The following is a 72,089-nucleotide window of genomic DNA, read 5'->3' as shown; positions in this document are numbered from 1 at the left end:
TCCCCCTCCAAACACAATAAATCTTTATCTCCTCACTATCTTTGTCTACCTCACTTTGGCTCCTTCCTCTGCCTTCTGAAATAATTTCTCAAACATTTCTTTCAGCATAATTTAATTTTCTGCACCATCAATTTTATTTCTTTTTGACCCCGATGCCAATTTTAAACCTGACACAGCTTTTTTATTTTTGGTTTCATGTCAGTCTTTAACATTTTCAGCTTATGCTATTTTATTTCAGAATTTTGTCTTTTTATCGCACCTGTTCTTTCCCTGTATGTAATTTTCTTGTTTCATGATTCCTCTTTATCTTACCAAGAACACAGGTCAGACATATTTTTTTAAAGACTTGGTCTGTTTTCACAGCAACTATCAAAGATATGCTTTCCTCTGAATCCTCCACAACTATTATCCCACAGATTTTTCTTATAGGCCACAGCATTATATGCAGCAAGATAGTAAAACATTTGGCAGAGAAATAAATCCCCTTGGCTCTTTGCTTGTAGTGTGTTGCTTCTGAAGGCCCCCAGAGAAATAGTGGAGGGATCCACTCTGTGTCTAAGGCATCACTAGCCTCCACTTTGGCTGTTCTACTTCTGGAGGCACTCCCAAGTAAGAGGTCAGCCCAAGTCTCCAACCTCATGCGAACATGAGTCCAGAGTTGACAGACAGCCCCTCTGCCCCTTGGTTTACCCCCCGTACAAGCCAGAGTCCTAATCTATTTTCTTGACAAAGAGCCTCAACTTCACATCTTCTCATGGACTCATTTTCAGTTTGTGAAGAGTGAACCATCTTCAATGACTACTATTCACCAGTGGACCAGATATGTGAACAGTCCTAGATGGCTACATACCCACCTGGATCCTCATGGAAAATTCCTTTGGGGCATATGACTGGGAAGAGTGTGCCCATCCCTGACCCACATTCTGCCAGCCAGAAATACTATATTGTGCTGCTACCGCCTAATTCTTCCAGTAGAGAATAAAAATATAGGCTATGGAGAATGTGTGGCGGTCTCTGTTGTTGTTGATTAGTCACTAAGTCGTGTCTGGCTCCTGCGACCTCATGGACTCTTCTGCCAGGTTCTTCTGTCCGTGAGATTTCCCAGGCAGGAGTACTGGAGTGGGTTGCCATTTCCTCCTCTAGGGGATCTTCTCAACCCCTGGATCATACCTACGTCTCTTGCATTGCAAGTAGATTCTTTACCTCTGAGCCACCAGGAAAGCCCATCATGATGCCTAAAACACTGTTTTTGTGCTCCTCCTACAGTTCTCGTTGCTCCCCACCTCATCTAATATAGTCAATCTGGGAAAATTATCCTTCCCAAGATGTCTCATCCCACCTTCTCTAACTTTTAGCAACACTGTATAGTGAGGGCATGTAGAAAGCCAGAAACAGGAGAGATATAGGAATTAGAAGTGAATGGTATGATTTTCACTTGAAGGAGCACTTGTTTTCATCCTTGCAAGGTCAAATGCTAGTGTGTGTAAAAATCACCAGGGAATGTAGTTAAAATGAAGATTCTATTTGGGATGGAGTGTGTGATTTTCTGTTTCTAATAAGCTCCCAGATGATGCCAATGATGTTGATTCATGGACCACACTTTGAGGTGCAAGACTGTGAGTTCCTTGAGGCAGGGATCATATTATGTGAACTTAGCTCAGTGCCAGGATTATAACAGACACTTTCCAAGTATTTCTTCTACTGAATTGAAATGAAGCATTCTGGATTCAAAAGGCAGAGCACACATAAAAGATAAAATGTGTTTTTTAATCTGGTTATGTTGGTTACATAGTTATGCCTCTTGGTCTTAAACGTTGACTCTTAGACACTTTTGAATCCCTAATCCATAAATGACCATGAGTATTGGAAAGTCTGATGGAGATATACTTAATTGTTTTAGTCACAAAACCAATTTTTCTTTTGTGTATATTTGAGTCCTCTATGGCTCAATGTCCCCCTTTCCCCTGGGCTGGAGGTCACCCTACTGAGCAAAAGTATGTTCACCAAATGCACATGAGCAGCAGATGTGTTCACACACATGTGTGAAGCTCTGTCACCATCCCATCACCACTCTCACCATCCCTCCAACAAATGGCTGGATGAGTCCATTACATAGTGACATTCACATAACACTAGTTCTGGTGGAGTTTATATCAGTCTAGATCCGTTCAGGTGATAGAAATTATACTAGTAATTTTAACAGAAAGTACTTGATATATGGAATTGTAAACAGAGTATAAAATTGTTCCCTAGGTATCATGGGGGTAGCAAGTGCAGGAAGCTCCCCCCATCCCTCCACCCCCTCCCCCGCCCCAGAGCTGGGGAACAAAGGGAAGAGGCTGAATTTATTAAAAATGAGATGCTTCAGAGGAAGGGCCCTGAGAACTGAAACTCAGTCCCCCAGAGCTGGTGTCTGAGCTTGAGTGAGAGGATCCATGAGCTTGGGCCCAACCTTTTAAGGAGGTGCTGGCATCTCGGAGAGAGATGTCAGAATGTTGGCTCTGCAAGGGCTGGGGTAATGGCAAACTGGCTTCAGCAGCTGCTACAGGAAGAAAGTGCCTCTGCCAGGGTGAAGAGGTGCTGCTGGGGAGACCAAAAGGAGACAGACAGGACAGGAAGGAGCATGTTGGCCTCTCCCTCCTCCTGCCCTGTGTCTCCCCTGAGTGTCTCCTGTTTGAAGACCCCAACAAGGAGCATCTAGTCAAACAGAAATGTGGTTCAGAGGCCCAGCTGCAAAATCCCAGAGCTAAGTATGGAAAGACGGGTCTAGAGCGACCAAGAACAGCCAATAGCTTAATAGCTGATACACATGTTGCAGGGGGTGGGCCAGTTGTGTATGTAAATAGATTTCAGGGAAATTGGATCAGCGCTAGTGGTAAAGAGCCCAGCTGCCAATTCAGGAGACAGAGAGATGCTGGTTTGATCCCTGGGACAGGAAGATCTCCTGGAGGAGGGCATGGCAACCCACTCCAGTATTCTTGCCTGGAGAAGTTCATGAATAAGAGAAACCTGGCAAGCTACAGTCCATAGAGTCGCAAGCAGTTGGACACCACTGAAGCACTTAGCATGCATGCACAAAAGTCAAAGAAAAATTGGAGTCTCCTGCTCCCTAAACCATGACTCCCTATGGCTTTCCATCTATTGAACAAAGCTTTTTACTGTGTTAGTTGCTCTGTCATGTTCAACTCTTTGTGACCATGGATTGTAGCCCGCCAGGCTCATCTGTCCATGGGATTCTCCAGGCAAAAATCCTAGAGTGGGTTACCATTTCCTTCTCCAAAGTCTTGGACGCTCAGTCGTCTCTGACTCTTTGCAATAACACTGGAGTCACTGGAGGGAAAATGGAGGCTCTGACTCAGAAATGTTCTCATTTTCCATCAAAAGTGAAGGGGAGCTGGAAGTTCTTTTGGTTCAGGGAGGAAGGAATGAGAGGAGACTGATGAAAGAAATCAAGTAATCTGATATAAGAATCTTGGTTGCTAAAGCTGTAGGAGGAAAAAGATGAAAGAATGACAGAAACCCCAAGAAGGCTGAAGGAGGAGCTATGTTTGGAATTTTTAGAGAGAATTCTCCTCAACAAAGGGCCTGAAAATGACATAGGAGCAGCCACATGGTGTGTTTAGGAAGAGGGAAGACTAGAGATAGCACCCCTGCTCTCTTCCTGGCAGTATGGAAGAAATCCAAAGTTCTGTGTGCTTCCAGGATACAGGAGGAGGTGGTGAGGAATTAAGATCGTGGGCTTCCCTTGGGCTCAATGTAAGCAAAAAGAAAAAAAAAAAAAGAGTTCCTGTGGCAGTAGACATCTAGTAGTTAGAAGATTTGACCTAAATACGAGGATTTGAAGGGCTAGGAGGAACCACTGAAGTTAAGTTAGCGCAGAGTCACCAGAGAACTATGATTAAAAAAAAAAAAAGTAGGTCATGGATTTTACCAGCCCTGAATGTGAGCAGCTGGTGCTTGTCAGATGCAAAGTGTCTGGGCAGGGAAATGACCATCACTACAGAGGGCTCATGAGTCCAGAGCATGGCACAAGCACCCTTGTGTAAGGGGGTAGACCTTCCCCAAACTCCCTGAGGACCTAAAGAAATCTTCAGCAAAATAAAAACCAATCCTGGTAAGGAGGCTGAACTTTGAATTTGATGAAACATTTATGAATTCATCAAAACAATATCAAGCTAATGTGAAAGTTATTTTTAAACGGAAGAGAATGAAATTACTTTAGATAATAATATTTTTCACCATCTCTGCCCTCTCCTACTCTCTCCCTCTCTCTCTCTCTCACACACACAAAATTCATCTAGGATATGAGGGATTAGGAATACAATAAGAGGCACAGAATAATCATTTTAAAAGCTCTCTCTCTCTTTTTTTTTTTTACACTTGAGCGTAGCCTGCAATTGTGAAACCTTCACTACACAGTCAATCAGATGCCTCCATCACTTGACTTCTCTAAACCTTCATTATAATAGTGAGTAGGTGACACTCTAGGAGGAGGAAAACACTATTCTCCCAGAAATGTCCTTAGAAAAGTGTACTACAGACCACCCTTTGGGAGATCGGGATCATGTTTAATGTTAATACCTACCATTCACTAAATATATGCAACTGATTGTGGCATTGCTTACCCATAATGTTCATGAGTCCTCAGAGAGGTGAGCTAGTGTTCTGTCTGCATTATGGTGAGAAAACAGTCTCAGCGAGGCTGATTCTTAGTCAAGATCATACATCTAAGAAGCAGTAAAACTGGTGTTCAAGTCCACATCTGTTTGGTCTCAAACCCACTACATAAATCAATATAAAACCAAGTGCTAAATAGAATAACCACAAATTACCAACAAACTAACAAAAGCAGACTATAAGCACTCTGTGATTAGAGCCCAAAACCCCTCCGTCCTTAAAACAAAGGAAACAGTTGAGAAATACAACAGCACAGGGCTATGAACAGAAGCATTTACCACTACATTTTGGGTCATCTGCAGACAGATTATTTGCATTTTATTTGATCTATCCAATTTTTCTCACACAATTGTCAAGTATTATCTCTAGATCTAAATTAATTAAAGTTGGCCAAAGGGGACAAAGACTAGGAAACATATTTTGTAAGAACATATTAGATGCTGTTATCGCAGTGCTGCTCTCAATCATTGCAGAAGTCGCAGAGGGCACCACTGAGCTAATTTTTACTGTGTGTTTTTCTTTAGTAGTTCACATGCATATTATCTCTGGCATCTCATGTTATTTCAGTTCCTGCATTCTAAAACTGGCACGTATATAACTACACAGTTATCCAGCTCTCTCCTTTCCTTACATGGTGATATTTTAGGTAGCCAAGGTGGTATTCACTATTTTTAAGTTGTTGCCTTTTATTCACTCTCCATAGCATCTTGACACCTGAATCCCCACCCTGTTGAATGATTCAGGCAAAAACCAAATGCAATTGACTGATAATCAAATGTAGTGGTTTCTTTTCAATTCTATCCTATTTGGCTTATTTTCAAAAGTTGATGTTAGTGTAACCCCTCATCATTTATAGAAATCTCTCTTTCCTTCCTAAATTTCTATGATGTCACTGTCTCCTGCTTCTCACACTGCCAACAGCTTCTTATCATTTTTGTCAAATCTTCTTCCTTTCACTTTCTCTAAAGTAATTTGCAATGTCTGTCTCTACCGACCTGAAACCAAACTTGTAAATACCAATCTTTCCCAACTCTGAACCAATGGAATCTCTTTCTAATCACTGACTGAACATCTGCATCTGGATATATTACAGGTAAGTCAATGTTAATATATTGAAAGTCTGCTTCATTTGCCTCCAGCTCAAATCTGACGTTTCTCCTTCAACCAGTTTTGTTTTACCAGTCTCGTGAGCTGGCTAAAGACCTCACATCAGACAATCTAAGTGATGCTTTTGGCCACTCCTTGGCTGCTTATACTTACTGTCCACTCACCACTAAGGCTAGCAAATCCACCTGCAATGCCTCTTCCCTGGGCCAGGTAAGAATCACCTCTCAACTGTGCTGCCTCAACTGTTTACAACCATGTCTCTGCCTCTCATCTTTGCCCTCTAAAATGTCCTCCAAAGTACTGACAAGACTGTCATTCTAAAACACAAATATTTCCTAAGACTCAAAAAACGTTTTTGGTTCTGGGAAATGGATAGCTTCCTGCTACCTCATTTTTTGTGTGTGGTAAATCCATGTGGCACACGCTATTTTTAATATACTGGCTTCAGGCCACTTTTACAAATGCACTTTTCTTCTCCTCAAAACCCTCCTTTCTCCATATACTATAATTCTCCTTGTTGCCTATAACACACTGTGTAATTTCAAAACTCCAGACTTTGCTCATTTTGCTTCCTTTATTATTCAACATTGTTAAGACCCATTTCAAATGTCGCTTACTTTCTGCTACGCCCCAGGATCCTGGAACAAAATCGATTGCTCACCTTTTCTCTTTATGAACATGTATAATGTCAGCATGTTGCACAAGCACAAATTGTTGTATGTAATTTTTTTTTTTAAAGTCTTCACTTTTGACTTTTGTAGCCTAATATTTACTAGGCCCCATAACTGACTGCTTCATTCTTAGATCATAATAATTTTTCCTGTTTCTTTACTTTGCAAGCATAGCCTCAATTGAGAAGTTAGAATGTCAAGTGCCAAAAACATTAATCTCCAAAAATAACCCTGGCTACTTGGGAGTGGCAGAAGATGCCATGCTTCTTCTCTTTTTATCAGTTATTTGAGAGAGGCAGAAGAAGAAAACAGGGCAGAGATGTTTTCTTCTAGAGCTTACCTGTTCACGAGATGTCTTGGTGGTCTTCAGCCTTGGCCACTGTTGATGGTGACCGTCTTGGGTATGTTTACAGAAATTTGGAGACTTCCGTGCTAAGGCATGTTGCATACAACTTCCCACACTCCTTCAGCTACCCCCAGAGTCCTGTTTTTAGCGGTCCACATTCACTCTCACTGGAGTTCCACCATCTCTTACATAGTGTTCTGGAGTAACCCACACAATAACTCCAGGCTGGCGCTCTCTCCTGCAGAGTATGCATCTGGTTCCCAGAAAACGCTCGTCCCTGTTTGAACTGCCAACAGAGGGGAATTAAGTTGCTTCCCAGAAGTAGCAGCAACTTGCCTTCTTCTTCTCTATAAGTAGGGCAGTGTGCCAGTTTATGGTGCCTGCCCTCTGTATACCCTCTCAGATTTCGATCCCCTTTCCAGGCTCCCACACATTTCAAATCCTTGTGAGATTCCTGTGAAATCCCTGTCTCTAGTATTGAAGTGAAGGAAGTAGAATCCTCATCCATCTATGCATTCTCCCACCCACCCTGGTGGGAACCAGGTAAATCAGTACCACATCAGTTCTTGCCAAAGAAATTTTATCATAAACTGTTATTTCCAGGTCCATTCTTTCAATCTTTTAGAGCTTCAGTTTGTTTTAAGATTCACTGTTCAAGGTGACCATGAGTCAGTTACCAGTCCCTTATTACATAATCTGGCCTTTTAATCTGGTATAATTCACTTTACAAGAAACATCTTTAGTACTTTGGTTTCTTGGTTAAGACTTTAATTTCAATATCCTATTACACATGAATTCACATGCATGCATATAAAATAGTTGGGAGTATGAAAATGCTTATTCTAAGTAATCTTAAATTTGGGACAACCTCACTTCCTAGGATTGATGAGAAATCCAATATCAACTAACCATTTATGGCATGAGGATTATGTGGATTTTTGCCCCTGTACTATGGAAGTTTAAAACTTTGAAAATGGCATTCAGTAAGGAGGAGTGAGTTCCTGATAAACTGATCCACCCCAAAATGATAACTATAAAAGCTGAATTAACTTAAAATCAAAACAAGAAAACAAAGCCCCAAGGTATCTATTTTGAGGGCTCTAGACACTAAATAAAAGCAGATACTATTTAGAGGGGAGTCAAAATTTAAAGATAGTATCTAACGGGAGGTGAGTTCCTCCTGTATTTTTTTTCTATGCTTCCTTTTGCTTTCCTTCTGTCTTTTCCTTTTCTTTATTTCTCTCTCTCTATTTTCTTTTATTTCTTTCCCTATTTCTTTCTCTCTTTCCTTCCCTCTTTCCCACTTCTCCCTCTGCCCTGCCTTCTCTACCTCCCTTCTCTCTCTTCATCTTAATTTTTCCTTCACAGGGTGGCCAGAGTTGCAATGATCACAATTGCTCCAGGCAGCTAAACGTTTGGTAGGAAATCCACTAGTTTTCTTATTCAGTGGAGAAAACTTTGGTACTACAAGGTCAAGCAAAATAGATAAACAAAGGGAAACAAAAATGAAAGCAAAAGAGAGTATAGTTATGGAATTCTTAATTCTATACATAAACTCTGTTAAAGTCTGTGACTGACTTCTAAACCATGTATATGAAAATCAAACTGAAAACAATTTGCACTTTAGCCCAAAGAACAGAATTGGTATTTGGGCTATTCAACATAGATGATCAGTTGGATTTAAATCTAACAAGTAATTGCCTGCTTAAAAAACTCAACAACCTCTGGGGAAACAAAAGAGAATCCAGAACCCTATCAACACAACATTCAGAATGTCCCAGATACAATCCAAAGTTAGTTGGCATATAACAAACAAGAAGAAAGACTTGTAGCAGATACAGATGTATCTGTATCATGAAATGATACAGATACTAGACATATTAGATAAGTTCATTAAAATGTCTCTTTTAAGTATGCATGCTGAAATAAAATACACAGACAAACACTTGAAAGGATAGTAAATGAAACAGATAATAAAAGAAATAAAAAAATGGACATTTAAGACTGGTAAAATATAACACCTGAAATAAATTTTTCCACAGATGGGTTTAGTAAGTGTAGCAATGAAAAGGAAGGAATCAGTGAATACAAAGATGGATAGATATAAATCAAACAAGAAGAAAAAGTATCAAAGATAATCTAAATAGAGCCTGGGAATCCTGAGGAAAATTTCAAAGGGTCTAGACGAAGGGAGAGAGAAGAGGGAGAAAAGTATTTAAAAATGAAAGGAAAAACTTCCCAAATTTGTTCAAAAACAAGCATACAGATTCAGGCAGCCGAGTGAATATGATATGTTTGAGGAGAACCACACCTAGGCACATCATAATCAGACTGTTAAGAGTCAATATAAAGAGAAAAAGTTTGAAAGCAACCAGTGAATATCAACACTTTACATACAGGGAAATAAAAATGCGAATGACTACAAACTTCTGATTACAGACAAGGAAGGTCAAAAGACCGTAGAACAACATTTTTCAAAGACTAAGAAAAAAGATATCTGTCAACCCAAAATGCTATAAGCAGCAGATGTCTTATTAAAGGAAGGGAAAATCAAAATACTTCTAGATAAAGGAAAAATAGAGTAATTCATTGTCACCAGATTTTGTAGCACAAGAAATGTTCAAAGGGAGTTTTGCAGCATGAAGAGAAATGCTATCAGAGGGAAACGAGATTCTTCAAGAATAAATGAAAAGCATTTGAATATAAAAGATAATTTTTTTCTCTTAGCTTCTTCACAAATACATATGCTACAAAAAACATATGCAAAAATATAAATTATCTTACTTAATAAGTAGATACAATATATATGACAAGTATTACAGGAAGGAGGTGAAAAGATTAAAGCACCTACATGGTTGCAGAGCTTCTATACTTTACAAGAAAAGTGTTAGTCGCTTAGTCATGTCCGACTCTGCCACTCCATAGACTATAGCCCACCAGCCTCCTCTGTCCATGGAATTCTCCAGGCAGGGGGACTGGAATGGGTTGCCATTACCTTCTATAGGCGATCTTCCTGACTGACCCAGGGACTGAACCCAGGTCTCCTGCACTGCAGGCGTATTCTTTACTGCTGAGCCACCAGGGAAGCCCGTTGTAGTACTATATAAATTCAAGGCAGAATTTGAAAAATTAAGCATGTATGTTGTGATCACCATAGAAACCACTAAAAAATAATGCACAAAGGTATTATAGTCACCTGTTAAAATGAGAAATCTGCAAGACGACCAGCAAAGGGGCCCATCCCTCCCTTCCTAATTCCACCCAGGTTCAACTTAAGTAAACTTTCCCTTTCCATTAATGCATGCAGGAAGCTTATTATTAAAACAAAATGTGCTCTGAGAGGGGTGGCCAGGTTCAGATAATTGTTTCTATCTCAATTAGAAGATAGTCCCCACTGTCCCCGCTGCTTAGTCTGCAGGTTCATTGTGACCCTTTCTGTAATCTGTCAGACACTGCTGCACTGCTAGTCAGAAGAGTTAGAAGAAAAGGTAGTAAAGTATAGATTAGACGCCCCTAAGTCCCTTGGAGAAGGCAATGGCACCCCACTCCAGTACTCTTGCCTGGAAAATCCCATGGACAGAGGAGCCTGGTAGGCTGCAGTCCATGGGGTCACTAAGAGTTGGACACGACTGAGTGACTTCACTTTGACTTTTCGCTTTCATGCATTGGAGGAGGAAATGGCAACCCACTCCAGTGTTCTTGCCTGGAGAATCCCATGAACAGAGGAGCTTGGTGGGCTGCCGTCTATGGGGTCAGACAGAGTCCGACACGGCTGAAGCAACTTAGCTTAGCAAGTCCCTTGGACTGAGAGGAGATCCAACCAGTCCATCCTAAAGGAGATCAGTCCTGAGTGTTCATTGGAAGGACTGATGTTGAAGCTGAAACTCTAAAACTTTGGCCACCTGATGCGAAGAGCTGACTCATTTGAAAAGACCCTGATGCTGGGAAAGATTGAAAGCAGGAGGAGAAGGGGACAAAAGAGAATGAGATGGTTGGATGGTATCACCAACTTGATGGACATGGGTTTGGCTGAACTCCGGGAGTTGGTGATGGACAGGGAGGCCTGGCACGCAGCGATTCATGGGGTCGCAGAGTCAGACATGACTGAGCGACTGAAATGAACTGAACTGAACTGAGAAGAGGAAATGGCAACTCACTCACTCCAGTATACCTGCCAGGAAAATCCCATGGACAGAGGAGCATGGTGGGCTACAGTCCATGGGGTCACAAAGAGTTGGACATGACTGAGCACATATAGATTAGATGCTGTGAAATACATGTAGGATATAAAAGCTAAGCTGTCCTGTCATAGAATGAAGGGAATGCTCTGAGGGCTGTTCTACTATGATTTTATTTATTATATGTTGTAAATCTAAAAGTAAATATTTACTTTATTGCTTTTGTAATGCTTAATTTTTTTTTTTTGCAGTAAGTCTTTCAGCAAAAGAGAACAAAATAATTTAAGAGCACATTTCATTTTTAAAAAGGACTTAAATTCCATTTTTTACAAAAGTTGATGACTTAATTTTTTATCAAGATTTACTTTATAATATTGGCCTGTAGAACTTTTTCTTGCTGCATGGAAACAAAAAGTCACAAATTGCTAGAGAAGTGGTGTTGGAATCTGCTATTAAACTTAGTGCTTTGACTGGACTGAACAGTCTGATGCTGCTGCTGCTGCTGCTGCTAAGTCGCTTCAGTCGTGTCTGACTCTGTGCGACCCCATAGACGGCAGCCCACCAGGCTCCCCCATCCCTGGGATTCTCCAGGCAAGAACACTGGAGTGGGTTGCCATTTCCTTCTCCAATACATGAAAGTGAAACGTGAAAGTGAAGTCGCTCAGTCGTGTCCAACTCTTCGCGGACCCCATGGATTGCAGCCTACCAGACTCCTCCTTCCATGGGATTTTCCAGGCAAGAGTACTGGAGTGGGGTGCCATTGCCTTTTCCACTAAAGTGTCTAAGACATTCAATGTAGAATTGAATAAAAGTGATGAGGTTTCTGTTTCATTCTTCTTTAAGATATGAAGAAAACTCAATATTTCAAAAATAAATATGATGATTACTATAAAAATTTTAGAAGTACTCATCTTAGTTTGCTATTTAATTTTTAAACATAAATGGGTATAGAATTCACCAAATGCTTTCTCTACATATGTCACAGTGATCATGTTATTTTCTCCTTTCTTTTTGTAAATATGTCCATAACATTTTTTATTTTCAAATGCTAGGTCAGTATTACAGATCCAGAGAAATCTTAACAGGTCATTTTAGATTATCTTTTTAATACACCATTGAATTTGACTCACTAATACTATGTTTAGGATTTTTTGCATCAGACTATGGTATAGGTATCCAACATAATAAAACCAATTTCTATTAATATAGAGATATTTTACATGATATTATAAAGAGCCTCTTGATGAAAGTGAAAGAGGAGAGTGAAAAAGTTGACTTAAAGCTCAACATTCAGAAAACTGAGATCATGGCATCCGGTCCCCTCACTTCATGGCAAATAGATGGGGAAACAGTGGAAACAGTGGCTGACTTTATTTTTCTGGGGTCAAAATCACTGCAGATGGTGATTGCAGCCATGAAATTAAAAGAAGCTTACTCCTTGGAAGGAAAGTTATGACCAACCTAGACAGCATGTTAAAAAGCAGAGACGTTACTTTGCGAACAAAGGTCCGTGGTTTTTCCGTAGTCATGTATGGATGTGAGAGTTGGACTATAAAGAAAGCTGAGCACTGAAGAATTGATGCTTTTGAACTGAGGTGTTGGAGAAGACTCTTGAGAGTCCCTTGGACTGAAAGGAGATCCAACCAGTCCATCCTAAAGGAGATCAGTCCTGGGTGTTCATTCGAAGGACTGGTGTTGAAGATGAAACTCCAGTAATTTGGCCACCTGATACGAAGAGCTGACTCATTTGAAAAGAGCCTGATGCTGGGAAAGATTTAGGGCAGGAGGAGAAGGGGATGACAGAGGATGAGATGGTTGGATGGCATCACCGACTCAATGGATGAGTTTGGGTAGACTCTGGGAGTTGGTGATGGACAGGGAAGCCTAGCAGGCTGTGGTTCATGGGGTTGCAAAGAGTTGGACACGACTGAGCAACTGAACTGAATTGAACTGAACTGAATTTAGCATTTAGCTATCCTCTCTTTCAAAACTGTCTCATTAATACTGATAAATTATATAGCACATAATAAAATGCCATAGCATAATATAAGAAGAGCACAGTCACAGGACTCAAAGGTATAGCAAAGTTCTGAGGATAGGGAAAATATTGGTTGAGGATAAAATGTCAAAAATATTTTGGCATCATCAATAAAATAGAATAAGACATGTCCTCAATGAAACAAGAGTAGAAAACCTTAAGCCAATGAAAGATAGAGATGGAAATTCAATAGAACACAATAAGAAATGAAGAAGATGAGTTTTACAGAGAGGGACGATCACAGAAGGACTTAAAGGCATCTAAACAACTAAAAAACAATTAAAATTGATGTTAGAGCATAAAAAAGAGCAGATCTGAAATGGTCAAACACAAAATCAGTAAGACTTTCAGTTCAAATGGCAATTTAAAACCACACCTTTAACTTGCTCCTCTAACAACTCCACTGAAACAAATAATGAAATATAAATTGGCAAAAACACATATCACCACTTTAATCTAAGGAGACAAGACACCCAAAGGCAAAAGAAAAACTCAAGTACTGTGAATTACAGCATAAAAGCTCTGGATAAAATAAAGGGGCAACAGTCTCCTACAGAGCTGCCTATACTTAGGAGTGTGTGGACAGCCTCTAACAAATTTCCCAATATCAAGTTCAGATTTCAAGAAACAGGACCTGAAGGCAACCTTTGGCCACTGCAAATCTGGCTCTGTTCAAACGCAGTCCCACAAAGGTGGCAACCAGCGTGGCAGAACTGTCTGTGAACAATGTCTAAAAAAGGGAGAAAATCCTCTTCTAACTGGCTCCAAGGGAGGGAAAAGTGAAAGTGAAGTCGGTCAGTCGTGTCCGACTCTTTGTGACTCCATGGACTGTAGCCTACCAAGCTCCTCCCTCCATGGGATTCTCCAGGCAAGAGTACTGGAGTGGGTTGCCATTTCCTTCTCCAGGGGATCTTCCCGACCCAAGGATCAAACCCCGGGTCTCCTGCATTCCAGGCAGACGCTTTAACCTCTGAGCCACCAGGGAAGCCCAAGGGAGGGAGGACCTTCTTAAAAACCCGTATAAATGTCTTTATGACTTGGCAAAGATTTCCTAAATAAAATACATTAGAAAGCACTAACCATAAGAAACAAATACATTGGATTATATTATAATTTAAGATATCAGTTCATCAAAAAACATCACTAGTGAAAAGACGAGCTTCAGAATGGGAGAAGATATCTGCGAAACTGGTACCACAACAAGGTTCATATACAGAATACATGTATTTTTAAAACTTATAGGAAGGAAAAACATCAAGTCGTACAATAGGAAAAAACAGACAAAAGACATGAAGAAATGCTTCTCAAAAAGAAATATTCAAATGGCCAATCAACATAAGAAAAGGTGCTCACCTTTACAGGTTATTAGGTAAATGCTAATTAAAAACAAGTTAAATGTTAATTCACAATTACATGAATAGCTAAAATGAAAAAGACAAGGAGAACAATAGCTCAAATATACATTGAGTAGAATGAATATATAAATTATGGTGTTTTCATACAATATCAGTAAAACAAAACATTGCTACATGCAACAATGTGTGATTTTCACAAATATAATACTGAATCAAAAAAGCCAGTAAATACTGCATGATTCCATATATATATAATTAGAAAACAAGAAAAATCACCTATGTATTATATAAGGATAGTGGTCAGCCTTAGAAGGATAATGCCTAGAAAGGCCATGAAGATGTTGGCAATGTTTTATTTTTTAACTTGGATGCTGATTACCTGGTTTGTTCACTTATTTAAAAAATCCTTAAGCTGCATACTTGTATGTGTTATACTTTAATGTATACTGTTAGAAAAATTGCTGAAGAAACCATTTTTATGTTGTAATTAAGTTATATAGTGGAAGATATTAGAATATGATTTTTAAGAAAAAGATTAAAAATAACCGACGTGGCCTCAAAAAAAAAAAAAAAAAACCCATATGCTTATCAGATATCTTTAAGCTACTATCAAAAAACAAAGATAAAAACATGAGAGAGAAACAGAGACAGTGAGAGATTAAAAAAAAGAAAAAGAAAGCAAGAGAAAAGAGCCTCTATACCTTCAGAACATGCAAGTACATTTTCCTTTTGTGCTTGGACCACCGTGCATTCATGCACAAAATAAAAGTCAGCAAATCCAAACAGGTTCTTCTCACTCATCCAGCTCCAGAAATTGGAACAGTGCTCTTCATGGTCTCTAAATATGTCCATCTTGATTCCAATACTAAACAAACATGAAGCTCCCACTTTAATGAGAGCAAACAATATATATATATATGTATATCTGTCTGTATGTGTGTGTGATTTAAAAAAAAAACTGAGGAATAAGAATAAATGTTTCCTTCTAAGACAGATTATTCTAAGAAGAAAAAAATTTCAAGAAATATTTTACTTCATATACTTACCAAGATCAGAGTTTAAAATAAATGTGTGAAAAGAAATAAATGAACGAGAAAATACTGTTTTCACCTGAAAATTAGATTATCAAAAAGTATAAAGTCAGTGAAAGGAATATCAGGTTCAGTTCAGTTCAGTTCAGTCGCTCAGTCGTGTCCGACTCTTTACGACCCCATGAATCGCAGCAGGCCAGGCCTCCCTGTCCATCATCAACTCCCAGGGTGGTGATGCCATCCAGCCATCTCATCCTCTGTCATCCCCTTCTCCTCCTGCCCCCAATCCCTTCCAGCATCAGAGTCTTTTCCAATGAGTCAGTTCTTCGCATGAGGTGGCCAAAGTACTGGAGTTTCAGCTTCAGCATCATTCCTTCCAAAGAAATCCCAGGGCTGATCTCCTTCAGAATGGACTGGTTGGATCTCCTTGCAGTCCAAGGGACTCTCAAGAGTCTTCTCCAACACCACAGTTGAAAAGCATCAATTCTTCAGTGCTTAGCTTTCTTCACAGTCCAACTCTCACATCCATACATGACCACTGGAAAAACCATAGCCTTAACTAGACAGACCTTTGTTGGCAAAGTAATGTCTCTGCTTTTCAATATGCTATCTAGGTTGGTCATAACTTTCCTTCCAAGGAGTAAGCATCTTTTAATTTCATGGCTGCAGTCACCATCTGCAGTGATTTTGGAGCCCCAAAAAATAAAGTCTGACACTGTTTACACTGTTTCCCCATCTATTTCCCATGAAGTGATAGGACCAGATGCCATGATCTTCATTTTCTGAATGTTGAGCTTTAAGCCAACTTTTTCACTCTCCTCTTTCACCTTCATCAAGAGGCTTTTGAGTTCCTCTTCACTTTCTGCCATAAGGGTGGTGTCATCTGCATATCTGAGGTTATTGATATTTCTCCTGGCAATCTTGATCCAGCTAGTGCTTCTTTCAGCCCAGCATTTCTCATGATGTACTCTGCATAGAAGTTAAATAAGCAAACTATGGAAGGCAAGTAGTGTATTTAAAAAATCGAGTTTGTAAAATATCCAGTGGATCCCAGCAGAAAGGATAAGGAGATAAATACAAGTTCAAGGATAGACTCCATGAACCCAAATTATTTATGCAGAGACACACATCTTTGAGTAAAGGACTATGGAATAGACGAACAAGCAATAAATAAAGAAAAAGGAGACGTTTTATTGAGTTGACAATTGATACTTCACATTGAAATTTTTATTAAAGAAGTCTACCCAGACTGCTGATGCTGAACTTTCTGAAGCTTAAAAAATATATATAGAAAAAAGATAATCTGAATTTAACAATTTACTGAGCATAAATATTTTTTTTCTCTCAAAATCTCATGAAAATGACAAAATTATTCTGATGTAAGGAAAAACGGTAATGCTAAAATTTGAAGAATGCCTTCAAAAGCAAAGAAAAATGGAGTGTTTCTGGATGATACTAAGCTAATGCAATAATATTGATTACCACACCTAATATATCTGAGGAACTTTGAAATTTTTAAAACAGATAACAGAACCTCTGAAAAATTAATTTCGACCAAATGAATCCCTCAGAAGTTCATGGAGAGCAAGAGCAAAGAAACTAGAACAGAGTGTGGGCTGTTTTTTTTTTTTTTTTTTCCATTGTGTAATTAATTAAAGGATTACAAAATAGTTACTTCTGCCCCCTGCTTTCAGGCCTGCTGTTACATTTTCCAACTGGATAAACCCTGCAGGATTTCTTTTGTCACCATGGGAATTCAGCCAAGGGGTCTATAGGGGGGTGACTTCAGGCTTTTGTCCTTCTTATGGGGGACAGGGCCACTTACAAATTGTTCACGTAGATTCTTTGTGCACCTTTAAGGAGAGCCCACTGTTTTTACCTTCCCATCCACTGTACAGAGTTGGTCTCAGCACTCATTGTTGTGGCAATAATTACTGTTACATGTGCCAAGGATACTTTCGTGAACAGTTGCTGTTTTAGTCACTAGGTCATGTCCAACTCTTCTGCAGCCACATGGACTATAGCCTGCCAGGCTCCTCTGTCCATGAGATTTCCCAAGCAAGTATACTGGAGTGGGTTGCCATTTCCTTCTTCAGCGGATCTACCTGACCCAGGGATCAAACCTGTGTCTCTTGCATTGGCAGGAGGGTTCTTTACCACTGAGCCACCAGGGAAGCTGTATTAATATATGGAAATGAGCAAGGAAGAAAATCATCACACTTTGGAAGAAAAAAATAAGTTGAAAGACTGAACAATTTTTTTAAAGGGAGAAATCAGAATGAACAAACAGGAAAACTAACACCAGTGGAATTAGAGTTAGCACTGAATACAGAAAGATTTTAACTGTCTAGTACTCATATTTTCATAGAATGAAGGGATGCTCTGAAACATAGAAAGTAGTTATTTGCTTCTTTAAGTTAAAAACATGATTACTAAGATTAAAAATTACAATAATAACATAAAGTTTGGATAGCAGAATTGTCATGGATAAAGACTACACTTGTAACTAGAAATTTAAGCTAAGAATTATACCAATGAACAGTTTAAAAAATCAAAGCAATAAGAGTTAAAAGACACTAAGCAGAAGGAGATCAGCCCTGGGATTTCTTTGGAAGGACTGATGCTAAAGCTGAAACTCTAGTACTTTGGCCACCTCATGTGAAGAGTTGACTCATTGAAAAAGACTCCGATGCTGGGAGGGATTGGGGGCAGGAGGAGAAGGGGATGACAGAGGATGAGATGGCTGGATGGCATCACCACCCTGGGAGTTGATGATGGACAGGGAGGCCTGGCTGTGCTGTGATTCATGGGGTCGCAAAGAGTTGGACATGACTGAGCGACTGAACTGAACTGAACTGAACTGAAGCAGAAGACATGGAGACTAGATCTACTGTTACCAATATCCTTTAAAAATTCAGACTGACATCCAACTTATCTCAAATGCTGGATTCTAGAAAGTAGCAAATAAGAATGAAGGATTTTGAACTAAAAAACAAAACAAAACAAAAAAAAAACACAAGCAAACAAAAAAACGCTATCCCTATCAAAACTTTGATTCAATTATGAGAAAAAAATAGACATTTTAGACATCAATTGAAAAAAACTATGTTTACTTACACTTCCTTTTACACTAAATGTATTCATTAACATATCCTTGAAAACTGAGAAATGAATCTAAGTATGTGGAGGATACCTAATGACAAAAATAACTAATTTTAAATAGTTACAGGGAATAATGTTATGGAACCCAATCCAGCTGTTAAATAAGTGTTCCCTTCCCAAAGGACTTCCCTGGTGGCTCAGACGGTAACGTGTCTGCCTACAAAGCGGGAGACCCAGGTTCAGTCCTTCAGTAGGGAAGATCTCCTGGGGAAGGAAATGGCAACCCACTCCAGTATTCTTGCCTGGAAAATCGCATGGACAGAGGAGCCTGGTAGGCTACAGTCCATGGGATCGCAAAGAGTCAGACACGACCGAGCGACTTCACTTTCACTTTCTTTCTTTCCTTTCCCCCAAAGGAAGCGTCCAATAGGAAGAGAAGAATTAAAATCCTATGGAAAATAGTGTGTAGTTTACTCAGAAAACTAAACATGGATTACCACATGATCAGCCATCCCACTCTTGGACATACACTCAGACAGGACTGTAATTCAAGAGATACACACACCCCTATGTCCACAGCAGCACTATTCACGATAGCCGGAAGATGGAAGCATGTCCGTCGATGGATGAGCGGATAAAGAGGATGTGGCGTAGATACACACCCAATGCGACCGAGTATTATTCAGTCACAAACAGAATGAGCTTGTGCCATTTGCAGCAACGTGGTGCCACTAGAGACTATAATACTAAGAGAAGTAAGTCAGAAAGAGACAGACAAATACCATGTACTATCGCTTCTATGTGGAATCTAAAATAAGGCACAAATGGACCTATCAACAAAACAGAAACAGGCTCACAGACACACAGAACAGGCTTGCCAGTGCCGAGAGGGAGGGAGGGACGGACTAGGAGCGTGGGGCTGGCAGGTGCAAACTATCGTATGTAGGATGGATCAACAATGTCCTGTGGTACAGTACAGGGGATATGCCCAATATCCTGTAAAAACCATAATGGAAAAGAATATCTAAAAATAAGAATGTCAAAAAAATGCCCATTTCAAAGCTATGAGACCAAAGAATAAAACTGGCAGCAGAAAATTATAAAAAAAGAATTAAAATCCTGCTAGAATTTTTGTCTGTTCGATGGGATTCTAGGTTTGGGCTATCCAATTTTAATAAACGCATTTCATTAAAAGTTAGTGTAATAACTAGTAAAACAGATTTGTGAAGTAGAAAGTCCAATCCATGAGAACAACAGCAAAAGATCAATCTAACAAAACTCAGGGTAAAGGAAAAAAAAATCCATTGTAACTTAATGAAACAAAGCTTAATAAAGAGAAAAACATAAACTGTGTCTAGAAACACAGTTGTTGATTATATTTTATGAAAACACTCTCATTTAAAACCTGGAAACATCAGATAAAATTAAATAAAGATTATTTTGCGTGCCTAGCTGAATTTTAGAAATATCGTCACAGTCTGACATCTAGTAATTGGGATCATAAGATACAGCTGAAGACCTGGCTGTCCTAAGGACGTTTTCCAGTTATAAATTTGACTTTTAACGACCTCCAGATCTTTAGGAGAGAGGATTTTAGGTGCATAAATGTGGGATTTAGATTGAATCCATCATATACAGCCCTCAGAAGGTTATACTGTCAGGTAAAGATACTTCTTTTCAAAGAAAGATAACACAAAACCATGCTTTGACCAAAAGCAGAAAGTCATAATTGCAGTCTTGTAACTGAATACATAGATAAGGGGATTAAATTTATTTGAACCCTCCAGGAAGTTCCAATTCTGGATGTGAACTTCAAGAGATTCCAGGATCTTGACATACTTTTCAGGAGAGAAAAGAAGCCAGCCTTCTCAACTTTGTCACAATAAATGTGTGTGTTAGTCACTCAGTCATGTCTGACTCTTTGTGATCCCAGGGACTGTAGCCTACCAGGCTCCTCTGTCCATGGGGATTCTCCAGACAAGAAGACTGGAATGGGTTGCCATTTCCTGCTCCTGGGACTCTTCCCAACCCAGGGAATGAACTCAGATCTCCACATTTCAGGCAGACATTTTACTTCCTGAGACCCCAGGGATGACCCCAAATAAATACCGGTGAAAGAAAATGAGCTCATGCATAGGAAGAAGTCACAAGCTAAAGTAATCTGAAACAACAATCAACAGAATTAGTTCTACAAGGAGTTTAGAAAGAGGAAAAGTTAGACACAGAACATGAAACTTTTACTTAAAATGTTTAAAGAAATAAAAGAGAATCTAAAATATGCAAAAGATGCTATTTATGAAGACCATGATTATTTGAATAATGAACCAAATCAAACTTCTGCAATCAAAAATTATATTCATTTAAATTAAAAGCTCAGTCATTAGGTTAAAAAACAGAATAGACATAACTGGAAAGAGAAATAGTGAGATAAAAGATTGGTTTTAAGAAATAACCCAGAGGCAACATAGAAATGAAGCGAATGAAAGACAGATAGAGAGACAGCAGTGGATAGACTGCTAAGAACCAATACACATGCAACTGGGGTCCAGAAAAAATGACAGAATCAAGGAGAGACAATAAATGTTTAACTAAGTCTATAATTAATCAAATGCCTTGCTCTTCAAATCCTAGAAGTAAAACACATCCTAATCAGAAAAAAAAAAAAAAAGAAAAAGAAAAATATACCTGAGTGCCGCTGCTGCTGCTGCTAAGTTGCTTCAGTTGTGTCTGACTCTGTGCAACCCCATAAACGGCAGCACACCAGGCTCCGCCGTCCCTGGGATTCTCCAGGCAAGAACACTGGAGTGGGTTGCCATTTCCTTCTCCAATGAATCAAAGTGAAAAGTGAAAGTGAAGTCGCTCAGTCGTGTCCGACTCTTTGCAACCCCATGGACTGCAGTCCATCAGGCTCCCCAGTCCCTGGGATTCTCCAGGCAAGAACCCTGGAGTGGGGTGCCATTTCCTTCTCCAATGCATAAAAGTGAAAGTGAAGTTGCTCAGTTGTGTCCGATTCTTCGCGACCCCATGGACTGTAGCCTCCCAGGCTTAATAACCTCTAAAATGTTTAATTGTTCAAACATTATACAAGTAAATTTCTTGTTCAGGTAAAATCCAAAATGAGAACATTGATTAGTAAGTGTCATCTATCATTCCTGCTCGCAGTCTCTTGGCTGGAAAATAGCCCATCACTCACAGCAAGCTGCGAGGAAGAATGGGGAATGCAGGGTAGCTTAGAACCCAGGAAAAGTAAGAAAAAGTACACTGATGAATGCGCAGTGTTTCATCTGAAACACCTTGCCCTTCTCAGCATGAAATACTCATTTTGTACTTCCCCTGAGATAACCCAAGTGCCTATCTGGTTCAAAGTTTGGTATTTCCAGATGATTCCCATTCCTCTCCATCAAGTCTGTTTGTAAATCACCATGGCCCAGTGATCTGGGAATAAAAATATTTTATCTGCCCTCTCTAACACACAGTGGTGGGAAAGGCAAAGAATGTCTATAATGAACACTTTCATCACAAAGGAGATGAATCCCTTGTTCACTTGTTTGCAGGACTAATGAAATACAACTGGGCAGGTCCTGTGAAAATCAGTTCTTCGTCTGTGGGCTAACTACTTGAAAAGATTGTCATTCTTCTCTGGGGCCAGATCTGCAGTCGGTGAGGGCACACACGTTCTAGCAGATATTAAGAGTTACTGTGACCTCATGTAGTAACTAAACTAGAGTATTAATACTATAGTAGTAGCAGTGCTAGGACTTCCCAGGTGGCTCAGTGGTAACGAACCTGCCCTCGTGCAGGAGACACAGGTTCAATCCCTGGGTCGGGAAGATCCCCTGGAGAGGAAATGGCCACCCACTCCAGTATTCTTGCCTGGGAATTTCCATGCACTGAGGAGCCTGGAGGGCTATCGTTCATGAGGCTGCAAAACAATCAGACAGGATGTAGAGACGAAACAACAGCAGCAGTGCCCAAGGCTTGATAGTGGAACTTGATGACGGAACAAGCCCCTTAGGATCACTTACATGCTTCAGAGCCTCGAAAAGAAGACCTCTGAATTTTTGGTAACATAAAAGGTGTAAAGATGCACAGCCACAGATGAAGAGGTCATTGAAATAGAACAAGACAGTCAATGTATATATGCCAGTTTAGGGTATGCAGAAGGTGGCTTTCAGGTTGGTGAGAAAGGAATAGATTATTCAATTATTCAACAGATAGTATTGGGACTATTTATTTATAATGGTATTTGGGAGCAAAATATAGATATCTTACATCACACTCAGAAACAAAATCTAGATAGATGAAATTACTTTTTTAATGCTATAAAATGTACTATAACACATAGAGAATATTTTCATATTCTTATATAAGTTAAAATTTTTCTTAAATTTTTAAAAAAAAATCTGGAGGCTATAAATTTAATTATATACACTTTGAATGAAGTTTTGTTTTTTAATTACAGAAGATGTGGTAAACAAAGTCATCAAGCAAGGAAGCTTGGAAAATATAATCCTCTGAAATATAGAGCAGGGAAATAACAGGAATGGATTTTTGGTAACAAATAGGCAAACTGATACAAAGTGCATTTTAGACTGAAGAATAGAGTTCATTAAATGAGTGGGTCATTTCACAAAAGAGGCTATACTTATTGAACAAAAGGGAAAAGTTAAGTAAGCCCCTCAATGTGTATATTATGCTGTCAGTTATGGAAAAAGACAAGATTACAAACAATGACCTGAGGCTTAATGCTTAAGATCACCCAAGTTTTAAATGTAGAATAGTTTGCTTGCAGAAAAGATAGTAGTTATGTCTACTTCAGGCTGAGGGACACACCAGGTGCTATTCAAGAGCATGCCTGTTGTTACAAAGGGCCACTTAAATTGAATGGCACTTTGATAATCCTGTAGTGCTTTCCTTTGTGTTATCTCATTTAATCCTGTCAAAACTAATAATATACACCTTCTCTGTCTAAGAGAAACACAAGCTCAGAGAGATTTGGAAAACTTCCAAAAGATAAGACAGTACAGGGAGAAGTCAGGATTCAAATCCAGATCTTTGTCTGAAACAAAAGCAGATATTTCTACTCCTTTAACTGGAACCTCTCCTTCTTTATTCAGTTAAGTCATTCTATTGTTGTTGTTTAGTGGCTCAGTCACATCCTACTCCTGGCAATCCCATGGATTGTAGCCCATGCTGCCGTCTATGGGGTCGCACAGAGTCGGACACGACTGACGTGACTTAGCAGGCTTCTCTGTCTATGGGATTTTCCAAGCAAGAATACTGGAATAGGTCGCCATTTCCTTCTCCGGGGGATCTTCCCAACCCAGGGTTCGAACTCACATTTCCTGCATTGAAAATGTATTCTTTAGACATTATAGTGGAAGGAAAATGATTTACAACATATATAATACATAAAGCATTCATGTCTACACTCTTTAATGTGCTCCTTTGCACCAAGAAGATAAAAGACAAATAAACCAACAGAAACATAAGTAAATGACAAAAATGGATAATTTAAATATAAAATGCACCAATGTTAAAAAAAATATTAAACTACATTCTTTCATACTGATAATTAGGAAGATACAAATTGAAAATATAGTTGCTACATCATTTCTTGCTTATCAATGTGGTAAAGACCAGAATGCTTGATTATATTTTGTGTTGAATATACATTAAGTCTTATACAATGTGTCATTTTGATAGGCAGAATACAGGATAGATATTTTTGATTGATTGATTAGAAACTAGCCCATATAGTGTTTTCTGCTAATTAAGACCAAGAAAAGCACCTGGACACTATGCATTGGCCGGGAATTGAACCTGGGTCTCCCACATGGGAGGGGAGAATTCTACCACTGAACCACCAATGCTTCGCCAGTTTGCTGGTGGCTCAGAAGGTAAAGTGTCTGCCTGCAATGCAGGAGACTTGGGTTCGATCCCTGGATTGGTAAGATCCCCTGGAGAAGGAAATGGCAACCCACTCCAGTACTCTTGCCTGGAAAATTCCATGGATGAAGGAACCTGGCAGGCTACAGTTCATGGGGTCACAAAGAGTCAGACATGACTGAATGGCTTCACTTTCACTTTCTAAGACCAAGAAGTTGCCAGAGAAGAGAGTGAGGCTTTGTTGTCAACTCCCATTTCTGTCAGAGAATATCTGCTTATATGTTAAATCTCTGGGTAGGAGGTTTATTTTTTTAATTGATCTGTTAAGAAGAAAAAGAGGAGGAGAAGGAAAAGAAGGAACAGGAGGAAAAAGAAGAGGACAAAGAAGGAGAAAAGAAAAGAAAACAATAAAGAAAAACACAGGTGATAGAAGGTCCCTGTTGCATTGGAGAGAGTATAGGCATTGTTATGTGATCATGTCTAATTTGCATAGCGTGAATGAGCCCCAATCTATTCATTTATGCCAATACTTTGGAATTTCTACAGAAGCTTAAAAACAAAAGCCTTTAGATGATAGACACGTAGCTCAACTGGTTGAAGGAAACTGGTGGAATCCTAATAGGCTGTGGTAGGTTCTATAAGCTCCTAGAGAGTGAAAGCGCATTAAAGAAATTAAAATCCAAAGTTCTCAAAAGTACTGTGCAAGCTCCTGCCACAAGCTGACTGGACTGTGTCTGGGCCTCTGATTTGCAATTATGTTACATGGTAGGGGTGTGTCTGTGTGTCTTTGTGTGTGTGTGTGCTCAGTCACGTCTGACGCTTTGCAGCCCCTTGTACGGTAGCCCACCAGACTCCTCTGTTCATGGAATTTTCCAGGCAACAATAGTGGAGTCGGTTGCCATTTCCTACTCCAGGGCATCTTCCCCCACACCCTGCCGGGATCAAACCAGCATCTCTTACATCTCTTGGATTGGCAGGCAGATTCTTTACCACTGCACCACCTGGGAAGCCCACATGGCAGGGTTAGTCCAACGTTAAAGAGTACTGGGGGCTTCAGGTGGCACTAGAGGCAAGAACCCACCTGCCAATTCGGGAGACAAGAGATGCAGGTTGTCACTGGGTGGGGAAGATGCCCTGGAGTAGGAAATGGCAGCCCTCTCCAGTATTCTTGCCTGGAGAATCCCATGGACAGAGGAGCCTGGCTGGCTACAGTCCAAAGGTAGCAAAGAGTCCAACATGACTGAAGTGACCTAGCACTCATGTGAAGAGTAGTAATGTTTTATGGCTACAATTATAAATTAATCAACTCAAAATAGTGAACAAATCACTGAAATGGTCTTATTTTATGAAAATATTCAAATAAAACAAATTATCTTTCATTGTGAATGGTGAGCCAGTCCTCAACAAAGATGTGTCTCTTTAAAAGATTTATTGCCTTAACTGAATATTAATTAGCTTTATTTTATATGTCTGCAAATATTCTAAAGCTTCATTAAGTGAAAGTGAAAGTCACTCAGTCATGTCCAACTCTTTGCGACCCCATGGACTATACAGTCAGTGGAATTCTCCAGGCCAGAATACTGGAGTGGGTAGCCTTTCCCTTCTCCAGGGGATCTTCCCAACCCAGGGATGGAACCCAAGTCTCCCACACTGCAGTCAGATTCTTTACCAGCTGAGCCACAAGAGAAGCCCAAGATTACTGGAGTGGGTAGCCTATCCCTTCTCTAGCAGATCTTCCCAACTCAGAAATCGAACTAGAGTCTCCTGCATTGCAGGTGGATTCTTTACTAACTGAGCTATCAGGGAAGTTTAATTAAAGTTTCTCTTAATTAGGCTCTCAATAAACATATTGATTAATATTACAAAAGAAAATCTGGGCATGGCTTTTGCCTGGGGGAAAGCTGATGTTTCTATTTGGTTTGGGTTCATTCATCCCACCTTTTCCACAAAGAGTACTTTGACTTACTTTGAAGGACTTCCTCCTCAAATCCTTAGGTGACGTTATTGCAGCAACACTAGGCTTTTCCCATTGTCCATGATGCCCTGACTCAAAACCTTCACATTCTTCCCTTGCTAGCACTGGGAAGAAGAAACCAAGGGCTCACAATGAGAAGCAAGTCCAATTTCAAACATCAGCAGTTAACTTTTCTCGGCCTCTCCATTCTCTGTGTCTGCTCTATCTTTCATTGTCTCATTAAGGACCTGTTTCTCTCGTGCACCTGGTAAGACACTTAACACCACTTCCTGCCCTTTGTATCTGAGAATTCAGATATCCAGTGAGAGACTCTAACTCAAAGTCACCCTGAAACTGCTTCCCCCAGTACCTGTCCTCTCTCCAATACAAAAATGATGATTAGTCTCACTTGGGTCAGAGTCCTACTGCTGGACCAGCTCACTTGGGCGAGAGCCATCCCATTCCCTTGCAACTATGTTGGTTGGGTTTGGAGAAGGAGGGAGTATTCTCAGAGGGGAAAAAACAGGTGCTATAAATGCAAACAGGTAGATGTCTTCCAGAAAGCCTAGAGACAGTGTACCATGAATAGTAAAGGGAGGAAATGGCAAGATCTTTTCAAAGAAAGATGAAAAGTGTTAAGAGTGACCAAGCTGCAGAGCACGCAATACCATTTGGGTTGACAGGAGTCCCTGGATTTAGGAATGAGGCTATCACAAGTAACCTTGGTGAGAATGCGGCCGGTCAGGTGAGGTGTGAGGGAGTCTGAGGTGACAATATTCAAGGGGGTGGGAAGGTTATTAACCCAAGTGAGAAGTAATATATCCTTGACAAGAATGCTAAAGAGATCTGACAAGAATGCTATCGAGTTAATTTTGTTTCTTGTTAAAGAATGACCATGGTCATAGGCTAATCATCTCTTGACTTTAAAATCCCTGGTTTTCTACTGTGTGAGAGTGGGAAGAGAAGAGGTCCTGAGCAAAGACTGGAGAAAGGAATACACCCCAAACTTTTTGGTGGTTCAGGGCCTCCAGCATGCATGATAAGTCACTTTGGTCATGTCTTGACTCTTTGTGACTCTACAGATGTAACCTGCTAGGCTCCTCTGTCCATGGTAATTCTCCAGGCAAGAATACTGGAATGCATTGCCATGCCCTCCTCCAGGAGATCTTCCCAACCCAGGGATTGAACCCACATCTCTTAGGTCTCCTGCATTGGAAGGTAGGTTCTTTACCACTAGTACCAGCTGAGAAGCCCTCAGGACCTCCTACATGCTCTTAATAAATCATGTCTCTTTGCCACCCAAGGAACATATGCAGTGACCACCAGGAAGGCTCACCACAAAATATCTCACACTGTCTCCACCAACAGATTAATTTATATCAACAATTCCATGTCTGTTCAGTTTCCTAAGTTATATTCTTTCATGAATATATAATTCTTTATATTCTTTTTTCTCCCTCTATGTCCACCTTCCCCCATCAGTCTGAGCACAAAAAGTCCTCTAATACTTTCCTCTGTGAAAGTTTTTTGGAGTTACCCAGAGAGAGTTAATACTTTTTCATTCAAACTCTGCATCTTCGAATGCTCCTCATGTAACAGAGACATTTTATTATGATGGTGCATGCAGTCTCCTGACTGCATGTCCAAGGTGTTATACTGACATGGTTAGGAAATGGTGCAGCCATTACAGAATCTCAGGTATGGGCTGGAACATGAGGCACAGACCAGCACTCTAGGGAAGCTTGGCAATTCTCTTCCTAAACTGGTCTGCCTTGCAGGATTGCTCATATACCTACAGGAAAATACCTGTGGCATGGATACACCTTGGCTCCAATGATCTGTCTGAAACTATCTCATGTACTATCTGCTGAGCTTTTTCTCAAAACCTGGCATGTCCCTGGCATCCTGTAGCGTCCCTCTACTGGATGAGACCAGTCAAGACTCAGCTCCACCCATTATCTGCAGAAAAGGTGACCCAGATCCTTTTCTGATCCATTATCTGCAGAAAATTGACCCAGAGTTATGAGACCAGATGGGATTTACCCAGCATCTGGACTTAGCACAGAGGTATGTTATACATGGATCAAGACCACTTGGGGGGTAATTGAGCCTCAGCTAAGAAGACTGTAGGCCACATTTGAGCTGCAACCCTTCAGAGAAGAAGGTGAGCAAGGTCTTTCTAGAAATGGAAAATGGAGGAAAGGAAAGGGAAAGGCAGGTTAGCGATAGTTGATGCTCAAACATGTATAACTGTCTCCCTGGAGAATAAGTTAGCATTTATATCGAGGTAAGTGAAAACAGTATTCACTAGGAATAAGTGAGACTGGCAAGTGGGACAAAAGAAGGCTTTAGTGCTTCTGTTCAAGGGGTCTTCAGTGACACCTTGGATCTCTTAGGGAGAGAAGCCATGAAACCTTGTGGCTAAAGGCACAGGCACCTCCAGAGTCCAAGTTCACCTCTGACAAGCTGTGTGATCCTGGACACATTACTTAAATTATTAGCATTCAGATTTATCCTTTAAAATCGAAATTTAAAGGTCCTAGTTGGCCAAGTTGTTAGAAGGATTATAAAGCATAAAAAACAAAACATATGAAATGCTTAACACAGTACTTGATTGGTGTTCAATGAACAGTGATTAACTGGAGAGTTTTCAAACTGCAGGGTTTCCAGAAATGTCTGTGTTTAATTTTAGGTAAATGTCTTATTTGTTTGATAGGTTTTGTTTTCTCATGCCATCAGTTGTGGTTCTAGTGGAAAGTTGGCAGAAGCTAAAGGAGATAATGCAAGGGCCTACCCAGTAAGATGCTATATTTGACTGGAAGACTCAGAGAAAAGTAAACTATGTTACTATAAGTTTTAATTTTTAAGGTATTTAATTATATTCCAATTATCTGCAATTTGATCATCCCAAATGGCATAGCTCATATACACAGTCTGTTTAATAAGCTCCAAATTATGGTTTGCAACTCACTGTTCTGGAAAATATGTCTTAATTGATTTCCTAACTATTGATGACATTTTGAGCACTTGATTCTGCATTAACTTCTATAAGGAAGGATAAAATAGGTTAGTCCTATGTAAAATGTCTTTCATGCACTGTTAGCAATTATATTTACAAAAGTATTTTAAAAAGAAAATCAGAACCCTCAGCAGCTTTCAGCCTTCCAGAATATCTAATAGGTGCCACTGGGGAACGGGTCTGTGCTTTTCTCTGCCACATGTGTAGTCTAGGCTCTCCTTGAACACAGCCCTGCCTGCTTCATCAAGCTCCTCTCTCGCCATTCTGCCTAGCTCCCCTTGATCTAGCAACATTGGCCTCCCTGCCTCGGGTTTCTGATTTTCAACCAGCCATTTCCTCTCTCTGGGCTTGTACCACACTACACCCCTGCAAGGCGTGCTCTTTGCCCTGCTTTTGAGGCTAAAAACTACTTAGGTTAGTTTTTTTTATCACAGCCTTTGTCACACATACATTTAAATGGTAACTCTTGTAATTTTCACTTAATTGCCATCATCCCTGTTCACATATATTTTTCATATTGAGACCATGTCTTTTTGGTTTACTGGTCTACTCTCAGCATTAAGCCCAGTTATTGCTGTTCAGTCATGAGGTTGTGTCTGACTCTTTTGTGACCCCCAGTACCTGTTCAATAAATATTTATGAACTGGGTGAATAAGTGAGGAACCTTATACAAGAAGGCAAAGCTATTTCATACTGAAGCTGGTGCTCAAGCTTTTGAGTTGGACAGGTTTGGGATGGAAACACAGATTTGCTATTTAATTATCCTGTGACTGTGAGCAAGATACTAAACATCTCTAAGCCTTGGCATTTTCTCTTCTGTAATATGGAGATAATACAGTACTCTCACATAAAGTTACCATAAGATATAGATTAGGTTATGTTGTATTTGCAAATACCTATTACAGTGTGCAAAGTAAGCACTCAAAACTTCCCAGTGCTCAGGGGTCACTACGGTTAAGAGTAATGTGGAGTAGGAATCTATTTCCATGGTAAACGCCTTGCATGTATCATGAAAACCTGCACGACTGATGTCATAGCAGAGTTAACAGCAACAGCAGCTCAGTTCTTTCTGAAAGCTGATTGAGAGTGTAACTGACCCTCATATGGCACAGAAAGACCATCTGCTGCCTCTTCAAACTCAGCCTGAGAGGCAGTTCTCATCAAGTTGTAGCACCACACAGCTTCTATCATGAGAGCTGGTGGCTTCCCAAATACAGCCAAAACTCTCAGCCGCAATTATATTGTTTAAAACAACGTATGGTGTCTCTTCTTCTGGGAGGGCTCAGCAGGGGCTCTCATAATCACCATCTAAACAACTTCTCGTCACTAGCCAGCATTAGGAAAGAGCATGCTCTCGTAACATCTGGTTTTGACACACATAGACTTCACATCTAAATGTAAAACATGTAGCACTCACCACAGCCAGCAGTCTACACAGTCTGGTAGGAGGCATGTGTATCTAGCTCCTTATAATCCATTCTCTCCAACATATCCATCTCAGATACAACTTGTCCTTTACATCTATAAAACAAAATCATTTTTTAAAAGTTGCTTAAGAACTTGATTTCTAGTTACACACTGTAGAAAATTATTTTGTATCAGAAAGAACATTGGCCTCTTTAGAATACAACTTTTGGACATATTTGTAGGGGAAAAAAAAATCAAATGAAAAAGAACAAAGCTGAAAGTATTACCCTCCCAGACTTAAGACTATACTACAAAGTTACAGGAATCAAAACAGCATCATACTGACACAAAAACACACACGTAGATCAATGGAACAGTATAGAGAACAGAAAAATAAGCCCACACGACTGAGTGACTTCACTTTCACTTTTCACTTTCATGCATTGGAGAAGGAAATGGCAACCCACTCCAGTGTTCTTGCCTGGAGAATCCCGGGGACGGGGAAGCCTAGTGGGCTGCCATCTGTGGGGTCGCACAGAGTCGGACACGACTGAAGCAACTTAGTAGTAGTAGTAGTATGCATGGTCAATTAATCCACAACAAAAGAGGCAAGAATATACAATGGAGAAAAGTCAGTCTCTTCAATATGTGGTGCTAGGAAATTGGACAGCTACATGTTCAGTTCAGTCACTCAGTCTTGCCTGACTCTTTGCAACCCCATGGACTGCAGCACACCAGGCTTCCCTGTCCATCACCAACTCCCAGAGTTTACTCAAACTCATGTCCATTGAGTCAGTGATGGACATCTCATCAACCATTTCATCCTCTGTTGTCCCCTTTGCCTCCCGCCTTCAATCTTTCCCAGCATCAGGGTCTTTTCAAATGAGTCAGTTCTTTGCATCAGGTGGCCAAAGTATGGGAGTTTCAACATCAGTCCATTCAGCTTCAACATCAGTCCTTCCAATGAATATTCAGGACTGATTTCCCTTAGGAATGATTGCTTGGATCTCCTTGCAGTCCAAGGGACTCTCAAGAGTCTTCTCCAATACCATAGTTCAAAAGCATCAATTCTTTGGTGCTCAGCTTTCTTTACAGTCCAACTCTCACATCTATACATGACTACTGAAAAAACCACAGCCTTCACCAGATGGACTTTGTTGGCAAAGTAACGTCTTTGCTTTTTAATATGCTGTCTAGGATGGTCATAAGTTTTCTCCTAAGGAGTAAGCATCTTTTAATTTCATGGCTGCAATAGCCATCTGCAGTGATTTTGGAGGCCAAAAATATAAAGTCAGCCACTGTTTTCACTGTTTCTCCATCTATTCGCCATGAAATGATGGGACTGGATGCCGTGATCTTTGTTTTCTGAATGTTGAGCTTTACGCCAATTTTTTCACTCTCCTCTTTCACTTTTATCAAGAGGCTCTTTAGTTCTTCTTCACTTTCTGCCATAAGGGTGGTGTCATCTGCATATCTGAGGTTATTGATATTTCTCCTGGCAATCTTGATTCCAGTTTATGCTTCATCCAGCCCAGCATTTCTCAGGATGTACTCTGCATATAAGTTAAATAAGCAGGGTGACAATATACAGGCTTGACATACTCCTTTTCCTAAAATTAGAACATTTCCTCACACCATATACAAAAATAGACTCAAGTTGCATTAAAGACCTAAGTGTAAGACCTGAAACTTTAAACATCCTAGAAGACAACATAGGGAGAACACTCTTTGACATAAACCATAGCATTATGAGGTTTTTGGATCTGTCTCCTAAGGCAAAAGAAACAAAAGCAAAAATAATCAAATGGGACCTAATTAAACTTAAAAGCTTTTGCCCCCAAAAAGGGAATTATTAACAAAATAAATAAACAACCTAGCGAATGTGAGAAACTATTTGCAAATGATATGGCTGTCAAGGAGCTAAATATCTAAAATACATAAATAGCTCATATAACTGAATATAAAAAAAAGACCAATTTAAAAATTGGCAGAAGACCTAAATAGGCATTTTTCCAAAAAAACATATAGATGGTTAATGGGCACATGAAAAGATGCTCCACACTGCTAATGATTAGAAAAATGCAAATCAAAACAACAGTAAGATATCTGTCCACAGCTTTCAGGATGACCATCATCAAACGTGTGCAAATAACAAATGTTGGAGAGAGTGTGGACTAAAAGGAACTTTTCTACACTGTTGTCGGGAATGTGAATTGCTGCAGCCACTACGGAGAACAGTATGGAGATTCCTTAAGAAGCTAAAAATAAAGTTACCATATGATCCAGCAATCCCACTCCTGGGCATCCATCTGAAAAAGAGGAAAACTCTAATTTGGAAAGATACATACACCCCAATGTTTGTAGCACCACTATTTACAATAACAAAGACATGGAAGCAACTCAACTGCCCATCAACAAACAGATGAATAGATAAAGAAGATGTGGCATATATATCTGCCATGTATATATATGAAATATTACTCAGCCATTAAAAGGATGAAATTCTGCCATTTGCAATAATGCAGATGGACATAGAGAGTATGCTTAGTGAAATAAGTCAGAGAAAAATAAATATTTTATAGTAACACTTATATGTGGAATCTAAAAATTAAAACAAATGAAAATATAGCAAAACAGAAACAAACTCACAGATATAGAAGCCAGTGGTTACCTGTAGGGAGAGAGAAGGGAAAAGAGGAAACATAGGGGGATGGAATTAAAGAAATACAAAGTACTGTGTATAAAATGTGAAGTGAAAGTCGCTCAGTCACGTCAGACTCTTTGTGATCTCATGGACTATACAGTCCATGGAATTCTCCTGGCCAGAATACTGGAGTGGGTAGCCGTTCCCTTCTCCAAAGTATAAAATAGGTAAGTAACAAGGATATATTATACAGAGAACTATAACTATCATTTTTAAATAACTGTTAATGGTGTACAATCTGTAAGAATACTGAATCACTATGTTGTATACTTGTAACTATAATATTGTAAATCAACTATACTTCAATTAAAAGTAAAAAATAATGAAAAATTAATTCTTAGTTGGGTCAATTGTTTTTAAGTGAATTCATTTTATAATAAAATTTCAAGTAGTATTAATACCTGAGAGAAGACAGTGACTTAATGGCTATCATTCAGACATATATGGGATGACCTTCAGAGGTCATTAGGAGAAAGACCTTCTAAGCCATCTTTCCATTATTACTAAGAACATACACATTACATGCATATGAGAGGGAATTTCATATGGAGGTTAGCCTCAACACTGGGAACTACCAAAGAAAAATTAAAAGTCTCAGCTTTGTGATAGAGCTGATGCTGGAATGTGGATACCAGGTCAGAGATTATAGTTACCTGACCTCTTGAGTCTGGTTGAGGTCATGTGACCAAGCCTCGTCCAAGTTAAATAAGCAGATGTGCTGATCGTTAATTTGGGGGAGAACCATTTAGGAAGTAAGAATGCTTTCTTCATCCTCTATATTCCCAGTTGTCCGCTGTTTCCTGAGGAGCCTGAGGTTAAAGGGATGGTTAAACCACAAGTTGTAAGGAACATGATTCTCATAACCATTGCCTGGAGAAGTCACTTATTGGCATCCATATTGTACTATTTCAGGGGCCAGACATATATTTCTGTTGTCTTACGACACTGAAATTTGGTTAGTATTTATTACAGCAGTTAAAATTGTCCCAATTCTTATATTCTTTTAAAGGTAAGGAAAGTCACAATTTTTCAGAATGTTCTTAAGTGAAGTCATCCAAGAAGTGAAAACGTTGGTATAGGGTGTGTCTAATACAGGATACAGAGAAGGCAATGGCACCCCACTCCAGTACTGTTGCCTGGAAAATCCCATGAACAGAGGAGCCTGGTGGGCTGCAGTCCATGGGATCGCTAGGAGTCGGACACGACTGAGCGACTTCACTTTCACTTTTCACTTTCATGCATTGGAGAAGGAAATGGCAACCCACTCCAGTGTTCTTGCCTGGAGAATCCCAGGGACGGGGGAGCCCGGTGGGTTGCCATCTATGGGGTCGTACAGAGTCGGACACGACTGAAGCGACTTAGCAGCAGCAGCAGCAGCAATACAGGATAAGTTTTACACAGGGTGTTCTACTTGCTGAAGTGATATCTCTGGAGTTTTTGACTTTTACATGCTGTGGAATCCTGATAAGTATTTCTGAAATATTATCAATTACTATTTTGAGACACTTGCTAGTTTTTGACATTTTGCTCCTTGGCTTCATGACCCTGTCCTAGACATCAGGGACCACAGAGTCACCACAATGTTGAGCTCGTTGTTTCTTCCCCAGTGCATGGAAAACATAATATGTGCATTAGCCAACCCTTTCACAGAGAAAGCCATATCTCTAATATAATCCAAAAATCACAAAGCAAATGAACTGACCAATCATGTTTTAGGCAGACAAAAACACTCAGAAGTGGCACAAACTTAGATAACTAGATTGTAGTCCAGTCATATTATGTGTCTGACTCCAAAATTGGAGTTAGGGTAAATTTTAAAGAAGGGTTCAAGTTGATTAAACCAATGGTGGTCATCAAAGTAAGACTTTTCATTGTTGCTATTTTTTTTTTTTTAACACATCTAAAGAGTCTGTCTGAATAAGTTTGGGACACTTCAGCAATATGTAAACCGTGAACTTCCTGATGTTCAAGCTGGTTTTAGAAAAGGCAGAGGAACCAGAGATCAAATTGCCAACATCCGCTGGATCATGGAATAAGCAAGAGTTCCAGAAAAACATCTATTTCTGCTTTATTGACTATCCCAAAGCCTTTGACTGTGTGGATCACAATAAACTATGGGAAATTCTGAAAGAGATGGGAATACCAGACCACCTGATCTGCCTCTTGAGAAATCTGTATGCAGGCCAGGAAGCAACAGTTAGAACTGGACATGGAACAACAGACTGATTCCAAATAGGAAAAGGAATACGTCAAGGCTGTATATTGTCACCCTGCTTATTTAACTTATATGCAGAGTACATCATGAGAAACGCTGGACTGTAAGAAGCACAAGCTGGAATCAAGATTGCCAGGAGAAATATCAATAACCTCAGATATGCAGATGACACCACCCTTATGGCAGAAAGTGAAGAGGAACTCAAAAGCCTCTTGATGAAAGTGAAAGTGGAGAGTGAAAAAGTTGTCTTAAAGCTCAACATTCAGAAAACGAAGATCATGGCATCCGGTCCCACCACTTCATGAGAAATAGATGGGGAAACAGTGGAAACAGTGTCAATCTTTATTTTTGGGGGGGCTCCAAAATCACTGCAGATGGTGATTGCAGCCATGAAATTAAAGGACGCTTACTCCTTGGAAGAAAAGTTATGACCAACCTAGATAGCATATTCAGCAGCAGAGACATTACTTTGCCAACAAAGGTCTGTTTAGTCAAGTCTATGGTTTTTCCTGTGGTCATGTATGGATGTGAGAGTTGGATTGTGAAGAAGGCTGAGCACCAAAGAATTGATGCTTTTGAACTGTGGTGCTGGAGAAGACTCTTGAGAGTCCCTTGGACTGCAAGGAGATCCAACCAGTCCATTCTGAAGGAAATCAGCCCTGGGATTTCTTTGGAAGGAATGATGCTAAAGCTGAAACTCCAGTACTTTGGCCACCTCATGTGAAGAGTTGACTCATTGGAAAAGACCCTGATGCTGGTAGGGATTGGGGGCAGGAGGAGAAGGGGATGACAGAGGATGAGATGGCTGGATAGCGTCACTGACTGGATGGACGTGAGTCTGAGTGAACTCCGGGAGTTGGTGATGGACAGGGAGGCCTGGTGTGCTGCGATTCATGGGCTCTCAAAGAGTCGGACACGATTGAGCAACTGAACTGAACTGAATCTTGGGACTTTAAACCAATATCCCATGTGCTTACAATGCACAGTAATACTTGAGAATGACTGTATTAACTGTAAATCATAACATATAAATATCCATGAGAAGGTAGTGCAAAGGCTGATACAAAAATATAAATGGAAGCATTTTTTTGTAGTGTTAAACATTAGAAATGGAAGAACAGCTTTTTAAAGGAGAAAAGCACAAAAAGCTACCGAAATTACGTCTTGTCCTTGCCCAGGCACGTTGGCCATATAGGGACAGCATACTCCACTGTAGGTTCTTACTTGGATGAACAGATGCTCCATTTCTGGAACATCATCAGGGTTCCTGATGCGCTGAAATTAAGGCCGTATCCAGAGAAAGCAGAAGATGGAGTGCCATAGGGTTGTCAGGCCTTTACAGACACTTTTCAACCACTCACCGCCAGACAGATTTCAGAGACTCTCTATGTAAAAATCCTAGCACTGGCAAAATAGTCATTAAGAGCACAGGTTTGGATGTTTAGGTCTAAAACAGAAGCATCCATACCCACTGCAGAGGGTTGTTCTAGAGGAAAAGCTAGAATAATAATAACCTTGTTCTATGCATTATACTAAACAGTGTTCACAATTTAAGGCTTTACTTTCTGAGAGGTGAGTGCTCAACTATATGTAATTTTATATGTGTATATATATATATAATATATATTAATATATAAATATATATTACAGATTTAAACATATAAAATAGATAATACACATATAATTACATATATTATATATAATTTATTTATACTATATATATATGTACATATATAAATATAATTGAGGTGTTAGCCTTATCCTCCCATTGAGGAATTAAATCAGTATTTGATAAAAAGTTATTTCTGAATCCCAGAAATTCATTGACATGCAGTGTCCTTTCCCTTCTCCTTGACAATACCCTAAAGCCAACATGATATCAGGAGAGATATATAGTAGAGAATAAACAATACATTTCAAATATGCAGAGTCTATACCTTAGCTTGCAGCCTCATTCTTTTTTTTTTTTTTAAGCTGCTCCTCCTAGGCCCACAAAACCATCACTCCATTTGAATGAGAGGTTTCACTTCCAACAGTCATGGGTGATTTCAAGATTCCTAAGATGCATGGTGAGTGATTTCCTAATTCTGAAAACCATTAATTAGGGTCTTCTGTTCCAGGGACACCATCCATACCCAACAGTTCTTTTCAACATTTATTCCTTGGGAGTCAATATGTTGTGAGCAATTTCAATGGCTTATTTTTCATTTTTCTCCTGGCCTACTACTCCCTTGCTATCCTCTCTTTCCAGTCCTGCAAACTGCAGACCCACAGCACTGCAGAGTCCCAACGTTACTATTACTCTTTCTAATGAGGTACCCTGGTACCTCTCATCCGTTCCTCCACAAGCCCATCATTACGTGTGTTCACTGAGAAGCATATCTGCATATTTTCAACAACACAGCCAAGGCCTGAGAAGCTCTCTATGTGATGAAATAATCAGAGGAACAGTGACGTTTCCCAGGGAGAGTGCTGCTTAGAAGAACACGCTGTTCTTTTCGGGTGAACCGCTGTGTCAGGGAGCCAGGAATGCAGCTGAGGGTCGCTCACTGGAGCCAGTAAAAGGCAGCATCAAAGGAATGATCTGAAATGTGAAAAAGAATCAATAATCATTCTTCAAAATAAGGCCTTTTCAAACATGGCAAATGTCACTGGCTTTTGGCAACACTACTTGGGATTTATTCTCTCAAAAAGGGCACCACCACAGGGCTGGAATAAAAAGCCCTGGTATGTTATTCTTTGAAATGGCAAAATGACAGAAGAGCAGGCACAGGGAATTCAGGCCCAGATGTAAATTAAATGTGCATAATTCCTCTAGGCATTTTTTATCCATCTCCCCCTCAGGGCTGTGCTGCTAAACTAGTGAGTCCTGTCAGTTTAGCTGAGGGTGGGGAGTGGGGCAGGAAGGGTCTCAGCAGAGCCTGGAGGCTCTCACTCACTCTCAAAGGGAAGTTCCAAATCAATATCAAAAGTGATTGCTAATTTTTCGTTTCCTCCAAAGCTTCTGCTTTACAGGCTACAACCTGGTGATTTAACTCCTCCTCCCCTCCTGCCCACTTCTGAGCATGTTAATCTCACTCTGATTATTCCACTTCTCTCCTTCCCTTGATGTTGAGCCAGCTGGATCACTGTGATGGCCCATCCTCTAGCTTCCTGATGCTGAAGTCTCCTTGCCTCTATCATTTGTCATGCTTACATCAGAAAAATGGGTCCAACAGTTAGATCTGATCATACCACATCTCCTGTTGACCTCTAAACTGTTGGGGGATAAGCAAAACAACAACAACAACAACAACAACAACAAAAACAGAGTTCAACCATCTTACATACATTTTACATCCTTCCCAGTATAGCTCCAATCTTCTTTTTTCAGTGCAATCGCCTATGCATGCATGCCCAGTCGATCATGTCTGACTCTTTCTGATCCCATGGACCTCCTGATATACCATGCTTAAATGGATGCAGTGTGTTTAGTTACTCAGTCACGTGTGACTCTTTGTGACCCCATAGCCCATAGCCTGCCAGGCTTCTCCATCCATGGGATTCTCCAGGCAAGAATACTGGAGTGGGTTGCCATTTCCTTCTCCAAGAAATGTATGAAGTGCCTTTTCCCAACTGTCCACCTAGGAGCCACTGGTATCCATCCTTCAAATACCATTGTCTATAATGGAAGGCTTCATAGGCATAAGAAGAGCTACAGGAACCCACTATCCAGGGATGGATCTCACAGACAAGTGCTGCACTAAAAAACAGTTACCACTCTACCACAGCATATGAACCCATTTATATGAAATTCAAAAACAGGCAAAATAAATTCATAGTGATAAACTAGCAGCTGCCTCTTGGAGGTGAGGAGGATTGGCTAGGGAAGGGGAACAAAGAAAGCTCTCTTGAGAGATTGAAATGCCCCATCCAATATCTTAATCTGGGTGGTAATTTCATGGGTGTACACATATATAAAAATTCACTGTGCTACACAATGGAGATGTGTGAACATTACTGTATATATGTTACACCTCAATTAAAAGAAAACAAATAAGTGACATTTTGGAAGAAGCATTTTCTATGTCCACATGGCCACCACCACCCAACCTCTGCCCGTCAAACAATCATTCTCTTTTATGCCCTCGCTGTCTATATTACAGTTCTAATTACAACAGATGGCCCTTATGGTGCCTCTTTTGTTCTTAGCCTTGGGCATCTTTATAAAAAGGAAATAAATAGCATTTTTCTTTTCCTTCCCAGCACTTAACACAGTGTTTGGTCAAATACTGTTGAATGAATGCAGTAAGAAATCACAAAGAGAATAGCAAGCGTGGGGACTCCTCCTGTTATAGACATCTCCTAGCAGGGCTCTGTGTTTCTCAAAAGGCAGGATTCCAAACTGCCATCTTCTGTCACCCAGTGTCTGTTCATACACTGCACTGTCTTTCCCAATAAAAAGTTGAGTGAAGGCAAAAGAATTTAACTGCGTGATTATGTTCGGACCACTCTACTCTGGGCTAAGAGAGCACACACAGTGAGGCTTGTCAGCTGAATGAACATAAGGCTGGTTAGTTGTTTAAAGAAAGAAAAATTAATTTGCAGCTGTCAGTCAGCTGAACGGGATTTGCTTCACTTCTGAAATTTATTGACAGGCTCTAATAACCAGCACTTAAATTGTCTTTTCTGGAAGCAAACACTGAAAACCAAAAGCCAGAAATCTGATGTTCACCTCTGGTTCCCAAGCAAAACAGAAAGAGGCTATTGTGGTCATATAGTTTTTATAGCATTTTCAAATTTTAATAGACATTTTTGTTACTGGAAGTTTCCCAAATTAGGTTGCTGTTTTTCTTTATTACACAAGGTTAATATAGTCTGAGTGTTTCTGGCAAGGTGTACAGCAGAGAGTGGGGAAAAAAATAAGAACCATGATTGCCTATAATAAAGAGGGTGTTGAAGCCTCAGATTCAACAACCATTTTATTGGGGGACTTCTGGTGATGGGCTTTTTGACATATTTTAATTCAAATACCCTTCACCAAAAGAAGGATTTATTAGACCTAATTACAGATGGGAACATTGAGAGTAGTGAGGTAAAATAGTTGCTCAATATCACAAATATCACAGGCTGAAGTCAAATTTAACATACCTCACACTAAGTTGTATGATGTCTGGTGAAGTAATACCTTGTAATGTTACAGATGCAATTTTTAGGAAGGAACAAAATTCTCCCTAGCTTCCCCCAAAACTCATCACATATGTTTACTTGACTTCAATAAACTAGCCTCTCAGATAGAGATACATCCTACCATACCAATCAACTCAAGGCAATATTTACCAATAGCTACTAAGAAACAAGGTCTTCCCTGGTGGCTCAGCAGTAAAGAATCTGCCTGCAATGCAGGAGGTGTGGGTTCAATTCCTGGGTTAGGAAGATCCCCCTGGAGGAGGGCATGGCAACCCACTCCAGTATTCTTGCCAAGAAAATTCCATGGACAGAGGAGAATGGCAGGCTATAGTCCCACAACTGAAGCGACTGAGCACTCAGGCACTGAGAAACAAACCCATTTCCATCTATTTATTTTGTACACAATAGGGAGTCATGAGGAGAAGAGAACAGCCTGTGCCTTCAAGGAGCCCTGAGTCTACAAAGAAGGGACTTGGCCACTTCTCCAAGGTATATAGAAAGTCAGGGATGGTCTTACTGTGGTGATCTCTACACTTGCTAGTCAGCCAAGCAAAAAGCAGTAGCCCCTTGTTGAAGTCACTAGTTGTTCCCCTTGGGAGTCCTGAGACCTGAGGGACATCCTATGGCTGCAGAATTTTGATCCCAGGGGACAGCCGTCTTTGTCTCCTGGACTTTCTGCTGCAGGTTAGGACAATGCTTGAAGTGCTAAAGGAATTGATGAGGTAGACGATGCTTGAATGTCAGGGACTTGGTGGGGAGGGTGCAGGATTTGATCTCCTCTTGAGGAACTAACTAATTATATCTACCACAGGCAAGAAGAATTTAATGAGGAGAGTGAGCTGTAGGTTAAATTTCTTCCATTGCACACAGATTAAGTGAGAATCTACTGGGTACTAGGGCTGTGAGCCCCAGTGGGGAAGGTAGATGTCAAAAGTTGCCACTCAGGGTGGGAATTGCTCAAATAAAGATAGGGGCAAAGTGTAATTAGGGCACAGAGAAGGTCACCTCTAAATCTACCTGGAGTAGCTGAGAAAAGTTAGGCAAAGATAAATGGAAGAGTGTTCCAAGATGAGACCCGAGCACACAATCAGGCACACAGGTACTAAAGAAGGAGTTGTGTATCTGGAATGATGGGGTTTTGATACGGTTAGAACAGAGGCTTGTGCTGATTGTTTTGAATTGTTTTTCTACTTGTCAAGAAAAACAATTTACTCTTTTTTATTTGGTTGGTTAGTATGTTTGATTTTTTTTAAAGGTTTTTTGTGTTTGTTTGTTTGTTTTTGGATGCAGACCATTTTTAAAGTCTTTTTTGAATCTGTTATAATACTGCTTCTGTCTTATGTTTTGTTTTTTTGGCCATGAAGCATCCAGGATCTTAACTCCCTGCCCAGGGATCAAACTCACAACTCCTACATTAGAAGGCAAAGTCTTAATCACTGGACTGCGAGGGAAGTTCCTTATATTTGATTGTTTATCTGCCTGTTTTTTCCTTTTTAAAAAAATCCTCCAAAAGGTGAATTATCTCATTTAAAGATAGAAGACCGTGTCCTACCTATATTAATCACCTTTCTCCAAAGAAACAGAAACAACAGAATGATTGAGAGAGAAAGATTTATTTTAAGAAGTTGGCTAATGCAATTGTGGAGGCTGAGCAAATCCAAAATCTGCAGGGTAGGCTGACAGGCTGAAGACTCAGGGAAGAACCAACATTGGAATTCAAGCCAGAAGGCTGGCTGCTGGCAGAATCCTTTCTTGCTCAGGGTAGGATAGGGAGTGAGGCAGTCTTGTTCTATTTGAACCTTCAATTAATTGGATGACCCCCCACCACCTAATGAAGAACACTCTGCTTTACTTAAAGTCCATTGGTTTAAATGTTAATCTCATCCAAAATACACCTTCATAGAAATATCTGTAACAGTTTCAGCAAGTATGTGGGCACTGTGGCCAACCAAGTTGACATATAAAATTAGCCACACAGGTCCATAAAGTAAAAAGACATGTTCAGAACTCCAAGGACTTTGAGTTTTATCTTTGGGGTAATACAGAGCCCTTGAAAAGTTTTAATCAAATAATGATTTATAAAGTAGATAGAGTTGCATTGCAAATGATGCCTACATTTTTAATTGAACAGATGCTAATTGTATTAACTGAGACAAATATAGAAAGAAAAATCGAATTTGGTCATGTTGAGTTTGAAATAGCAGTATGACAGCCAGGTATAAATATGCAAGAGGCACTGGAAACACAGGCCTGTGTGTGAGTATGTGTGTGTGTGGCTGAGGCTAGAAGATAAAAATTTTGAAATTGCTATTATACACTTAACAGCTAAAATCATGCATTTACAGTGGGTAGAGAATGAGAAAAGAGATGAGGATGGTATTCTGGTGAAGGGAGAGGGTAAAGGAAGGTTAATTACAAGAAAATACTTAGAATAAATGGTGAATAAAAATAAAGAAAGGGTCTCTTAAAATGTGGAGGAGAAAATGGACTTTGACTTAAAGGAAGAAGAGTAAATCAGGAACAAAACAAAGTCACAGTGATCTTCGTAAGTTAATTCTAAGAGATAGTGGATATGAAAACATCTCACTGAAGGCTGAAGGAAGATGAAGGAGGGGGCCAGAGGATAAAGGGGAAAGTCAGAGTCAGAAAGGTGAGAACTCTGAACATGAAGAAAGCTGCTACCCCTCAACATCATAGTTCAGTGCAAAGAGAAGCAACAAAGAACACATGAGACACTGAATAGCAGAGTTCAGTTCAGTTCAGTCGCTCAGTAGTGTCCGACTCTTTGCGACCCCATGAATCGCAGTATGCCAGGTCTCCCTGTCCATCACCAACTCCCGGAGTTCACTCAGACTCACGTCCATTGAGTCAGTGATGCCTTCCAGCCATCTCATTCTCTGTCGTCCCCTTCTCCTCCTGCCCTCAAACTTTCCCAGCATCAGGGTCTTTTCAAAAGAGTCAGCTCTTCTCATCAGATGGCCAAGGCATTGGAGTTTCAGCTTCAACATCAGTCCTTCCAATGAACACCCAGGACTGATCACCCAGGATGGACTGGTTGGATCTCCTTGCAGTCCAAGGGACTCTCAAGAGTCTTCTCCAACACCACAGTTCAAAAGCATCAATTCTTCAATGCACACTTTTCTTTATAGTCCAATTCTCACATCCATACATGACCACTGGAGAAACCATAGCCTTGACTAGATGGACCTTTGTTAACAAAGTAATGTCTCAGGCTTTTTAATATGCTGCCTAGGTTGGTCATAACTTGTCTCCCAAGGAGTAAGCATTTTTTAATTTTATGGCTGCAATAGCCATCTGCAGTGATTTTGGAGGCCAAAAAAATGCTCAACATCACTCATTATCAGAGAAATGAAAATCAAAACCACTATGAGGTACCATTTCACGCCAGTCAGAATGGCTGCAATCCAAAAGTCTACAAGCAATAAATGCTGGAGAGGGTGTGGAGAAAAGGGAACCCTCTTACACTGTTGGTGGGAATGCAAAATAGTACAGCCACTATGGAGAACAGTGTGGAGAATCCTTAAAAAACTGGAAATAGAACTGCCTTATGATCCAGCAATCCCACTGCTGGGCATACACACTGAGCAAACCAGAAGGGAAAGAGACACGTGTACCCCTATGTTCATTGCAGCACTGTTTATAATAGCCAGGACATGGAAGCAACCTAGATGCCCATTAGCAGATGAATGGATAAGAAAGCTGTGGTACATATACACAATGGAGTATTACTCAGCCATTAAAAAGAATACATTTGAATCAGTTCTAATGAGGTGGATGAAACTGGAACCTATTATACAGAGTGAAGTAAGCCAGAAAGAAAAACACCAATACAGTATACTAAGGCATATATATGGAATTTAGAAAGATGGTAACAATAACCCTGTGTACGAGACAGCAAAAGAGACACTGATGTATAGATCAGTCTTATGGACTCTGTGGGAGAGGGAGAGGGTGGGGAGATTTGGGAGAATGGCATTGAAACATGTATAATATCATGTATGAAACGAGTCGCCAGTCCAGGTTCGATGCACAATACTGGATGCTTGGGGCTGGTACACTGGGACGACCCAGAGGGAGGGTATGGGGAGGGAGGAGGGAGGAGGGTTCAGGATGGGGAGCACGGGTATACCTGTGGCGGATTCATTTCGATATTTGGCAAAACTAATACAATATTGTAAAGTTTAAAAATAAATAAATAAAATAAAGTCAGCCACTGTTTCCACTGTTTCCCCATCTATTTGCCATGAAGTGATGGGACCAGATACCATGATCTTAGTTTTCTGAATGTTGAGCTTTAAGCCAACTTTTTCACTCTCCTCTTTCGCTTTCACCAAGAGGCTTTTTAGTCCTTCTTCACTTTCTACCATAAGGGTGGCATCATCTGCATGTCTGAGGTTATTGATATTTCTCCCGGCAATCTTGATTCCAGCTTCTGCTTCTTTCAGCCCAGCATTTCTCATGATGTACTCTGCATATAGGTTAAATAAGCAGGATGACAATATACAGCCTTGACATATTCCTTTTCCTATTTGGAACCAGTCTGTTGTTCCATGTCCAGTTCTAACTGTAGCTTCCTGACCTGCATAAAGGTTTCTCAAGAGGCAGATCAGGTGGTCTGGTATTCCCATCTCTTTCAGAATTTTCCACAGTTTATTGTGATCCACACAGAGGCTTTGGGATAGTCAATAAAGAAATGATGCTTTTCTGGAACTCTCTTGCTTTTTCCATGATCCAACAGATGTTGGCAATTTGATCTCTGGTTCCTCTGCCTTTTCTAAAACCAGCTTGAACATGTGGAAGTTCATGGTTCATGAATAGCAGAGGTGGTACAGAAAAGCTGACACCCTGTCAGATGAAAATTGTGGAGGAAGTAAAATGTGGAAACTTTTAAAGACCATAGGAGAGTTTTCTATAACTAAGAGAAAGGCAGTGTTTTACTCTCATTTCCTTCCAGGTGAAAGGTCATCATTAACATAACATTGCTGGCCTCTCTCTGTTCCTGCACTTATTCTTCCCCCATGGTGTATGGATTTGTCTTACGGGTAAAGATGGAAAAAATAAACTCTGTGCATTTGATTCAGAGCCTCCATCTTCCTCTTAAGAGCAAGCCCTGCCAACACAGGTGCATGCCCTGGACTGCTCTCTGACATGTGGCCAAAAATGAAGGGGCAGGTCAGTCTGTCTAATTCTGGGGATCAGAGTTAGGGTCATGATCTACAAACATCTGCCTCCCTCTCTAATGTCATTATTATAGGTAAAAGAAGATATCACTTCTGTTAATTACTGGTCTTGGTATTTCACAGATTTAGTTAACTATGAATAAAAGAGGAATGCTAATATTAGGCATTTGATTCCCAATAAGGATTAAAGTAAAGGTGGAATATGCATGTTTACTCATCCATATCTAAACTAGACTAGATAGAACATGACCGTGGCATATACAATACAAAAAAAAAGTATTCAGTATATAGTAACTCCTACAAATCAGTAAGAAAAAGACAAACATCATAAAGAAAATTGGTAGATAAAATAGATTTAAAAATACCATTGGTAGTTTGATAGGGATTGCATTAAATTTGTGGATTATTTTAAGTAGTATAGTCATTTTCACAACATTGATTCTTCCAATCCAGGAACATGGTATATTTCTTCATCTGTTTGTGTCATCTTTGATTTCTTTCATCATTGTCTTTTGTTGAAGTGGTGTATGAAAATGTTCCTAATGTCTCTGATTTTTCATTGCTAGTATAGAAGAATGCAAGGCATTTCTGTGTATTAATTTTATATCCTGCAACTTTGCTATATTCATTGATTAGCGCTAGTATGGAAACACAAAAGACCCTGACTAGCCAAAGCAATCTTGGGAAAGAAGAATGGAGCTAGAGAAATCAATATGCTTGACTTCAGGCTATACTACAAAACTGTAGTCATCAAGACAGTATAGTACCGGCACAAAAACAGGAATACACACAAAGGGGACAAGACAGAAAGTCCAGAGATAAACCCACACACCTATGGGCACCTGGTCTTCAACAAAGGAGGCAAGAATATAAAATGGGGCAAAGACAGCCTCTTCAACAAATGGTGCTGGGAAAACTGGACAGCTACATGTAAAAGGATGAAGTTAGAAGATGTTTCAACACTATACACAAAGATCAACTCAAAATGGACTATTATAGACCTAAATTTATGACCAGAAACTATAAAATTCTTGGAGGAAAACATAGGCAGAACACTCTTTGGCATATATAACAGCAAGATCCTTTATGACCCACCTAAAGTAATGAAAATAAAAACAAAAATAAACAAATGGGAAGTAATTAAACTTAAAACCTTTCACACAGTAAAAGAAACTATAAATGAGGTGAAAAAACAATGCTCAAAATGGGAGAAAATAATAGCAAATGAAACTGACAAAGGATTAATCTTCAAAATATACAAGCAGCTCATTTAGCTCAATACCAGCAAAACAAACAACCCAACCAAAAAAGTGGGCAGAAGACCTAAATAGACATTTCTCCAAAGAAGACATACAGATGGCTAATAAATATATGAAAAGATGCTCAACATCACTCATTTTTAGAGAAATGCAAACCAAAACTACAATGCAGTACCACCTCACACTGGTCAAAATGGCCATTATCAAAAAACCTACAAACAACAAATGCTGGAGAGGGTGTGGAGAAAGGGAAATCCTCTTGCACTATTGGTGGGAGTGCAAATTGATATAGCCACTATGTAGAACTGTATGGAGATTCCTTAAAAAAACTAGGAATAAAACTACCATATGACCCAACAATCCCATTACTGGGCATACACCCTGGGAAAACCATAACTGAAAGAGATGCATGCACCCTAATGTTCATCACAGCACTATTTACAATTGCTAGGACATGTAAAAAGCTAGATGTCCATTAACAAATGAATGGATAAAGGAGTTGTGGTACCTATACACAATGGAATATTACTCAGTCATAAAAAGGAACACATTCAACTCAGTTCTAATAAGGTGGATGAATCCAGATCCTATTATACAAAGTGAAGTAAGTCAGAAAGAGAGAGACAAATATCATATTCTAATGAATATATATGGAATCTAGAAAGATGGTACTGATAAACCCATCTAAAGAGCAGCAGCAGAGATAGAGACACAGAGAATGGACTTGTGGACACAGGGAGGGAAGGAGAGGGTGGGACGAATTGAGAGAGTAGCACTGAAACAGATAGTACTGTATATAAAATTAGACAGCCAGTGGAAATTTTCTGTATGACACAGGGAGCTCAAATCCAATGTTCTGTGACAACCTGGAGGGGTGGGATGGGGTGGGAAGTGGGAGGGAGGTTAAAGAGGGAGGGGACATAAGTATACTGATGGCTGATTCATGTTGATATATGGCAGAAACCAATGCAATATTGTAAAGCAATTATCCTCCATTTAAAAAGAAAAAAAAGAGAATAGATGAAGCATTTCACATAAAAGCAAATAAAGTGGTCATTTAACAGTCAAAATGATACTCAACCTTATTCACATCAGAGAATGAAAATTAAACAACAATAATCCTATTGTTTCACAAAGATTAAAAAGCTTGATGATGCCTAATGTTGGTGAAGATTCGGGGAAATGGGCAATATCTATTGCACTTTTAGCAGGGGTATAAATTAAGGAAGGCTGTTTTGGTAAGTGATTTGGCAGCAGCATCCAGATATTAACTGTGCATATTCTTTTTCCAAGCAATTCCATGCACAAAAATTTATTCTTAAAAAGCATGAATCCATAATATCAAAATATATGGGCAATGGTGTTCTTTTCAGCCCTGTTAGAAACAGTCTTGGTTACTATGGTGGCTTAACTGGGGTCATTTAAACAAATTGTGATATGACTATATCACATTATGGAATACTCGATAGCAAGATCTCCCAACCTCAGCAGTGACATTTCAATCTGAATCCTGATATTTGGGGCTGGACTGCAGAGAAGGCAGTGGCACCCCACTCCAGTACTCTTGCCTGGAAAATCCCATGGGCGGAGGAGCCTGGTAGGCTGCAGTCCATGGGGTCGCTGAGGGTCGGACACAACTGAGCGACTTCCCTTTCACTTTTCATTTTCCTGCATTGGAGAAGGAAATGGCAACCCACTCCAGTGTTCTTGCCTGGAGAATCCCAGGGATGGGGGAGCCTGGTGGGCTGCCGTCTACGGGGCCGCACAGAGTCGGACACGACTGCAGCGACTTAGCAGCAGCAGTTTTCTTTGTTAGGTGAGGATGTCCTGTGCTTTTCAGGATGTTTAGTTGCATCTCTGGCCTCTATCTTTCCTGGCACCCCTCTCCCAACAGTTGTGACAACCAAACATATTTCAAGACATTGCCATATGACAAGATGTTTCTAGACATTGCCGAAAGGCATTCTGTGGGACTGGAGCAAAATTATCTCCATCTGAAAACCATGGCTTAACAGACATACAGAGAAAAAAGCCTAGTAAATATCTGAATAGTTTAAATAGCAGGGTTCCAAATTATAGTTTTGTACAAGTGAAAAGAACATGTTACAGAAAAATAGAGCACACCAGTAATTTCCTAAAAATATACATGTGAACATATATGTCTATAAATTTAGGGCGTGTAGAACGAGTGTAGGAAGGTTAACACTAGTCCTCTGTTGCCAGTGGTTTACCCTGAGTGGAGAACGGGAGTTTTTTTTTTTTATTGAACTAGCATTGGTTTATAACATTATACAAGTTTCACCTGTGCAACAATACACATGAAACAATGTTTTATTATACTATATTATGCACTACAGTGTGCTCACCACCAAAAATTTAGTTTCTGTCTGTCATAAAAAGTTGATCCACTTCCCTCCATCCTTACCCTTCTTGTAACCACCACTCTGTTCTCTGTATCTATGAGTTTTCTTTTGTTTGATTTGTTCAGTTTTTTGCAATATTTAAAAAAATGTTTTAGTACATCTAACTAAGGGAAGTTGAGAGACTGCATTTCACTACAAGTAACAAAGCCTTTAAAACAGTAATTTGAACAAGTCCAAAAACAGGGAGTCCAGGGATGGATTGTGTCTTCCAAGACCAACGTCCTATGTCTCAAGGGCAAGTCATATGTTTGATGGCAACTGGGTTTAAATGTGGGGCTTCCCAGGTGGCGCTAGTGGTAAAGAACCCACTTGCCAATGCAGGAGACATAAGAGAAGTGAGTTCGATCCCTGGGTTGGGAAGGTCCCCTGGAGAAGGGCATGGTAACCCACTCTAGTATTCTTGCCTGGAGAATCCCATGGACAGAGAAGCCTGGAGGCTACAGTCCATGGGGTCACAAAGAGTTGGACATGACTGAAGTGACTTAGCACGCACAGGCTTATAGGTGCAATCAACTAGTGCTCATGGAATGGTAGCTTCACCTTGAACATCAAGTCTTCTTTCCAGGGATAGCCAGGCACCAGGTAAGCTGAATTCATCCTCTCCACTTACATGCCATTGGCCAGAATTATGTCACATGGCCAAATTCATCTACAAGGAATCTATTTTTTTTAAGTTGGCATATTATCAACTTGAACACAATCAATAGTAGGTTCTAACAATATTGCCATACTTGTAAAGCTCTTTGCAAATGAAGAAAGCAGAATGGAAAGAAGTGAAGGAAGAAAGGGATGAGTACAGAAGGAAAGATGGAACAGACATAGACCCTGAAGACAGTAGACTTGGGTTTGAATTCTGCTGACATCTCTTTCAGGTTTCCCAGGTGGCTCAGTGGTAAAGAATCTACCTGCCAATTCAGGAGACATGGGTTTGATCCCTTTGTTGGGAAGATCCCCTGGAGAAGGAAATGGCAACCCACTCCAGTATTCTTGCCTGGAGAATCCCATGAAGAGGATCCTGGCAGTCCATGGGGTCGCAAAAGAGTCAGACATGACTTAGTGACTGAATATATGCCATCAATTCCATGCTTGTTGATGGAAGGTAAGTTAGTTGCTTGGAGGCTGCTTTTCCAACTGTACAATGCCTATCTTACAAGGTGGCTATAAGGATTAAGTAAAACCATTTATGTAATAGTCTTAGGTAGTGATTTCATACAATAAGTACTAAGAAAAATAGATTTTATTCTTCATCTCCCTAGAATACTTACAGCCTGTTAAACATTAAAACATTCAAAGGCACACAATTTGTTCTCTAATTATTTAATGGATATAGTATTGGATCAAAGTAAGAACTTCTGCTCTTCAAGGACAGGGACTTTGGTACCCTGCAGAATCCCCTAAAAGATACAGATGACTTTTATACCACCTCTACATTCACTGGACATCATGTACCTTCCACCCTGGATGCTGGGCAGCACTGATGATACAGTGATTCTACACAGGTGAGGATGGACCTTCAAAGTGAGATCCTAGTAAAGGTAAGAGAGTAACTATTGTGAGGCCAAGTCCCCCCTAATATATAAACAGGACTGACTTGCAGGATCCAGATTGGCTAGGAGGCCCTAGGGACTCAACATGAAAATCAAAGGACAGAGAGAAAATCAGAAAGGAACAGAGGGAACCGAGTAGTCTTTCTATGGTGGAAACTTTGCTGAGTGACAATTGTGTTTATGTGGTAATGGGTAATTATGGAGGGCACCACAAACCCTGCACTGTGCCCGCACACTTGTGCATGCACACACGAGCGCACACACACACATGCCTTTTTCTAAGGCTGAAGAAATCCCCCTGATTACTGCTCCTCTTACACTACTGACTTCAATTCCACCCCCAGGCACCGCCCCCGTCTCCACCCTCTCCTCTCATTGAGTGCGCTCTCCTTTTGGACATTCTAGTCTCCCGTGATGGGTGTCTTCCTTTCCCCGCTCTTGATGGGGGCCTTCAAGATGGTGGAAGAGTAAGACGTGGAGATCACCCTCCTCCCTACAGATACATCAAAAATACATCTGCATGTGGAACAACTTCTACAGAACACCTATTGAAGGCTGACAGAACACCTCAGACCTCCAAAAAGTCTCAGTGCTCCAGCCAGGGACTGAACCTGAACCTCTGAGGTGGGAGATCCAAGTCTAGGATGATGGCCCACCAGAGAACTCCTGATTCCATGGAATATTAATCTGTGAGAACTCTCCCAAAGGCTTACATCTCAGCACTGGCTTTGCCCAATGACTAGCAAGCTCTAGTACTGGATGACAATCAACTAACAAAACAGGACCACAACCCCACCCATTAGCAGGTAGGCTGCCTAAAGCCACACTAAGCTCAGACACTCCTTTTCCCTGCTCTTGAGTTTACAACTGAGTCACCTTTGACTCTACAGTTTATGACCTGCCAATCTTGCCTTGCACAATGCTCCTTCCTTTGTATTCCCACTGCCATCTACTTAAGATATAAGGTTAGTGGGTTTTGGATCCAATCTCCTTACAAATCGCACATTTCATCTCTATCTCTCAGTCATATACAAAACATTGTCTATTAATTTCTGAAACACAGTTCTTTTATTACATAATGCAGCATTGCCCTTATTTTCTAGGTCAGCAAACTAAGGTGTAGAGAGACAAGAAAGACCTTGGCAGAGGTCACATGACTTGTAAATTTCAGAGGTGGGGCTCAGAACACGATCTCTCTAGTTCCAGAGCTACATGTTTTTTCCCCATAATACCATAATGTCAGTCAGGCACAAGGGAAATCTCCTCCCTTTGCTCCTGGAAGGTGGCTGACTTCCTGCCTTGCTCAGCAGCCTGTGTCCCAGTTGCTTCCTCTTTGCTGACAACTAAGCTCTCTACAGAGACCGCTGCTGAAATCTGCAGTGAAGCCAACATCAGGTCAGGATGCCAGTTACTGGGCAGTGGAGTCGGGGAGAGACGAGTGCCAGTGCCTGTGACTTCTGTGTTTTAATATTCACTTAACTTTGTAGAGAGTAATTATATTCCACTCATTCTACACCAGCTGGTATTTACTTCATCCTCCATCAGGCATCAACAGAGCATGGGGCTGCAAGACAGAAATATTACTCTGGCGAACATAAATATTTCATTTTTCACACCACAAATGCGTTGATGATTTATTAATTAGCCTAAAGGCTGCTGCCTCTGCAGAGCTGAAAACTAAGCCTTTCTGCCCTGTGGATTGGGCCTGTCTGGGGCACAGTGCCCGCGGGTGATGCTTAGCCAGGAACACGGCCCAAGTTTGGCAAAATGCCTCTAGAATGCCCAAGCCAATCTTTGCAGGCCTAGCTTTGGGTTTTGACTGTGCACATAGGCCCTGCAGGAACTTTCCCAGCCTCAAAAATTATCTTATATTTGCCTTTCCAGAAAATGTAGCTGGGACCAAAGCTGGTCTACCTACCAGCTGGCTACTGAGGTGAGGCTGTCAATCTGCTTAAGGGGGTCACTGTCTGCCTTGGATGCAACTTTTGAGGCTACATGACTCATCTGAGGGTCAGATGTTCAGGGGACCTGATGGATTCTCCTGTCAAACTTTAGCCACATGTGTCAGACAGTGACACAACTTGGGGCCCTCTCTTTCATAATTTCTGAACACTATGAGAGGAACAGTTATCCTGGGGGTGAAGCACTCATGTGACAGAGGCCCAATCCAACCAGGACCAAGACAACCTCCTAGGCAATTCTCTGAGCTCTCTGAAGAGACTCTCATCTGGGTTCTGAATAAGTTGTATTAAAAGGAAGAGTAAAAAAGGATCCCAAAATAGCAGCTCTATTGCTGGTGAAACTAAATGAGAGGCACAATTTGGTGTCAGGTCCAAATGGTCTTTTTACACTGTTCATAGGGTTCTCACAGCAAGAATACTGGAGTGGTTTGCCATTCCCTCCTTCAGTGGACCAGTTTTATCAGAGCTCTCTACTATGACCCATCCGTCTTGAGTGGCATTGCATGGCATGCCTCATAGCTTCATTGAGTTACGCAAGCCCTTCATCACAACAAGCCAGTGATCCATGAGCACCAAAGAATTGTTGTGCTGGAGAAGACTCAAGAGTTCCTTGGACAGCAAGGGGATAAAATCAGTCCTAAAGGAAATTAACCCCACATATTTATTGGAAGGACTGATGCTGAAGTTGAAGCTCCAATACTTTGATCAGCTGATGTAAGAGCCAGCTCATTGGAAAAGACCCTGATGCTGGGAAAGATTGAAAGCAAAAGGAGAAGAGGGCAGCAGAGGATGAGATGGTTGGATAGCATCACCGATTCAATGGACATGAACTTGGGCAAACTCTGGGAGATAGTGAGGGACAGAGAGTCCCGGCGTGCTGCAGTCCATAGGGTAGCAAAGAGTCGGAGGACAGGACTGAGCAACTCAACGAAAACAACAAAGTGGTCTGCCAATCTCCTACATTTGTTTAGACAGTGGTTCTCAATGGGGGCAAGGAGGGAGGCTAATGCAAGTTGCAGTATCTGGAGATGTTTTGGGCTAGCATAACTCTAGGAATGTTATGGGTGTCTACTGGGTAGAGCCCAAGGATATGGCTAAATATCCTACAATGCTGAAGAGAGTTTCCAAACCCCAGCCCACCCCCAACCCAAATTCATCTGGTCAAAATGTCAGTGTTGTTGAGGCTGACTTGTAGGCAGCACATCAGACGTCAACATGAGTCTGTAAAGTAGACACACTTATACAGGTCAGAGCATCCCACTGTTCCTGGGAAATGAGAAGAATGATAACCCATACCCCATGCTCAGAATCTTTGATAGATTATCACTGGGAAATGTGCCCCAGTGTTTGCTGTCCTCTTTCCAGGTAACATATTCCATCTTCATAGGTAGAAGTAAAGGGTGGAAGAGGTGACTAGGAGCATTCTTGGGAAAACCCCCCTCAAAGATACCAGGAACAAAGAAAGACCCTCCCTCCTAACAGAATCCATCCTCACACTCTAGCCAGACATACAGATGAAACTCAAACACCAGCAGGTGATCAGTGAAACAATCAGAAAGTCATCCTGCCCCATTCCTTAATTTCAACAAGCTTCCCCTGTGTTGTCCAGCCTCAAGCCCTTGACTTCCTAATCAGACTCAGATAATCTCTCGGTTGTTCCACTGACTTGCCCCAAACTTTGCCCTGGACCTCAGTTTGATGCTATGACTCCTTTTCCCTCCTTTTGGAGTTTATAATCATTTTTTGGACTCTTCATGTATAACTGGATCCATAGACTCTATGTGTATAACCAAACTGACCCCTGGCTAAGGACAACTTGGCAAAAGGGTGAGAAATCCATACATTGAAGGTCCTGGGTTGCACAAAGTTCTCGGTATTAAGAAAAGATAGTAATCACTAGGTATTTACTCTTTCAAGATTCTCCTTTTATTTATTTTCTATTTTAGCAGCATTACATGCATTGCACACCATTAATATCCCTGTTGTACAGATGAGGAACACGAGGCTGAAGCTGAGAGGCTGTAATTTTCCCAAGATGGCACAGTTAGTAAACAGCACATAAGAATGAGAATTCAGACTGTCTGGCCCCAAATCTGTCTTTGCTAACTACTACCATACACCATGCTGGGGGAAGGACATGAGAAAATGAAGGGCAATTTCTGTATAGGGTGCACATGACTAGGGTACACATTGGTCACTAAACAGAGACAAAGGGGACCTTAAGCAAGAGAGGAGTAAGAAACCTCCCCAAAGAGGCAATATTTGAGGCTTGATAAATGCAGGCTTCCCAGGTGGCACCAGCAACAATAGAGAAGGCCACAGGTCATTCGTGTCTCAGAGAGAGTCCTCTAAGCCCAAGCATGGTAAACAGGTTGTGAGATGACACTGGCCAACCATACCCAACAAAAAAGCTCTTATGATAAGGCCTGAACCAAGACAGAAGCCTGGGTATGAACAATGGTAGATAAATAAGAGATATTTAGAGGGTGACAGCTTGAGTAGAGATAAACTAATAAACAAAATTTCTGTATAGGCAGAGTTTCCTAACAAACTTAGGACCTCATAATAGCAAAGCTCCAGCATAGGCACAGCCACCAATGGGCTAGACCACAAGAGGCAGGAAGGGGTGAATTCCCTAATGACCGCAGCAGAATCCATTCAGCATTCATCTGATAAGCTTCCCCCTCATCAGTGGTCCTGTCTACACAGGTGTCAGACTGGAGCCACAAGTCTCAAGACAAATGACCCACAGAGCCTCAGCACTGGCCATTGTAACTGGAGAGGCGTGGACTGAACTGAACTAAATGAGTGATTCCTATTTCTTATTTTAGTGAATAAGGAGCATCACACAATAAAATTAGACATCATTCAAAATGATTAACACTAGCAACTTTCAATGAAATAGTTTAATCCACTTGATTTAAGGGGTCTGGAAACCTTCCATAAAACCGTTATCAACATATGGATAGATTTCATTATTATTAATAAAAATCTGGTTTAGGCAAGTTTCATTCAAATTGCTTCATGCATCAAATATTGAGGTAGATGATATTTTGGGAGACGGCTGCCAAAACCTCTTTTCACAGGTGCTGCATCCAGGTTGTACATAGACCTGTAAGGTGACTCGCCTCCTACATGGAAGACAGAGTCCTTATAGGTCATGAGGATTTTTAAAAGGAACCTGTGGCATTCACTCAGCAGAACTATTTTCTGTGGGAAAAGCCAATGAATATTTGTGAATCTGTGAATAGCTAAGAAATCAGGTTCCAGGTCAGTTTGTTTATGCCAGTTCTACTAAATTCTAATAATACTTTGCTAAATAAATGTCTATACATCAAATTTATTTCTTATATGATAGGCTGATTTTAACACATCTACTGAAAATCCTTTTCCTTATATTCTTTTAGGTGTAGTTTTTCCATGTATTTTAAAGTATTTCTTAAAGAAAGAAAATCTCAACGTATTCATAATAATAAAAAATGTACATCTTCAGAGGTAGCAAAATAAATGTACAAGAAGTAGCAGGTATACTGTGGTGGATTCATTTTGATATTTGGCAAAACTAATACAGTTATGTAAAGTTTAAAAATAAAATAAAATTAAAAAAAAAAAAAAGAAGTAGCAGGGTCTTTCTTATAAAGTAGAATGACAATCATCTCAGGGCACATATTTATCTTACTTTCTATGATGCCTGAAAGTGAAAGTGAAAGTGAAGTCACTCATTCGTGTCCAACTCTTTGTGACCCCGTGGACTGTAGCTTACCAGGCTCTTCCATCCATGGGATTTTCCAGGCCAGAATGTTGGAGTGGGTTGCCATTTCCTTCTCCAGGAGATCTTCCCAACCCAGGGATTGAACCCCGGTCTCCTGCATTGCAAGCAGACACTTTACCCTCTGAGCCAGCAGGGAAGTCCTCTATGGTGCCTGGAGGAGAATAAATAATCAGGAGGTAAAGAAGAGAGTAGTGGACTGGATTACTACAGATCCTTTCTCCTGGAGGCTGCAAAAAGATATTTGTTCTGAGACTCATATAGTAACACAAAAAGATGAATCCCTAAATGGCTGAGCAGTTAAACAATTTTTTTTAATTAAAGCAATATAGCCCTAAAAAATATAAATGTACATTAATTCAACCTCTGCAGGCAAGGCTTTTGAAAATCAGATTCAATAGATGACACAGGAAAAAATAAAGACACTTTTTACTACCCCAAAGTAAATATCACATGTAAAATAAGAACTTAAAAGGCTAATAATTTGGAAAATATTAATTTACTGATATATTTATTACAGATCTCAAGGTTGATACCTAGTTGATATCTAGGCTGTCTAGTAGCATCAATGATGAGTGTAAGATAATGTGAAGAAATATGCTTGAATGTGCTTATTCTGTCAGGTATTAATACATAATTGCACTTCTGATACATGAGTCATTAAACATATTGCTACATAAAAGCAAAAGCCTAGATGTTTATATTCTGAGTGGTCTAGGAACCAGATGATCTGATGAATCCAATTGCTGAAACTACTCAAAGTTCTTGGCAAATAGAGCAAATATTATTTTTACATTTATCAATGATATTGATTTTTTTTTTTAAAGATAATAACAAACAGGAAAACTCAAACTTGTTAGAAGAAATGGCAAATCCACTCTGGAGCAAAAAATAACTTAAAATAAGTGTCAAAGAATTTAAATAAATAAAGTTTCAAGGAAAGATGTTCCTTGATTACAGAGTAAAGCAACAGGCACAGAGTTAAAAAGAATCATGACTGAAGGACAGAAGAAACAACAAATCAGATTAGCAAAATGTCCAATATTGAAATTATCAACTTAAAAATATAAGCTTGAAGGGGAAAAAAAAAAAAACTGAAACGGTTACTAAAGGACAGGAAAATATAGAATTTAACCAAAATAGATTTTTCAAATTATCAAGTTGAGATTGTAGAAGTGGAACAAAGTCAGTAATTAAAATTTTTAAATTCAATAACTAAGTTCAACAGCTAATTCAACAAAGCTGAAGACTAAAATAATTTAAAAATAGGATCAAATGAAATTATAAAGAATGAAGAACAGTAACAAAGGCATAGATAATTTGAGAGGAATTTTAATAAACATTCAAGGTTAAAAGGCCTAACACGATCTGTTGGAAGTGCAGAGGAAATGAGAGCTATTGAGAGAGAATCTATTTGAAAGGAACAGCTACAGTAGTCAAGTCGGTGTGATACTGGGATATAGTTAGACAAATTAAAGAGGGCAGAAGTAGACGCACACACGTATGGACACCTCATTTCTGACATGATGCAACGGCAATTCAGTGGAGAAAGTATAGTCTTTTAGAAAAAATGGTGGCCATACGCAATTAACAAGCATGCACTTTAATCCATACCTCTTACCACATACAAAAATTAAAGGGATCATAGACCTAAAATTTAAAATGTAAAACTATACAATTTCTAGAAAGAAAACACTGAAACAAATCTTTGTGAACTTAGGTTGAAAGTGAAAGTGAAGTCGTGTCCGACTCTTTGCGATCCCATGGACTGTAGTCTACCAGGCTTCTCTGTCCATGGGATTTTACAGGCAAGGGTCCGGAGCAGATTGCCTTTTAGATACAACACTGCTATAGGTTTAACTGTGTCCCCTCCAGTAACTTTCTTGTTGTTCAGTCGCTAAGTCGTGTCTGACTCTTTGCAACCTCACGGACTGCAGCATGCCAGACTTCCCTGTCCTTCACTATTTCCCAGAGTTTGCTCAAATTCATGGCCATTGAGTCAGTGATACAATCTATCTCATCCTCTGCTGACCCCTTCTTTTGCCTTCAATTTTTCCCAGCATCAGTGTCTTTTTCCAATGAGTTGGCTCTTTATATCAGATGGACAAAGTATTAGATCTTCAACTTCAGCATCAGTCCTTCCAGTGAATATTCAGGGTTGATTTCCTTAGAATGTGACCTATTTGAAAACAGGGTCTTTACAGAGATAACTGAGTTACAATGAGGCCATCAGTTGAGGGGCTTCCCTGGTTACTCAGATGGTAAAGAATCCACTTGCAATGCAGGAGACCTGATTTCAATCCCTGGGTTGGGAAGATTCCCTGAAGAAGGAAATGGCAACCCACTCCAGTATTCTTTTATTTTATTTTATTTTTAAACTTTACAAAATTGTATTAGTTTTGGAGAATTCCATGGACAGAGAAGCCTGGCTGGCTACAGTCCATGGAGTTGCAAAGAGTCAGACATGACTGAGTGACTAATATGTATGATTGGAGTGTTTATAAAAAGTACAAATGTGGACAATGAGAGAGACATGCACAGGGGGAAGACTTGGAGAAGAGACATGGAGAGTATTCCATGTGGAAGCAGAGGATTGGAGAGAGACAGCTACAAGCCCAGGAATGCCAAAGATTGTCAGCAACTACCAGCCACTAGAAGAGAGGCATGGAATAGATTCTCCCACACAGCCCTCCTTTGATCGCTCAGCTGGTGAAGAATCTGCCTGCAGTTCAGGAGACCTGGGTTTGCTCCCTGGGTTGGGAAGATCCCCTGGAGAAGGGAAAGGCTACCCACTTCAGCATTCTGGCCTGGAGAATTCCATGGACTGTACAGTCTATGGGGTTGTAAAGAGTCAGACACGACTGAGCAACTTTCACTTCACAGCATTCCAAAGAAGCACCCCTACTGATACTTCAATTTTAGAACTCTGAGATAATAAATTGCCACTTCTGTAAGCCAGTCTGTGGTGCTTTGTTACAGACACCAGGAACGCAATCTCTAATTTTTTAAATGATGGCAAATTTGATGTCACCAAAGCTAAGAACTTCTGTCATTCAAATGTATTTGGTAACAAATTGAAATGATAAACAGACAGGGAGAAAATATTTGCTAATCATATATCTTGATAAATGATTTATATCCAGAATATGTAAAGAAGTCTCAAAATTTCAATAACAGCCAAATAAAATAAAACAGCCTATTAAGAGGCAAAAAGTGTCAGGAAAAAGTTTCAGACGTACAATGGCAAGTAAGATGCTCAACAGCATTAATCTGTAGGAAGGGCAAATTAAAATTACAGTGAGATACAACATCAAATCTACTAAAATGGGTAAAATTTAAGACTCATCATACCAACTCTTATCAAGGATGTGAAGCAACTAGAACTCTTATACATAGCTGGTAGAAATGTAAAATGGCACACTTTGGAAAACATTTCTGCAGTTCCTAAAAAAGTTAGAATACACTAATTTACAATTCAGCCATTTACCCAAGAGTAATAAAAGTATATAAACATATAACATATCTGATTATTCATACAACTTTATCTGAAATAGCAAAAAACTGGAAACAACCCAAATATACATCAGCAGATCAACAGATAAACAAATTGTTTCATATCCATATACAATAATATATTCAGTTCAGTTCAGTCGCTCAGTTGTGTCCGACTCTTTGTGACCCCATGAATCACAGCTCAACAGTAAAAAGGAATGAACTATTTTTACACACAACAAATTTTAAAATAATTAAGTGAAAAAAAGCTTGACATAAAAATGACATATTGTGTGAATCATTTATATATAATTTAAGAAAGTGCACCCTAACCTGTAATGGCAGAAACTCAATTAGTGATTTCCTAGGAATGGAGGGGAAGGACTGGGAGGGGTAATAAGGAAGAATTACCAAAGTGCATGAGAAAATTTGGTGAGAATAGATAATGCATATTTATTATCATGATATTTTTCATAACTTCATATGTGTATATATTTTTTAAACTTATCAAATTATACTTTACATTTAATTTATATGTCAGTTATACAAAGTACAGTTCCTTATGTGCAGTTCCTTTATGTCAATTATACAAAATACCATGTCAGTTACACAAAATCATAATTAAATTGGATTTAACCCCCCAAAATATAAGTGTTCTCTACACAACACAGGGAATACAGCCAATATTTTATAATAGCTATAAATTGAATATAACTTTTAAAAACTGTGAATCACTATGCTGTACATCTGAAACATATAATACCATACATCAACTGCACCTCAGTTAAAGTAAAAAAAAAATTGTGATTAAACAAATAAGAGGTAGAATAAATGCAACTTGTAGATGAATGCTTAGCCTCTGGACAGATACAGACTTGGATTCATAATCCTGGATCAACTGCTTACTCATTAAACATGACCTTGCTCAATTAAAAAAAAAAAGAAGAATGTTAACAGAAACAATATGGCATTAAAGCATATCAAAATACAAAGAGGAACACAAATGTACTGATTATCATTGTGGTCCATGTCCACATTGAACGTGACTCTGTAAGAACACAAAATGACTGATCAGGAAGGCATGCTGTCTTTCATCTCTGTCAGCTCAGTTCAGTTCAGTTGCTCAGTCGTGTCTGACTCTTTGCAACCCCATGAATCGCAGCATGCCAGGCCTCCCTGTCCATCACCAACTCCCGGAGTTCACCCAGACTCACGTTCATTGAGTCAGTGATGCCATCAAGCCATCGCAGCCTCTGTCGTCCCCTTCTCTTCCTGCCTCCAATCCCTCCCAACATCAGGGTCTTCTCCAATGAGTCAACTCTTCACATGAGGTGGCCAAAGTACTGGAGTTTCAGCTTTAGCATCATTCCTTCCAAAGAAATCCCAGAGCTGATCTCCTTCAGAATGGACTGGTTGGATCTCCTTGCAGTCCAAGGGACTCTCAAGAGTTCTCCAACACCACAGTTCAAAAGCATCAATTCTTCAGTGCTCAGATTTCTTCACAGTCCAACTCTTGCATCCATACATGACCACAGGAAAAACCATAGCCTTGACTAGACGGACCTTTGTTGACAAAGGAATGTGTCTGCTTTTGAATATGCTATCTAGGTTGGTCATAACTTTCCTTCCAAGGAGTAAGCGTCTTTTAATTTCATGGCTGCAGTCACCATCCGCAGTGATTTTGGAGCCCCAAAAATATAAAATCTGACACTGTTTCCACTGTTTCCCCATATATTTCCTATGAAGTGATGGGACCAGATGCCATGATCTTCATTTTCTGAATGTTGAGCTTTAAGCCAACTTTTTCACTCTCCTCTTTCACCTTCATCAAGAGGCTTTTTAGTTCCTCTTCACCTTCTGCCATTAGGGTGGTGTCATCTGCATATCTGAGGTTATTGATATTTCTCCTGGCAGTCTTGATTCCAGCTTCTGCTTCTTCCAGCCCAGTGTTTCTCATGATGTACTCTGCATAGAAGTTAAATAAGCAGGGTGACAATATACAGCCTTGACATACTCCTTTTCCTATTTGGAACCAGTCTGTTGTTCCATGTCCAGTTCTAACAGTTGCTTCCTGACCTGTATACAGATTTCTCAAGAGGCAGATCAGGTGGTCTGGTATTCCCATCTCTTTCAGAATTTTCCACAATTTATTGTGATCCACACAGTCAAAGGCTTTGGCATAGTCAATAAAGCAGAAATAGATGTTTTTTCTGGAACTCTCTTGCTTTTTCCATGATCCAGAGGATGTTGGCAATTTGGTCTCTGGTTCCTCTGCCTTTTCTAAAACCAGCTTGAACATCTGGAAGTTCACAGATCACGTATTGCTGAAGCTTGGCTTGGAGAATTTTGAGCATTACTTTACTAGCGCGTGAGATGAATGCAATTGTGCGGTAGTTTGAGCATTCTTTGGCATTGCCTTTCTTTAGGATTGGAATGAAAACTGACCTTTTCCAGTCCTGTGGCCACTGCTGAGTTTTCCAAATTTTCATATCTGTCATAGGGCTGCTACTCTGTGCCATTGCTCTGGTCTGATCATCTAAACTACAGCCATTAAGAATATACCGTCATCTTGTCAGAAGGCAATTTACCAGTGTCTAGTCTTTTCCAAGAATGTATTTACTCCATTTAGATTTTAAAATAAAGCAGTTAACCACAACATAAGTAGTTTTTATAGACTTGCTCAAGATGAGGTCCTGGGAAGATTCAGTGTTTAAAAGAATTTTCTTTTTATCACTATAAAATTAATTTATAATCACAGTTTACAGAGTACTTGAGTTAATATTCATATTATATTCACCATATTCACTATTGACTCAAAAAGTTTTAGTTATACTGACCTTCTGTTTCCTTCCCTTTTTTCTTTTAATTTTAAGGCCTATTTGATGTAATTGTCCCAGTGGTGATTTCTATGGTTATTTTTGCATCTAAAGATCCTCTTCCTCCCACTTCATCACTGGAAAGCATTTTCATTATTAAAATGTGCAATCCACTTCAAAAAAAGAGAAAAAGTTGCAGGGCAACCAGTATATTTATATACTTGTGGAATGGCACGTTATTTGGAAAATAATCCTACATCAACTGACAAAAGTGGAAAAGAGCATACTCTGTGCTCACCCATTTGGAAATAAGTCTATCCTTTGGTCTCCCAATTCTATGTACATTTTACACATGATACATAAAATATATATGTATCTGCAGGATATACATGCTGCTGCTGAGGCTAAGTCGCTTCAGTCATGTCCGACTCTGTGCGACCCCAGAGACGGAAGCCCGCCAGGCTCCCCCGTCCCTGGGATTCTGCAGGCAAGAACGCTGGAGTGGGTTGCCATTTCCTTCTGCAATGCATGAAAGTGAAAAGTGAAAGGGAAGTCGCTCAGTCGTGTCCGACTCTTAGCCACCCCATGGACTACAGCCTACCAGACTCCTCCATCCATGGGATTTTCCAGACAAGAGTACTGGAGTGGGGTGCCATTGCCTTCTCCGAGGATATACATAGATGCATATAAATATATATACGTAATATTTGATATATTTGATATATTACATATATATATTTATATGCATCTATGTATATCTTGCATATACATATATATTTTACGTATCATGTGTAAAATGTACATAGAATTGGGAGACCAAAGGATAGACTTATTTCCAAACGGTTGAGCACAGAGTATGCTCTTTTCCACTTTTGTCGGTTGATAAGGTCAGTTTTCATTCCAATCCCAAAGAAACGCAATGCCAAAGAATGCTCAAACTACCGCACAATTGCACTCATCTCACACGCTAGTAAAAGTAATGCTCAAAATTCTCCAAGCAAGGCTTCAGCAATATCTGAACTGTGAACTTCCAGATGTTCAAGCTGGTTTTAGAAAAGGCAGAGGAACCAGAGATCAAATTGCCAACATCTGCTGGATCATGGAAAAAACAAGAGAGTTCCAGAAAAAACATCTATTTCTGCTTTATTGACTATGCCAAAGCCTTTGACTGTGTGGATCACAATAAATTGTGGAAAATTCTGAAAGAGATGGGAATACCAGACCACCTGATCTGCCTCTTGAGAAATCTGTATACAGGTCAGGAAGCAACAGTTAGAACTGGACATGGAACAACAGTCTGGTTCCAAATAGGAAAATGAATATGTCAAGGCTGTATATTGTCACCCTGTTTATTTAACTTATATGCAGAGTACATCATGAGAAACGCTGGACTGGAAGAAGCACAAGCTGGAATCAAGATTGCCAAGAGAAATATCAATAACTTCAGATATGCAGATGACACCACCCTTATGGCAGAAAGTAAAGAGGAACTAAAAAGCCTCCTGATGAAAGTGAAAGTGGAGAGTGAAAAAGTTGGCTTAAAGCTCAACATTCGGAAAACTAAGATCATGGCATCTGGTCCCATCACTTCATGGAAAATAGATGGGGAAATAGTGGAAACAGTGTCAGACTTTATTTTTCTGGGCTCCAAAATCACTGCGGATGGTGACTGCAGCCATGAAATTAAAAGACGCTTACTCCTTGGAAGGAAAGTTATGACCAACCTAGATAGCATATTCAAAAGCAGACACATTCCTTTGTCAACAAAGGTCCGTCTAGTCAAGGCTATGGTTTTTCCTGTGGTCATGTATGGATGTGAGAGTTGGAGTGTGGAGAAGGCTGAGCAGCAAAGAATTGATGCTTTTGAACTGTGGTGTTGGAGAAGACTCTTGAGAGTCCCTTGGCCTGCAAGGAGATCCAACCAGTCCATTCTGAAGGAGATCAGCTCTGGGATTTCTTTGGAAGGAATGATGTTAAAGCTGAAACTCCAGTACTTTGGCCACCTCATGTGAAGAGTTGACTCATTGGAAAAGACCCTGATGCTGAGAGGGAATGGGGGCAGGAGGAGAAGGGGACGACAGAGGATGAGATGGCTGGATGGCATCACTGACTCGATGGACATGAGTCTGGGTGAACTCCGGGAGTTGGTGATGGGCAGGGAGGCCTGGTGTGCTCGATTCATGGGGTCACAAAGAGTCGGACATGACTGAGTGACTGAACTAAACTGAACTGAACTGATACATATATGAAGCCCACATATTATTAGATAATAGCAGTATAGTAGGTAGCCATATCTATATGCAGTATATAATTAGATAATATTCATGTATCAGATAAACATTAATATTTCTGGAATAAATCTTTTTCTAGCAAAAAATAATATCAATCTATAGTTGGCTAGATAACCAGATTCCAGTGTATTTATAAACCAGAATACTGTTCAGCAGTTAAGGTCAATGAATTACAACTCAACAGCAATCCTCAGGAAGAAATATATCAAATATTTTATAAAGTTTGTATCATTATAATATTAAATAAATAAAACTTCCCCATAAAATATGTATCTATTATATATAAATATTAATGATAAAATATCAAAAAATTGCATCAATGACCATGGAACAATTAGGGAATACCTCTTAAAATTATGAAATTTTTTGGGTGATAACCAGGAAATCTTTATTTTATTCTTTTCTTTCAGACTTTCCAACTTTTATTTAATAAGTATATACTATGTTGATAGTGAAAGAGATAACCTATAAATCTCAAAGTGTTAGGTTAAAGTATTGTAGTGTGTGATTGTTTTTTGATCAAGCATTACTCTATGAGGTGGATTATTGAATAAAATAGAGAAATGAAGCTAAATAACTTTTATTCTTAGTGTCAAAGTATAATGTTCCACTAAACAGGCAAATTGGGTATGAGGTGATTTCCTTCATAGGTCCACAAAGCATGCCAAGTCTCCTAAAATAACCCCCAAAGGGTAAAATGTAGGCCAGAAAACCAAAAGGGAGACTTTTGACAAACTGTATATGACATAATGTAAAATTCATAAACTGAAGATTTCTGAATCTAAAAATACTTAAAAGTAGCCAAACGAATCAAACTATTTCTAAAAAGATGCAAGCATTTGTTTTAATAAGTGTGACATGGTGTATATTCCATAAAATGGATTGCATTGAGTAAATACAAATTTTGGGTGTCACTAGGAAACTCTCAACTAACCAAATTAGTTTTACTCAAGTGTGCTGTAGTTAAATTTACCTGCTCACACAAGTGTCGATCATGGTGGCAATGCCAGTGGACTGGGAAGACCCGCTGCCAGCACACAGAGACTTGACAGAAACCAAGCAAATGCCCGAGTGGAAAACAAAGAGGCACCAGGTTTGGCTGCCCCAGGAGGGAAGTGGACAAGAGGAAGAAAGATGCTCCAAAAATGCAATCAATAGATGCTCAGCACCAGTGTGTATCATATATAGGGAGTAAGAGATCATTCAGAACATGCAGCTAAGAGAGAGAAGCAGAAAAAAATATCATACTATTACAAGCTCAGTATCCAGATCTATAAAAAGAGCAAACAAAGCTTAGAAGACATAGTGGCATGTCTGCCTTGACCACTGGGGGATAGAGTTGGGGGTCAGAGGGGAGCTGCACAGAAAAAGGCATATATCTGGACCTTAAACCTGAGTAAGACTTTTGCCAAATAGAGAAAAGGGGTGAAATCATAAGCGAAAGGGTATGATTTGCTTATAAAATTATAAGTCCCTTTTCAGTACCAGAGTTTAATTAAATATTTCAGGTGAAAAGTGGCAAATGCAAGTTCAAAGTTAGTTAGAGAGTTCTGGAGCTGAGAAAATGTTGGGCTGCATAACTGTAACTTCCTCCTTAGGCATCAGAGAAGCTATGAAGGTACTTCTGTTGTTGCTGTTGTTTTATTTTTTAAGAAAAGAATGAAACATGATCATTATTTTTTTTAAAGTATTGAAGAAAGGAGTAAAAATGGAGGCAGAAATTATTGTAACAGTCCAAGTGGGAGATGATAAGGGACTAAATTGAAGCTTTGCCACTAAGGAAGAAATATGAAAAGACTTAAGAAGCATTTTGAAAGATGAATAGTCAGGCTTTGGTTCAAAATTGACTGTGGAAGGCGAGAGAGAAGGAGTAGTAGATAAGGACCCTGAAAATTCTAATTACGACAACTCTGCGCATGACAATATCATTAACGGAGATATGGAATGCAGGAAAAAGAGCTGGTTTTAGGAAGCAGATAATGAGTTTAGCTTAGGACATGCTGATTTGTATGTTTCTCTGGTATATTCAGGAAAGTAGAAAATGGAAATAGAGGTCTGGGACTGAAATTCTGAGTTAGTGAAATAGATTTGAGACTCAAGGCCAGTGCTGGTGGATAAAGCTCTCAGAGAGCAGGAGAGACTAATAATCTAAACAGAATACATGTAGTTGAGTGCTCACTGTGTGATCACTTTACATGTATTCATTTATTTAATTAATGATCCTATAAGTTAAGTACTGTAGTTGCTTCCCCCACTATAGGCAGCTGATTCACAAAGAAGTTAAAAACTTGTCCAAAAACGGAAGTGGCCAAGCTGGGATACACAACCAAGCAGATTGGTGTCACTGCATAGACGATTGGCCAACACTTTATAGTTTCCTCTACCAGTGAATGACAAGGAGGATCACAGATATCTGGGAGACAAGTTGAGGGAGAGAGACCAATGGAGATCACAGAAGATAATCAAGGATAGGTCTCCCCAGTGGCTCAGCAGTAAGGAATCCACCTGTAATGCAGGAGACATGGGTTTGATCCCTGGATTGTGAAGCGGCCTCAGAGAAGGAAGTGGCAACCCACTCCGGTATTCTTGCCTGGGAAATCCCATGGACAGGGAAGCTGGTGGGCTGCATACAGTCCATGGGGTCACAAAAGAGTCGGACATGACCTAGGGACTAAACAACAACAAGCGAGGAGGGAGTATTATGTTAAGTAAAGCAAAGGATGAGAGGGTTTCAAAGAAGGAGAAGCCCATGGTGTCAAACTGTTACTAAGTCTCAGATGCTTTGTGTAGGGGGTCAGGGGCCAGAGAGCAGTTTTCTGCAAGGTGATGGGAAAGGAGGCTGGATTGTGCTTTGGAGGCCACAGGATTGAAAGGACAGGAGCAGTCAGAGCAGAAGACTCTTCCAGAAAGGAGAGAAAAGAGGCAACAACTTGATGGGTAACAGCATGGAGGAGAGACTTCTGGCATTTTCAAAATCAGGGGTTGTCCTGACCCAGATGTCTGTGTTGGCTCAGATAAAACGCTCAAGTCTGCAAAGGGAATCATACCCTTACCACCAAGCTTGTCCGAATACACTTTAGGTTAACATACTAGGTCAAAGAAAAGGGATTAGTGTTTAGGGATCACAGTCAGGGGCAGGATCTCCAAAAGGTTGAAGGAAGCCCACTAAGATAGCTCCTGCTATCTTAGTGACACAGCCAGGAGGAAACATGGACATCAGTTTTTATGCTTGTGTTCATGTACAGGATGAACAAGGCACACCCAAGACCAGTGCTTACATCAGATCAGATCAGATCAGATCACTCAGTCGTGTCCGACTCTTTGAGACCCCATGAATCGCAGCACGCCAGGCCTCCCTGTCCATCACCACCTCCCGGAGTTCACCCAGACTCACGTCCATCGAGTCAGTGATGCCATCCAGCCATCTCATCCTCTGTCATCCCCTTCTCCTCCTGCCCCCAATCCCTCCCAGCATCAGAGTCTTTTCCAATGAGTCAACTCTTCGCATGAGGTAGCCAAAGTACTGGAGTTTCAGCTTTAGCATCATTCCTTCCAAAATATCTTCATGACACAGATAATCATGATGGTGTGATCACTGACCTAGAGCCAGATATCCTGGAATATGAAGTCAAGTGGGCCTTAGAAAGCATCACTACGAACAAAGCTAGTGGAAATGATGGAATTCCAGTTGAGCTATTCCAAATCCTGAAAGATGATGCTGTGAAAGTGCTGCACTCAATACGTCAGCAAATTTGGAAAACTCAGCAGTGGCCACAGGACTGGAAAAGGTCAGTTTTCATTCCAATCCCAAAGAAAGGCAATGCCAAAGAATGCTCAAACTACAAGCACAATTGCACTCATCTCACACGCTAGTAAAGTAATGCTTAAAATTCTCCAAGCCAGGCTTCAGCAATATGTGAACTGTGAACTTCCTGATGTTCAAGCTGGTTTTAGAAAAGGCAGAGGAACCAGAGATCAAATTGCCAACATCCACTGGATCATGGAAAAAGCAAGAGAGTTCCAGAAAAACATCTATTTCTGCTTTATTGACTATGCCAAAGCCTTTGACTGTGTGGATCACAATAAATTGTGGAAAATTCTGAAAGAGATGGGAATACCAGACCACCTGATCTGCCTCTTGAGAAATCTGTATACAGGTCAGGAAGCAACAGTTAGAACTGGACATGGAACAACAGACTGGTTCCAAATAGGAAAAGGAGTTCGTCAAGGCTGTATATTCTCACCCTGCTTATTTAACTTATATGCAGAGTACATCATGAGAAACACTGGGCTGGAAGAAGCAGAAGCTGGAATCAAGATTGCTGGGAGAAATATCAATAACCTCAGATATGCAGATGACACCACCCTTATTGTAGAAAGTGAAGATGAACTCAAAAGCCTCTTGATGAAAGTGAAAGAGGAGAGTGAAAAAGTTGGCTTAAAACTCAACATTCAGAAAACGAAGATCATGGCATCCAGTCCCACCACTTCATGGCAAATAGATGGGGAAACAGTGGAAACAGTGTCAGACTTTATTTTTCTGGGCTCCAAAATCACTGCAGATGGTGACTGCAGCCATGAAATTAAAAGACACTTACCCCTTGGAAGGAAAGCTTTGACCAACCTAGATAGCATATTCAAAAGCAGACACATTACTTTGCCATCAAAGGTCCGTCTAGTCAAGGCTATGGTTTTTCCTGTGGTCATGTGTGGATGCGAGAGTTGGACTGTGAAGAAGGCTGAGTGCCGAAGAATTGATGCTTTTGAACTGTGGTGTTGGAGAAGACTCTTGAGAGTCCCTTGGACTGCAAGGAGATCCAGCCAGTCCATTCTGAAGGAGATCGGCCCTGGGATTTCTTTGGAAGGAATGATGCTAAAGCTGAAACTCAAGCTGCCTAAATGGTGGGGTCTGGGAATCCAGATTTAGCAATGGACTGAGGTGAGGCACAGGGGGTTGGAGGAGGTCTTAGCATCCTCCCTGATTGAACCCTCTTCTTAAGGTGAATAACGTCCTTCTAAACCTCATATTATCCCAGGTTTTGGAGTTTCGGTGCTTGTTCAACCCTCTCTGAATTAATATGCAAAGGAACCCGTCTGTGTTGGGCCACTCGGACACTGGAGGTTACTGGTTCTCAGAGTTTAGTATGGCAAGGGCAGTGGCCAAGCCAGACACATGCAGTGAACCAAACATACAACTCACCATTCTAAATATAAATTATTGGGAAAACAGAAGTTGCCCGAGACTAACAGAGACTTTCCTGTCTTTTTCAGTGAACTTGGGTCTTGTGTGTAATTGTTGGAGTTTCCTCCCACATCCATGAACTTTCTCCTAGAAAATGACAACGCAAACCTCTATTTGGCACCCCAGGGTAAGGAAAACAGAAGACAGGAAGGAGCTGTCTGGCCCTGCTCTTTAAATCAACCTACTCAGCACTTAGAAACCCACATCATCATAAATCATTCAGGTACCTGGGACCTTAGGCAATGGAATTCTGCAACCAGTTTCTATTTGCCCACCCCAAATCCTTTCCCCTTACTCTTGACATTCTAGATTGTCTAAGATTCCCTTTCTCCCAACTAGCCTTCCAATATTTTTCCAAGAATTTCACATTTATGCTCTCCCCACCTTGTATCTGATGGCCATGTTTAGGACTGCCTATTTTGAATTAAACTCCATAATTTTCAAACAACATAAATTTAGTATGTGTTTTCTTGTCCTTGCAAGATAATTGAAGATAAAAGATGTGCCATTTTCTATCCGACTCCATGTCCAGTTAGCCAAGCTCACCTCTTGCCTGGCTTTCCACCAAAGTGTGGGTGGGCAGACAAGAAGATAGACGGCAAAAGCATAGGGGTGGGGTTTGCATCCCCTCCTTGTCAATTGTCCTAAGTGATTCTCTTTTCTCTTCCCCAGCAGAGCAGGTTTCCCAGGGAAACCTTCTGTTGACACCCCTCTCTTTGATTTGGAAAGAACAGAACGATTTTGCATAATACATAGATCTCCTCTAAATTATAAATATGCTGTGACTGCAGATTTCCCCCACTGCCTCTGTCTATACCTTAATATCAGCTTAAAAATTGTCTTCCCAGAGTCAGGAAGGTGAAAGGCAAATTGGATGTGGCAAGATTAGAAGTCAGAGCAAGGAAGTGACCATGTGATCTGGCTAGCTTCCAAGATGTATAATGACACTCTACCTAACCAGATTCTCCCATAGCTTATTTGGGTCTATTCTTCTGTTTCATTTGCTTCTTCAGTGGCTTCCAGTGAGTTCCCTGCTCCCTAAGGGATCTTCCTAGGTTTGCCCCATTGGGTTCCCTGTCTCCCAGGAATCTGTTCAGCCTGAATGCTGATCGATGCTCTTAACTTGTTGGGATATTTAGAAAGGATTCTTATTCCACTCAGTGGCTTGCTCTCCTGGAAGTCAACTTTTTAAATGGCTGATTGGTGTGGTTGTTTGAAGTACAAGA

At 40.2% G+C, this 72,089-nt stretch overlaps 1 non-coding gene across 1 annotated transcript; it reads right to left on the bottom strand.

The window, feature by feature from the left end:
* Positions 1 to 24,307: 24,307 nt before the first annotated feature.
* TRNAG-CCC lies at positions 24,308 to 24,378 on the bottom strand. The gene has a single exon. It is a non-coding gene; the product is annotated as a tRNA-Gly (tRNA).
* Between the last annotated feature and the right edge of the window lie 47,711 nt (positions 24,379 to 72,089).

This window comes from Bubalus bubalis, chromosome 4 (assembly GCF_019923935.1).
Source record: "Bubalus bubalis isolate 160015118507 breed Murrah chromosome 4, NDDB_SH_1, whole genome shotgun sequence".
In the NCBI taxonomy this organism is placed as follows: domain Eukaryota; kingdom Metazoa; phylum Chordata; class Mammalia; order Artiodactyla; family Bovidae; genus Bubalus; species Bubalus bubalis.
Note: the sequence above shows the minus strand (reverse complement) of the source record. Positions and strands in the feature narration are given on the sequence as shown.